A 72,089-nucleotide genomic window follows, 5' to 3' on the forward strand; every position below is an offset into this window, starting at 1 on the left:
ATCGAAATTGGGACCTCAGCGCCGTGAGGCTGCAGGGCTAACCCACTGTGCCACCGTGCTGCCCAGAGCCACCTCCTTAAGCACTCTGGGGAGCAGATTCTCAGGCCCTGGGGATTTATCCACCTTCAATCCCATCAGCTTTCACAGCATCATTTCTCTACTAATATTGATCTCCCTCAGTTCTTCTCTCTCACTAAACCTTTCATTCTCCAAAATTTCTGGTATCTGATTTGTGTCCTCTTTTGTGAAGACAGGGCTAAAGTATGCATTCATTGCTCAGCCATTTCTTTGTTGCATATTATGCATTCCCCTGTTTTTGTCTGTAGGGTGCCTAGATTGGCCTGCACCAATATATTCCTCTTCACGGGTGGGATTCTCCCCTGCCTGGCGGGACGGGCAGTCCCGGGGCCGAGGAGTGGCGTGAACCTCTCTGGCGTTGGGCCGCCCGGAAGGTGCGGACTCCTCCGCACCTTCAGGGGCTAGGTTGGCGTCGGCGGGGTTGGCGCCACGCCAACCGGTGCGGAAGGGGCTTGGCACTGTGCCAACCGGCGGCGAAGGGCCTCCGCCGGTCGGCACGACTTGGTGCATGCACGGGAGCCCCAGCATGTGCTGGTGTAATCCCAGCGCATGCGCAGGGGGCTTCGTCTCTACACCGGCCATCGCGGAGGTCCACAGCAGCCGGTGCGGAGGGAAAGAGTACACTGACGACACAGGCCCGCCCTCAGATCAGTGCTCCCTGATCGCGGGCCAGGCCACTGTGTGGGCATCCCATTGGGGCCAGATCCCCCCCGTGCCCTCCCGAGGACCCCGGAGTCCACCAGCAGAGTCAGGTCTCGCCGGTAAGTACCAGGTCAAATTTACTCCGGCGGGACGGGCCTAATGCGGGCAGCCGCTCGGCCCATTGCAGGCCGGAGAATCGCTCGGGGTGGCTGCTGCCAGCGGCCGCTGATTGGCGCGGCGTGATTCCCGCCCCCACCAAAACTTCGGCGCCGGACAATTTGGCAGCCGGCGGGAGAGGGGCTCACGCTGCCCCCCGGCGATTTACCAGCCCGTCAGGGGGGTCGGAGAATCCCGCCCAGGTACGCCGTGCCGAATATCCACCATCTCAGGCCTGAGACCCGACCCGCTATTCTCCATCTCCCACCAGACGAATTCCCGACGTCGTGTTTCTAATGTGGTCCTGCCGTTTGGGAAACGTGCGAGGCAGCTGTGGACACAGTACACGGCCATCAGAGTCGGGGGCAGATCGATCGCAGCGAAGGGGGACCTCTTTCGGTACTGGGTGCTATGTGTGCAGGCGGTGCGGGTCGGGCGAGCGGCCGATGTGGGCACTATTTTGGCAGTCTAGGTCCGCGGGTTGAGTCCGCCATGGAGCAGCTTATTTATATATTTGTCTCGATGCCCCTTAAATGCCGCTATCGTACCCGCTCCCACCACCTCCCCAGTCAGCACGTTCCATATATTTACCACCCTCTGTGTAAAAAACCTGCCTGGCACATCTGGTCCAAACTTTTCCCCACGCACTTTAAACCGGTGTCCCCCAGTACTTGACTCTCCTACCCGAGGAAAGAGTATCAGACTATCCACTCTGTCTATACCACTCATAATCTTGTAGACCTCTATCAGGTCGCCTCTCAATTTCTGTTGTTCCAGTGAGAACACACCAAAGTTATAGAACAAAGAACAAAGAAAAGTACAGCACAGGAACAGGCCCTTCGGCCCTCCAAGCCTGCGCCGACCATGCTGCCCGTCTAAACTAAAGTCTTCTACACTTCTAGGGTCCGTATCCCACTATTCCCATCCCTTTCATGTATTTGTCAAGATGCCCCTTAAACGTCACTATCGTCCCTGCTCCCACCACCTCCTCCAGCAGTGAGTTCCAGGCACCCACTACCCTCTGTGTAAAAAACTTGCCTTGCACATCTCTTCTAAACCTTGCCCCTCACACCTTAAACCTATGCCCCCTAGTAATTGACCACTCTGCCCTCGGAAAACGTCTTTGACTATCCACTCTGTCTATGCCCCTCATAAGTTTGTAGACCTCTATCAGGTCGCCCCTCAACCTCCGTTGTTCCAGTGAGAACAAATCAAGTTTATTCAATGGATCCTCATAGCTAATGCCCTCCATACCAGGCAACATCCTGGTAAATCTCTTCTGCAACCTCTCTAAAGCCTCCACATCCTTCTGGTAGTGTAGCAACCAGAATTGAACACTATACTCCAAGTGTGGCCTAACTAAGGTTCCATACAGCTGCAACATGACTTGCCAATTTTTAAACTCAATGCCCCGGCCAATGAAGGCAAGCATGCCGTATGCCTTCTTGACTACCTTCTCCACCTGTGTTGCCCCTTTCAGTGACTTGTGGACCTGTACACCTATATCTCTCTGACTTTCAATACTCTTGAGGGTTCTACCATTTACTGTATATTCCCTACCTGTATTAGACCTCCCAAAATGCATTACCTCACATTTGTCCACATTAAACTCCATCTTCCATCTCACCGCCCAAGTCTCCAGATGATCTAAATCCTGCTGTATCTTCTGACAGTCCTCATCGCTCTCCACAATTCCACCAACCATTGTGTCGTCTGCAAACTTACTAATCAGACCATTTTCCTGCGAATTATTTATATATACTACGAACAGCAAAGGTACCAACACTGATCCCTGCAGAACACCACTAGTCACAGCCCTCCAATTAGAAAAGCACCCTTCCATTGCTTCTCTCTGCCTTTTATGACCTAACCAGTTCTGTATCCATCTTGCCAGCTCACCCCTGATCCCGTGTGACTTCACCTTTTGTACCAGTCTGCCGTGTGCGACCTTGTCAAAGGCCTTACTGAAGTCCAGATAGACAACATCCACTGCTCTACCTGCATCAATCATTTTTGTGACCTCCTCGAAAAACTCTATCAAGTTAGTGAGACACCACCTCCCCTTTACAAAACCATGCTGCCTCTCGCTAATACGTCCATTTGCTTCCAAATGGGAGTAGATCCTGTCTCGAAGAATTCTCTCCAGTAATTATCCTACCACTGACGTAAGGTTCACCAGCCTGTAGTTCCCTGGATTATCCTTGCTACCCTTCTTAAACAAAGGAACAACATTGGCTATTCTCCAGTCCTCCGGGAGATCACCTGAAGACAGTAAGGATCCAAAGATTTCTGTCACGGTTTCAGCAATTTCCTCTCTTGCATATCTAACCTCTCCTCACAGCTAATGCCCTCCATACCAGGCAACATCCTAGTAAACCGCTTCTGTACCCTCTCCAAAGCATCCACATGCTTCTGGTAGTGTGTCGACCAGAATTGTCCACAATATTCCAAATGAGGCCAAACTGAGGTCCTGTACAGCTGCAACATGACTTGCCAATTTTATATTTAATGCCCCGACCGACGAAGGCCAGCATGCCTTCTGCCTTCTGGACCACCTTATCCATGTATGTTGTCACTTTCAGTGATCGCTGGACATGCACGTCCACATCTCTCTGCCTGTCAGTACTCACAAGAGTTCCACCATTTACTGTGTAATTCTTACATGCATTGGACCTTCCAAAATGCATTACCTCACACTTGTCCGGATTAAACTCCATTTGCCATTTCTCCACCCATGACTCCAATCACTTTATATCTTGCTGTGTCCTCTGACAATTCTCTTCACTATCCCCAACTCCAACAATTTTTGTGTCATGTTTTAGTAAGGTCAGAGAAGGGGGCAAAAGAGGGGGAGGTGTGGTGCTGCTAGTCAAGGACAGTATTACGGTGGAAGAAAGGATGCAAGATGGGGACTCTTCTTCCGAGGTAGTATGGGCTGAGGTTAGAAACAGGAATGGAGAGGTCACACTGCTGGGAGTTTTCTATAGGCCACCTAATAGTTCTAGAGATGTAGAGGAAAGGATGGCGAAGATGATTCTGGAAAAGAGTGAAAGTAACAGGGTAGTTGTTATGGGAGACTTTAACTTTCCTAATATTGACTGGAAAAGATATAGTTCGAGTACATTGGATGGGTCGTTCTTTGTACAATGTGTGCAGGAGGGTTTTCTGACACAATATGTTGACAGGCCAACAAGAGGTGAGGCCACTTTGGATTTGGTTTTGAGTAATGAACTAGGGCAGGTGTTAGATCTGGAGGTAGGTGAACACTTTGGAGACAGTGACCACAATTCGGTGACCTTTACATTAGTGATGGAAAGGGATAAGTATACCCCGCAGGGCAAGAGTTATAGCTGGGGGAAGGGCAATTATGATGCCATTAGACATGACTTAGGATGTGTAGTTTGGAGAAGTAGACTGCAAGGGTTGGGCACACTGGATATGTGGAGCTTGTTCAAGGAACAGCTATTGCGTGTTCTTGATCAATACGTACCAGTCAGACAGGGAGGAAAGGGTAGAGCGAGGGAACCGTGATTTACCAAAGAAGTGGAAGGGGACATTGAAAAGAGCGCGAGAGGTAAGACAGCCGGGACATTCAAAACAGCGCGAGAGGAGAGACAGGCGGGACATTGAAAAGAGCGCAAGAGGTAAGACAGCCGGGACATTCAAAACAGCGCGAGAGGTAAGACAGCCGGGACATTCAAAACAGCGCGAGAGGAGAGACAGCCGGGACATTGAAAAGAGCGCGAGAGGTAAGACAGCTGGGACATTGAAAACAGCGCGAGAGGAGAGACAGCCGGGACATTCAAAACAGCGCGAGAGGAGAGACAGCCGGGACATTGAAAAGAGCGCGAGAGGTAAGACAGCCGGGACATTCAAAACAGCGCGAGAGGAGAGACAGCCGGGACATTGAAAAGAGCGCGAGAGGTAAGACAGCCGGGACATTGATAACAGCGCGAGAGGTAAGACAGCCAGGACATTGAAAAGAGCGCGAGAGGAGAGACAGTCGGGACATTGAAAAGAGCGCGAGAGGTAAGACAGCCGGGACATTCAAAACAGCGCGAGAGGAGAGACAGTCGGGACATTGAAAAGAGCGCGAGAGGTAAGACAGCCGGGACATTGAAAAGAGCGCGAGAGGAGAGACAGTCGGGACATTGAAAACAGCGCGAGAGGAGAGACAGTCGGGACATTGAAAAGAGCGCGAGAGGAGAGACAGCCGGGACATTGAAAACAGCGCGAGAGGAGAGACAGCCGAGACATTGAAAAGAGCGCGAGAGGAGAGACAGTCGGGACATTGAAAAGAGCGCGAGAGGAGAGACAGCCAGGACATTGAAAACAGCGCGAGAGGAGAGACAGCTGGGACATTGAAAAGAGCGCGAGAGGTAAGACAGCCAGGACATTGAAAAGAGCGCGAGAGGAGAGACAGCCAGGACATTGAAAAGAGCGCGAGAGGAGAGACAGCTGGGACATTGAAAACAGCGCGAGAGGTAAGACAGCCGGGACATTCAAAACAGCGCGAGAGGAGAGACAGCCAGGACATTGAAAAGAGCGCGAGAGGAGAGACAGCTGGGACATTGAAAAGAGCGCGAGAGGTAAGACAGCCAGGACATTGAAAAGAGCGCGAGAGGAGAGACAGTCGGGACATTGAAAAGAGCGTGAGAGGTAAGACAGCTGGGACATTGAAAACAGCGCGAGAGTAGAGACAGCCGGGACATTCAAAACAGCGCGAGAGGAGAGACAGCCGGGACATTGAAAAGAGCGCGAGAGGTAAGACAGCCGGGACATTGAAAACAGCGCGAGAGGAGAGACAGCCGGGACATTGAAAAGAGCGCGAGAGGTAAGACAGCCGGGACATTCAAAACAGCGCGAGAGGATAGACAGTCGGGACATTGAAAAGAGCGTGAGAGGTAAGACAGCCGGGACATTCAAAACAGCGCGAGAGGAGAGACAGTCGGGACATTGAAAACAGCGCGAGAGGTAAGACAGCCGGGACATTGAAAAGAGCGCGAGAGGTAAGACAGCCGGGACATTGAAAAGAGCGCGAGAGGTAAGACAGCCGGGACATTGAAAAGAGCGCGAGAGGAGAGACAGTCGGGACATTGAAAAGAGCGTGAGAGGTAAGACAGCTGGGACATTGAAAACAGCGCGAGAGGAGAGACAGCCTGGACATTCAAAACAGCGCGAGAGGAGAGACAGCCGGGACATTGAAAAGAGCGCGAGAGGTAAGACAGCCGGGACATTGAAATCAGCGCGAGAGGAGAGACAGCCGGGACATTGAAAAGAGCGCGAGAGGAGAGACAGCCGGGACATTCAAAACAGCGCGAGAGGAGAGACAGCCGGGACATTGAAAAGAGCGCGAGAGGTAAGACAGCCGGGACATTGAAAACAGCGCGAGAGGAGAGACAGCCGGGACATTGAAAAGAGCGCGAGAGGTAAGACAGCCGGGACATTCAAAACAGCGCGAGAGGATAGACAGTCGGGACATTGAAAAGAGCGTGAGAGGTAAGACAGCCGGGACATTGAAAACAGCGCGAGAGGAGAGACAGTCGGGACATTGAAAACAGCGCGAGAGGTAAGACAGCCGGGACATTGAAAAGAGCGCGAGAGGTAAGACAGCCGGGACATTGAAAAGAGCGCGAGAGGTAAGACAGCCGGGACATTGAAAACAGCGCGAGAGGAAAGACAGTCGGGACATTGAAAAGAGCGTGAGAGGTAAGACAGCTGGGACATTGAAAACAGCGCGAGAGGAGAGACAGCCGGGACATTCAAAACAGCGCGAGAGGAGAGACAGCCGGGACATTGAAAAGAGCGCGTGAGGTAAGACAGCCGGGACATTGAAAACAGCGCGAGAGGAGAGACAGCCGGGACATTGAAAAGAGCGCGAGAGGTAAGACAGCCGGGACATTCAAAACAGCGCGAGAGGATAGACAGTCGGGACATTGAAAAGAGCGTGAGAGGTAAGACAGCCGGGACATTCAAAACAGCGCGAGAGGAGAGACAGTCGGGACATTGAAAAGAGCGCGAGAGGTAAGACAGCCGGGACATTGAAAAGAGCGCGAGAGGTAAGACAGCCGGGACATTGAAAAGAGCGCGAGAGGTAAGACAGCCGGGACATTGAAAAGAGCGCGAGAGGAGAGACAGTCGGGACATTGAAAAGAGCGTGAGAGGTAAGACAGCTGGGACATTGAAAACAGCGCGAGAGGAGAGACAGCCGGGACATTCAAAACAGCGCGAGAGGAGAGACAGCCGGGACATTGAAAAGAGCGCGAGAGGTAAGACAGCCGGGACATTGAAAACAGCGCGAGAGGTAAGACAGCCAGGACATTGAAAAGAGCGCGAGAGGATAGACAGTCAGGATATTGAAAAGAGCGCGAGAGGTAAGACAGCCGGGACATTCAAAACAGCGCGAGATGAGAGACAGTCGGGACATTGAAAACAGCGCGAGAGGTAAGACAGCCGGGACATTGAAAAGAGCGCGAGAGGAGAGACAGCCGGGACATTGAAAAGAGCGCGAGAGGTAAGACAGCCGGGACATTCAAAACAGCGCGAGAGGAGAGACAGGCGGGACACACAGGCGCCCTGTGTGTGGGTGGGAAGGCGGGACAGGAGGGCCCTGGGTGTGGGGTGGGAAGGTGTGACAGGAGCGGACTGGGTGTGGGTGGGGCAGTGTGACAGGAGGGCCTTGGGTGCGGAGTGGGAAGGTGTGACAGGAGAGGCCCGGGTGTGGTGTGGGAAGGTGTGACAGGAGGGGCCCTGGGTGTGGGGTGGGAAGGTGTGACAGGAGAGCCCCGAGTGTGGGGTGGGAAGGTGTGAGAGGAGTGCCCTGGGTGTGGGGTAGGAAGGTGTGACAGGAGGGGCCTGCGTGTGGGTGGGGCAGTGTGACAGGAGTGCCCTGGGTGCGGAGTGGGAAGGTGTGACAGAAGGGGCCTGGGTGTGGGTGGGGCAGTGTGACAGGAGGGACCTGGGTGTGGAGTGGAAAGGTGTGACTGGATGGCCAAGGTTGGTGGTCGCTGCTAAGTGGCCTTCCTGCTGGTCGCTGCATGGTGGCCTTCCTGCTGATCGCTGCATGGTGGCCTTCCTGCTGGTCGCTGCATGGTGGCCTTCCTGATAGTCGCTGCATGGTGGCCTTCCTGCTGGTCGCTGTATGGTGGCCTTCCTGCTGGTCGCTGCATGGTGGCCTTCCTGCTGGTCGCTGCATGGTGGCCTACCTGCTGGTCGCTGCACAGTGGCCTACCTGCTGATCGTTGCATGGTGGCCTTCCTGATATTCGCTGCATGGTGGCCTTCCTGCTGGTCGCTGCACAGTGGCCTACCTGCTGATCGCTGCATGGTGACCTTCCTGCTGGTCGCTGCATGGTGGCCTTCCTGCTGGTCGCTGCATGGTGGCCTTCCTGCTGGTCGCTGCATGGTGGCCTACCTGCTGTCGCTGCATGGTGGCCTTCCTGCTGGTCGGCAGAAGGTGGCCTTCCTGCTGGTCGCTTCATCGTGGCCTTCCTGCTGGTCGCTGCATGGTGGCCTTCCTGCTGGTCTCTGCATGGTGGCCTTCCTGCTGATCGCTGCATGGTGGCCTTCCTGCTGGTTGCTGCAAGGTGACCTTCCCGCTGGACGCTGCATGGTGGCCTTCCTGCTGGTCGCTGCATGGTGGCCTTCCTGCTGGTTGCTGCAAGGTGACCTTCCCGCTGGTCGCTACATGGTGGCCTTCCTGCTGGTCGCTACATGGTGGCCTTCCTGCTGTCGCTGCATGGTGGCATTCCTGCTGGTCGCTGCAAGGTGGCCTTCCTGCTGTCGCTGCATGGTGGCATTCCTGCTGGTCGCTGCATGGTGGCCTTCCTGCTGGTCGCTGCACGGTGGCCTTCCTGCTGTCGCTGCATGGTGGCCTTCCTGCTGGTCGCTGCACGGTGGCCTTCCTGCTGTCGCTGCATGGTGGCATTCCTGCTGGTCGCTGCATGGTGGCATTCCTGCTGGTCGCTGCAAGGTGACCTTCCTGCTGGTCGCTGCATGGTGGCATTTCTGCTGGTCGCTGCATGGTGGCCTTTCTGCTGGTCGCTTCACGGTGGCCTTCCTGCTGATGACAGGCTGCTCTACACAAACTGAAATGGACCGGCCCCCTTGGCTGGGAGCTTGGCTCCTGGGAGACAAGGGTTATCCACTGCGGCCGTAGCTGATGACACCTATCCAGTGGCCACAGACTGATGCGGAGACCCGATACAAGGACACCCATACAGCGGCCACGTGCGTGATCGAATGGTGTTCAGCTTCCTGAAGGTATGCTTCAGGTGCCTGGACCGCTCTGCAGAGTCCTCCAGTATGACGCTCAGAGGGTCACCCGTATTGTGGTGGCCTGCTGCGTCCTCCACAACATCGCGCAGCAGAGGGACTATGTGCTGGAGCAATTCCCGCCCTGCGACCTGGGTCCCTGTTAGCGGCCATCTTATGGGGCGACCTGGCCTGGATGGGTCTGATGCTCAGGTGTCCCGGTGGCATGGCGTTGGCCTTGTTCAGCCCACAAGATCCGCCAGGGGCAGGGGCTGCAGGTCTGGCTGTCCCCTTCCAGTTGTCTCCGCTCCTGACAACTATGGGCGGCCTTCTCCTTGGGGCTGGGGGGGGGGCAAACAGAAAATGACGGTGTTAGACAGACAGACACATGAAGCCCAGGGAGTGGGTAGCTGGTGGCCTCAGTGGCCAGGGCACCCGGCCATGGGCTCTGGAGCCCGGCGTGGGTTCCAGGATCTGGTGCAGGATGGTGATTCTGCGGCACTCTGGGTTGGGGGTAGTGGGGTTACGGGTGTGTGGAACACGGGTCAGTGCCAGGGTAACAGTTCTACCTACTCACCCTGGAGACCCTGAGGAGGTTATGTGGTTTTTCCGGCACTGCTGGCCGGTCCGGACAGAGTTGCCTACGGCGCTGACCACCTCTGCCCTTGTGCCCAGGCACAGTGAATGGCAGCAGTTGGCACCTCCTTCCAGGGCTGGGATACAGGGTGATCCGTGTCTCCTCCATGACGCCCGGGAGGGTTTCCAGCTTGGTGTGCATAAATCATTGGGCCGTGCGTCTTACTGCCACTTTGTTGGCTGGGATGGTGTGTGTGGGGAGTGCAGTGTGCATCTGCGGCTGCAACTTGTCAGCTTCCTGAGTGTCAATCACGGGCCCAGTGAATCCGGCACCGTTTCCCATTGGGATTGATTGTGTTCCACGTGGTGCCGGTGCAGGTCCCTCAACAGCAGCAGAATCGGTCCAGGTGCGGTGCCAAAGAACAAAGAACAAAGAAAAATTACAGCACAGGAACAGGCCCTTCGGCCCTCCAAGCCTGCGGCGATCCAGATCCTCTATCTAAAACTGTCGCCTATTTTCTAAGGATCTGTATCCCTCTGCTCCCTGCCCATTTATGTATCTGTCTAGATACATCTTAAATAATGATAGGGGCTGGTTAACACACTGAGCTAAATCACTGGCTTTTAAAGCAGACCAAGGCAGGCCAGCAGCACGGTTCAATTCCTGTACCAACCTCCCCGAACAGGCGGCGGAATGTTGTGACTAGCGGCTTTTCACAGTAACTTAATTGAAGCCTACTCGCGACAATAAGCAATTTTCATTTCATTTTCAAATGATGCTATCGTGCCCGCCTCTACCACCTCCGCCGGCAATGCGTTCCAGGCACCCACCACCCTCTGCGTAAAGAACTTTCCATGCATATCTCCCTTAAACTTTTCCCCTCTTACGTTGAATTCGTGACCCCTAGTGATTGAGTCCCCCACTCAGGGAAAAAGCTTCTTGCTATCCACCCTGTCCATACCTCTCATGATTTTGTCGACCTCAATGAGGTCCCCCCTCAACCTCCATCTTTCTAATGAAAATAATCCTAATCTACTCAACCTTTCTTCATAACTAGCGCCCTCCATACCAGGCAACATCCTGGTGAACCTCCTCTGCATCTTCTCCAAAGCATCCACATCCTTTTGGTAATGTGGTGACCAGAACTGTACGCAGTATTCCAAATGTGGCCGAACCAAAGTCTTATACAACTGTAAGAAGTCATACAACACCAGGTTAAAGTCCAACAGGCTTGTTTCAAACACGAGCTTTCGGAGCACTGCTCCTTCCTCAGGTGAATGGAGAGGTATGTTCCAGAAATATTTATATAGACAATGTCAGAGATGCCAGACAATGCTTGGAATGCGAGCATTTGCGGGTAATCAAATCGTTACAGATCCAGAGATAGGGGATGATCCCAGGTTAAAGAGGTGTGAATTGTCTCAAGCCAGGACAGTTGGTAGGATTTCGCAAGCCCAGGCCAGATGGTGGGAGGGTGAATGTAATGCGACATGAATCCAAGATCCCGGTTGAGGCCGCACTCATGCGTGCGGAACTTAGCTATAAGTTTCTGCTCGGCAATTCTGCGTTGTCATATGTCCTGAAGGCCGCCTTGGAGAACGCTTACCCGGAGATCAGAGGCTGAATGCCCTTGACTGCTGAAGTGTTCCAAGTGTTGAAGGAGCAGTGCTCCAAAAGCTCGTGTTTGAAACAAACCTGGTGGACTTTAACCTGGTGTTGTAAGACTTCTTACTGTGCTCACCCCAGTCCAACGCCAGCATCTCCACATAATTATACAACTGTAACATGACGTGCCAACTCTTGTACTCAATACCCCTCCCGATGAAGGAAAGCATGCCGTATGCCTTCTTGACCACTCCATCGACCTGCGCAGCCACCTTCAGGGTACAATGGACCTGAACACCCAGATCTCTCTGTACATCAATTTTCCACAGGGCTTTTACATTTACTGTATAGTTCTCTCTTGAATTGGATCTTGAATTCCCATACCAGCCTCCCTGAACAGGCGCCGGAATGTGGCGACTAGGGGCTTTTCACAGTAACTTCATTTGAAGCCTACTTGTGGCAATAAGCTATTTTCATCTCATTTCTTCCAAAATGCATCACCTCGCATTTGCCCGGATTGAACTCCAACTGCCATTTCTCCGCCCAACTCTCCAATGTATCTATATTCTGCTGTATTCTCTGATAGTCCCCTTCACTATCTGCTACTCCACCAATCTTAATGTCATCTGAAAACTTGCTAATCAGACTACCTATACCTTCCTCCAGATCATTTATGTATATCACAAACAACAGTGGTCCCAGCACAGATCCCTGTGGAACACCACTGGTCACAGTTCTTCATTTTGAGAAACTCCCTTCCACTACTACTCTCTGTCTCTTGCTGCCCAGCCAGTTCTTTATCCATCTAGCTAGTACACCCTGGACCCCATGAGACTTCACTTTCTCCATCAGCCTACCATGGGGAACCTTATCAAATGCCTGACTGAAGTCCATGTATATGACATCTACAGCCCTTCCCTCATCAATCAACTTTGTCACTTCCTCAAAGAATTCTATTAAGTTGGTAAGACATGACCTTCCCTGCAAAAAACATTGTCGCCTATCACTGATAAGCCCATTTTCTTCCAAATGGGAATAGATCCTATCCCTCAGTATCTTCTCCAGCAGCTTCCCTACCACTGACGTCAGGCTCACCGGTCTATAATTACCCAGATTATCCTTGCTACCCTTCTTAAACAAGGGGACAACATTAGCAATTCGCCAGTCCTCCGGTACCTCACCCGTGTTCAAGGATACTGCAAAGATATCTGTTGAGGCCCCAGCTATTTCCTCTCTCACTTCCCTCAGTAACCTGGGATAGATCCCATCCGGACCTGGGGACTTATCCACCTTAATGCCTTTTAGAATACCCAAAACATCCTCCCTCTTTATGCCGACTTGACCTAGAGTAATCAAACATCTATCCCTAACCTCAACATCCGTCATGTCCCTCTCCTCGATGAATACCGATGCAAAGTACTCGTTAAGAATCTCACCCATCTTCCCTGACTCCACGCATAACTTTCCTTCTTTGTCCTTGAGTGGGCCAACCCTTTCTCTAGTTACCCTCTTGCTCCTTATATATAAATAAAAGGTTTTGGGATTTTCCTTTACTCTGTTCGCTAAAGATATTTCATGACCCCTTTTAATCCTCTTGATTCCTCATTTCAGATTGATCCTACATTCTTGATATTCTTCCAAAGCTTCGTATGTCTTCAGTCGCCTAGACCTTATGTATGCTTCCTTTTTCCTCTTAGCTAGTCTCACAATTTCACCTGTCATCCGTGGTTCCCTAATCTTGCCATTTCTATCCTTCATTTTCACAGAGACACGTCTGTCCTGTACTCTAATCAACCTCTCTTTAAAAGCCTCCCACATATCAAATGTGGATTTACCTTCAAACAGCTGCTACCAATCCACATTCCCCAGCTCCTGCCAAATTTTGGTGTGGTTGGCCTTCCCCCAATTTAGCACTCTTCCTTTAGGACCACTCTCGTCTTTGTCCATGAGTATTCTAAAACTTACGGCATTATGATCACTATTCCCAAAATAATCCCCGACTGAAACTTCAACCACCTGGCCAGGCTCATTCCCCAACACCAGGTCCAGTATGCCCCCTTCCCGAGTTGGACTATTTACATACTGCTCTGGAAAACCCTCCTGGATGTTCCTTACAAATTCTGCTCCATCTAGATCTCTGACACTAAGTGTATCCCAGTCAATGTTGGGAAAATTAAAATCTCCTCCTATCACCACCACCCTGTTGCTCCTACATCTTTCCATAATCTGTTTACATATTTGTACCAGATTTGCTGTCGGGAAACTCCACGAATCAACACTTAGTCTCAGAAATGGAGAATCCAGCCCCCTCACCGAGTCTCTCCTATTGGTACCAGAACTGGCCGACCTGATACAGACCATAACTATACATTATTTCGGGTTCCCGTCCCCTTTCACGGGGGGGAGGGGATACTCGGCGAAGTTCACGGGGAGTTTAATCATTGCCACCTCGTAAGTGCTGTTATGATTATGACACAATGACAATGTACCTCAGCCAGTCTTGGAAAAGGGGAGATGAAAGAGAAACAATGTGAAATGTGGGAGGCACAGCAGCCTGACCAACGCACTGAGGAAATAGTGGTCTGTGCCGTGGTTGGAGTGCAGCATGGTCACTCTGTTCACAGTTGCTGCCGGTGCAGGAAACCCAGCAAATAAAATTGAGCGGATATGAAACCCAAATATGAAATTGGTTTCTGCTGGGTCACTAACACCAGAATCTTCCATTCCACTCACCTTGCAAACAGGGAGGTCAATCCTGAGTATGTGAATTGGAACTAATAATGAAATAGCTGCCGCGGACAGTGCAGACTTCCCAGCAACCAGCACTCACATGGTTAATGATTTCTAAATTCATCACATTTGGGACGAAGAAACATTTCCATAGTTAATTATCTGGGGCATTTCTTCAATGCATGATGTTCATGCCTGTAGCTAAACTTTATTCAAAATCATCTCCCTAAAACAGGATAAAAATCTCTGAGCTCTCTGCTCAAACTGCAGATCGAGCTGAAGGTGCTGAGAGTCATTCAGTGGCTTCACCAGTGATCTGAGCCGACACCAAGATGCTGAGAATCTTCTTAACCGTGTCTGTCCTCTTCTGGAACCAACTCGCTGCACAGAATGCGGTAGACAAGGTGCTCGACCTCTGTGAAGAAGTTGACTGCTTTAAACCCATTTTCGTAATTCAGAGCGGGGTAAGTATAGTTCAGAGTTTACCGCATTCTCTATTGTTTGGACCAGTACAAATTATTTAATGCCTGTTTTTTGGGGTACATGTGCGGCGCTGCGACAGCTCACACGCCAACCCTGAGACATGAGACTGGACTGGAATCGGTCCTCGGCTCTTATTAACATTTTATACAGGAGTTGCCATCGCCTGATTGGTCTTCACTACCAGGTAGAGTAGTAAGGAAAATATCAGGGATTACTTCTCCAGCAGCGGATCAAGAGATGGGTCGGTATGGGAACTGGGATGAGTTAGTGAGACAATGTGAAGGAATGTACACTTGGGGATTGTTCCAGCTCCTTCTGTATTCACTGAATCAAACCCACTTTCTGAAAGGAAACTTATAACAGACTTAATGTCACTAAATTGTATCTTCTCAATTTGCGCATAATTGTGCTCTCGTCAGCCAGTGTGCAGGACGCGAATGTGATAGGCTGTTCCAATCCGTCGCACATTCGATGCGCAAACACGGCCCCCACTCCGTAAGGGGAAGTGTCACATGTGAGTAGAAGCAACTTGGCTGGTTTGAAATGGGTGAGCAATTTCTTAGAGGGAAATCTCTGTTTCATCTCCATGAATCTCTTCTGGTGCGGTGGGGGGGGGGGGGGGGGGGGCATACCCACTGGTGCCCCTTCTTAACAGCTGGTGGATCGGGCTGTGCAGTATTGCCATCTCTGTCCGGCAAGGTATTGTCCATTTACCCATCCTGCCTGTACCTGTGGGCTTCTTTGTGTTCTGCTTACAGCTGACATTCCCAGCTAGATTTGTATCATCAGTAAACATGGGTATATTTTACTCAGCTCCTTCAGCTAAGCTAAGTGAAGTGCACAGCTCATCCCAGCCAGGACCATCTGAAGATGCCGGTTTCTTCCTAGGCCACCTTTTATCTTATTAAATTAATGGGCCTCCACCCCTCACCGGGCGAGCTCATAATCCACGTGCCCCACAGGTAGATTGGGCGGGTTGTCCCCATGGGTCTTGTGGGGGTTACAAAACTGGGAATGTGTTCATTGTATTGATTCAGTGTAGGAAAACGTCAACAAACTTTTCACTATGTATGTTTATTGTTTTTTAAAAATGGGGAAGGGACAAGGCCCAGAGTGCAGAACACTAAAGTTGACAAAGTGAGAGAGGAATCAAAATTAATCTGGAAGTGCTGATGCCAACAATTCCATCAAAACTCCGAAATCTTTTACATGGTCAGTCCATCCAGGACATGAATACTGTGACCACACCTTGGAACTGAGGACAATCCTCTCAACACTGATCTATTTTGGTGTTAGTTCAGTTGTCATATCGTAATCGATTTTCTCTTCTAATCTTAGAGTTATGATGTAATGAAATTCAAAAGCCACCAATTGGTTGAAACGGAGGTTTCTGGAATGGATATGGAACATGCACTGGAGGTCGGCCTGGGGAAACTTTTCACTTATCTATATTTTAATAATTCTGCAGGTATGTCAGATGTTCTACAGTAGTGCACTCGCCAACATTGAGGGCATTTAAAAGTTTATTGGATAAGCATATGGATGATAATGGCATAGTGTAGGTTAGATAGCCTTTAGTTTTTGACTTCTCATGTCGGTGCAACATCGTGGACCGAAGGGCCTGTACTGCGCTGTATCGTTCTATGTTCTATGTTCTATGTTCCTTCACAGTAACAACGGAATATAAAACAACAATTCACTCTTTAACCTGTCACGCTTGAAACTTTCTGTACAGACTGACACACTGACCAAAGAATTCCACAATTGTCAATCCCAGAGTCTTCCTCGTTCACATGTGACTAGTGGGTTGAAGGGTCATTTGGGCTACTTCTTTGAAACCTGCAGGATTTATGTTCCCAGAATCTGGGTAGGTTTCCCACGTGTGCTGGGAGTGAGATTCCAAACTCATGTTCTGACTCCAGCTGTGGCTGTTGAATTTTCCGAGTATAATAAAGGTTCTTTGTCAGGCATGAATCCCACTATTTGAGTCAACATGAACCCGTGTGGAAGCTGATAAACTGCATCTCTCTTAGTTTACCGGATGCTGCGGGAATGCTGGCTCCTGATTGAGACTCGGTGGAAATTCTGCCTTTTTCAAGAGGTTAAAGTCCAACAGGCTTGTCTGGAATCACTAGCTTTCGGAGCGTAGCTCCTTCATCAGGCTCTCCGAAAGCTAGTGATTCCAGATAAACCTATTGGACTTTAACCTGGTGTTGTAAGACATTTTATTTTGCCCACCCCAGTCCAACGCCGGCATCTCCACATCATTGTTCAAGGGGAATCCTGTTTGAAAAACTTCATTTCGATATTTAATGGATAATGGGGATTGTACAGCTGTTGTTGTGTTAATACACTTTCAAAAGGTGTTTGTGAAATTACAATATGATAGCAACATTTAAACGCATGGGTTTAAAGTGATTGGCAGCATTGATACAGAATTATCTCAGTGACAGAAACCAGAGAGTCACGGTGAACAGTTGTTTTTCAGACTGGGTGAAGTAAATCGCTGGCTTTTAAAGCAGACCAAGCAGGCCAGCAACACGGTTCGATTCCCGTATCAGCCTCCCCAGACAGGCCCCGGAATGTGGTGACTAGGGGCTTTTCGCAGTAACTTCATTGAAGCCTACTCGTGACAATAAGCGGTTTTCATTTCATTTCATCTGCAATAGTATAATTACACTTTAGGTAAATATTAATAATATGGATTTGGGTGTGCAAGGCATAATTTCAACTTTTGCAGGTGGTAAAATAATTGGGTAATGGAGGAGGATGCTAACAGGAAAACCGAAATGAACTAAATCGAACAATTTTACTGCGGTGTCTGTGAATGAATTATTCAATGTTCAATTCACATTTACTCAAATCACCCCAAACCTCGCCTGTTCTCACCCACCTTCCAGTGGAAGCGGAGAAGATAAAATACCTGCCCTTTGACCTCGTCCCTTCCTGAGGCGATGGCGAAGTGGTATTGTCACTGGGCGGGTTACCAAACACCCAGAGCAATGTTCTGGGCACCCAGATTTGAATCCTGCCATGGCAGATGGTGAAATTTGAAATAAAAATGTCTGGAAATAAAGGGCCGGGTCGAAGAATCGTCTGGGGGCGACGTGAATCCTGTCTCCGCCGGCTGCCGAATTCTCCGGCGCTGGGGATTTGGCACAGGCGGGAATCGTGCCGCGCTGGTTGGCGGCCACTGGCAGCAGCCCCCCAGCGATTATCCGGCCCATGATGGGCCAAGTGGCCACCCGTTTTCGACCGGACCTGCCGGCGTAAATTAGAGTAGGTACTTACCAGCGGGACCTGGCTGCGCGGTGGCCTCTGAGGTCCTCGGGGTGCATGTGGAGATCTGGCCCTGGGATGTGCCCCCACGGTGGCCTGGCCCGCAATCGGGGTCCACCGATCCGCCGGCGGGCCTGTGCCGTGGGGGCACTCTATTCCTCCACGTCGGCTGCTGTGCTCCTCCACAATATCCGACGTGGAGATGATCCCCCTGTACATGTGCTCGGCTGATGCCAGCACACGCTGGCACTCCCGCACATGCGCCAACTCACGCCGGCTGGCAAAGGCGCTATGGCGCCGGTTGGCATGATGCCAAGCCCCTTCCGCGCCGGCAGGCAGGGCGCAAACCACTCCGGCATCAGCCTAACCCCTGAAGGTGCGAAGGATTCCGGTGCCGGTGCCACTCCTCGGCGCCCAAGTTGCCGCCGGAGTTGCCGCCGGTTCGCAGACAATCCTGCCCAAAAAGTCAAATGATGATCCATGAAACCATTGTTGATTGTTGGGGAACAAAAACATCTGATTCACTGATATCCTTACGGGAAGGAAATCTACCAAACTTACCTGACTGTCATGTATACAGAACAAGGTAAATGAGCTTGTTGCTCACGTTGAAATTGGCCGGTACGATGTTGTGGGCATCACCAAGAGGTGGCTGCAAGGGAATCAGGGCTGGGATCTAAATATACAAGGATATGTGTCCTATCGAAAGGACAGGTAAATGGGCAAAGAGGGCGGGGTTGCATTGTTAGTAAGGAATGAAGTTAAATCGATAGCAAGGAGCGATATAGGATCAGAAGGCATAGAATTTGTGTGGGTAGAGTTGAGCAAAGGTAAAAAGATCCTGATGGGAGTTATGAGCAGGCCCCCTAGCAGTAGTCAGGATGTGGGGCATGAAATAAATTGGGAGTTGTGAAAGCATGTAAAATAGGCAATGTTACAATAATCATAGGGGACTTCAATATGCAGGTGAACTGGGAAAATCAGATTGGTAATGGATTCCAAGAAAAGGAATTTGTGGAATGTTTAAGAGATGGTTTGTTGGAGCAGCTTGTAACAGGTGCTACTAGGGAACAGGCAATTCTGGATTTGGTGATGTGTAATGAGGCAGACCTGATTTGGGATCTTAAGGTGAAGGAACCCTTAGGGAGCAGTGACCACAATATGATAGAATTTACCCTGCAGTTTGAGAGGGTGAAGCCGGAATCAGATGTAATGGTATTACAATTAAATAAGGGTAACTGCAAAGACATGAGGGAGGAGCTGGCCAGAGTTGATTGGGGCTGGTTTAGCACAGTGGGCTCAACAGCTGTCTTGTAATGCAGAACAAGGCCAGCAGTGTAGGTTCAATTCCCGCACCGGCCTCCCAGAACAAGCGATGGAATGTGGCGACGAGGGGCTTTTCACAGTAACTTTGTAACTTAATTGAAGCCAACTTGTGACAATAAGCGATTATTATTATTGGAAAAGGAGCCCAGCAGGGAAGACAGTGGCACAACAATGGCCGGTGTTTTTGGTGGTTATTCGGGAGGCACAACAGAAATTCATCGCAAGGAGGAGGAAACATGCTAAGGGGAGGACAAGGCATCCATGCTTGACGAGGGAAGTCAAGGACAGCATGAAAGAAAAAGCATACAAAATGGTGAGGATTAGTGAGAAGACAGAGGATTAGGAAGCCTTTAAAAGCGAGCAAAGGACAACTAAAAAGCAGTAAGGGGAGAGAAGATGAAATGTGAGCACATGCTAGTTAGTAATATAAAGGAAGATGGGAAGAGGTTTTTTCAATATATAAAAGGTAAAAGAGAGGCAGAAATAGACATTGGACCACTGGAAAACTTGGCTGGAGAAGTAATAATAGGAAACAAAGAAATAGCAGACAAACTGAATAGTTACTTTGCATCAGTATTCATAGTGGAAGACACCAGTGGGATGCCAGAGCTCCAGGAGAACCAGGGGGCAGAGGTGAGTGCAGTGACCATTACTAAGGAGAAGGTTTTGGGGAAACTGAAAATCTGAAGGTGGATATGTCACCTGATCGGATGGACTACCCCCAGGGTTCTAAAAGAGATAGCTGAGGAGATTATGGAGACATTGGTGGTGATTTTTCAGGAATCACTTGAGGCAGGAAGGGCCCCAGAGGACTGGAAAGTGGCTAATGTAACATCACTATTTAAGAAGAGAGGGAGGCAGAAGATGGGAAATTATAGGCTGGTTAGCCTGACTTTGGTCATTGGTAAGATTTTAGAGTCCATTATTAAAGATGAGATCGCGGAGTACTTGGAAGTGCATGATAAAATAGGACTGAGTCAGCACGGCTTCGTCAAGGGAAGGTCATGTCTGACAAATCTGTTCTTTGAGGAGGTAACAAGGAAGTTAGACAAAGGAGAACCAATGGACTTGATTTATTTGATTTCCAGAAGGCCTTTGACAAGGTGCAGCACAGGATACTGTTAAATAAGTTACGAGCCCATGGTGTAAAGGGTAAGATCCTGGCATGGATAGAGGATTGGCTGACTGGCAGAAGGCAGAGAGTGGGGATAAAGAGGTCTTTTTCAGGATGGCAGCCGGTGACTAGTGGTGTGCCTCAGGGGTCTGTGCTGGGACCACAACGTTTTACAATATACATTAATGATCTGGAAGAAGGAACTGAAGGCACTGTTGCTAAATTTGCAGATTGTACAAAGACCTGTAGTGGGACAGGTAGTATTGAGGAAGCAAGGGGGCTGCAGAAGGACTTGGACAGGCTAGGAGAGTGGTCAATGAAGTGGCAGATGGAATACAATGTGGAAAAGTGCAAGGTAATGCATTTTGAAAGGAGGAATTTAGGCATAGACTATTTTCCAAATGGGGAAATACTGAGAAAATCAGAAGCACAAAGGAACTTGGGAGTCCTTGCTCACGATTCTCTTAAGGTTAATGTGCATGTTCAGTTGGCAGTTAGGAAGGCAAATGCAATGTTAGCATTCATGTCAAGAGGGCTAGAATACTAGACCAGGGATGTACTTCTGAATCTCTATTTGGAGTATTGTGAGCGGTTTTGCGCCTCTTATCTAAGGAAAGATGCGCTGGCCTTGGAAAGGGTCCAGAGGAGGTTCACAAGAATGATCCCTGGAATGAAGAACTTGTCATATGAGGAACGGTTGAGGACTCTGGGTCTGTACTCGGAGTTTTGCAGGATAAGGGGGGATCTTATTGAATCTTACAGGATACTGCGAGGCCTGGATAGAGTGGATGTGGAGAGGATGTTGCCACTTGAAGGAAAAACTAGAACCAGAGGACACCATCTCTGACAGAAGTGACGATCCTTTAAAACAGAGATGAGGAGGATTTTCATCAGCCAGGTGGTGGTGAATCTGTGGAACTCTTTGCCGCAGAAGGCTGTGGTGGCCAATTCACTGAGTGTCTTTAAAACAGAGATAGATAGGTTCTTGATTAATAAGGGATCAGGGGTTATGGGGAGAAGGCAGGAGAATGGGGATCAGAAAAGTATCAACCATGATTGAATGTGTAACAGACTCGATGGGCTGAGTGGCCTAATTCTGCATCTATGTCTTATGGTCTTATAGTCTTAACTTCCCTCTGAAATGGCCTAACAAGCCACTCAGTTCAAGGGCAATTTGGGGATGGGCAAAAAAGGCTGTTCTTGCCGACAATGTCCACACCCAATCAATAAAAAAAGAAACACTCTTTCCAAACTCATTCTACCGATTTGTGCACTGTTTTCACTGCCCTCCATGTGGCCTTCTTCCCGTAGCTTCCTTTTAGACTTGCCTCTTAAATGCCTCAATTAAATCTGCCTTCACCACACTCACAGGCAGTGCTTCCAGATCCTAACCAGGAACTGCGTTAAAACAGCCTCCTACACTCCAGGAGAAAAGTCCCAGCCTATCGAGCCTCTGTGCTTTCTGACTCTGAATAATTTCCCACCTCCCCAGTCACAGACTGATTCCTGGGAAACCAGGATGGACGTTTGAGGAGGGTTTGAGTCAGTTGTGATTGTATTTACTGAAGTTCATAAAAATGAAGGGGAATCTCATAGAAACGTATAACATTCTAACAGGACGAGAGAGGGTAGATTCAGGAATGATGGGTGGGATTCCCTCATCCTGGGGCTAAGCATTGATGCTGTTGTAAATGCTGCAGCGTTTTACGGCCCATCAACAGGCCCTGGGAACATTGATCCTGTGCCTCACAGGGGGCCAGAACGGCACTAGGGAGCCTCATGACGCTCAAGCTGCCGATACGGCCATCAGAACGGGCGCCGTGGGTCCGCGCATGCGCTCTACGGCTGGCACGAGTTTGCACATACATGTTACGGCCAGCAAGAGTTTGCCTTCTCCGCTCCGGCACCGACGCAACATGGCAGAGAGCAATAGGAGCCCGGCACAGAGGAATACAGGCCCCCACCAGGATAAGCCCGCCCACCGATCGGTGGGCAGGCCAGGCACCCCCCCCGGGGTTGGATTGCCCCCACCAGGCCGCCCTCGCAATATCAAGGCCAAGGTCCCGCCGAGTTGGAACACATGAGAACGGCGCCGGCGGGACTCGGCCTAACTCGGCCCATTGCGTGCAGAGAATCGCCAGACCCCGACCGGCGCTACGCCGACCGCGCCAGCGCCAATGGCACGGGGTCGGAGAATCCCGCCCGATGTTCCTGATGGTGGGTGTGTCCAGAACCAGGGGTCACAGTCTGAGGATATTGGGTTGACCATTTCAGACTAAGATGAGGAGAAATTTGTTCACCCAGAGAGTGGTAAACCTGTGCAACTCGCTATCACAGGAATCAGCGGAGGACAAAGCATTTTATGTTTTCCAGGAGTTAGGTACAACACTAGGCGCTAAACAGATCAAAAGATGTGGGGGGAAAAGGGAACATATTACTGAGCCATGATCATATTGCCGGAACAGACTCGAAGGGCCGGAATTCCTACTCCGGCTTCTATTTTCCATGTTTCTGTGTGCAACCTTACCCAGTCTTTCCTCCCCACAATTGTGTGCCTCAGTGAACCCCTCCCCTGTCTTCCCACCCCACAGAAAAAGGTTGGCCCTCCTGCCTCTTCCCTTGCCCATGACTTGACTCATAAAGCACTCTCCCCTCACTGCCGCAACCCCCCCCCCCCCCCCCCCCCCCCTTGTACTCAAGTCTTTGCCGTCTGGCCCCTTCCACCCCCACCAGCCCCATCTTACCATCTGTCTAAAATGGAGAAACTTGTCTCTGAATCCCCCAATCCTGCTTGACCTCCCCCTGGTCTTGCCTGCGGAGCCTGGCACAGAGTCGGAGCATCCGCAAACTCAGCGCTCTGAAAGGCAGGTGACCGTACTGTGAGGTCACAAAGGAACTGCCATTCACCAGCTGCTTATATACTTCCAGCTGGTGATGATTCCCGCTGCTCTAATTAGCCACTGGGCTGGGCTTTTGATTTGGAGTGGGGGAAGGGGGGGAAGCAGGTGAGCTGCCGTTTTAAGACGACCCAACCCACCAGGAAACTCTGGAGAGGACAACTGCTGTCTATTTTTAGCTCAGAGGCAAACTGATTTTTGGCCAACTGCCAAATTTCTCAAATGTGGCAGGACAATTTGAGAAGGTGGATTTAAAAAGTTATAGAGTCACAGGAACCTCCAGCACAGAAAGATCCGTCAGCCCACCATGTCTGCACCAGTGAAAATCAACCAGCTAACTATTCTAATCCCATTTTCCAGCACTTGGCCCACAGCCTTGGCTGCCTGGGATCGCAACTGCACATCTTCAATCTTATTAGAGTTGTTGTGTTATGTTGTTTGGAATAACACAGGCTGCCACTTGGTGCAGTTTTAAATAAAAGATGCTCCAGACTTTGAAATGAGTTCAATATGTTTATTGAACTATTAGCACAGTTCTCACTGAGTTCGACTCTCTGCGAACCTAATTGTAGTAACTCAGTCTAACTGAACCAGCCTTGCTCTAAGCCACGTGCTGGGGTGTGATGCTGAGGATACACCCTGTCTCACTCTGTAGATGTTGGTCTGTGGAAAGAGGCGGGGTATGATTGCCTCATCCCTTTTATAGTGAGATACCACCCCTGAGTGTCCTGACTGCTCATTGGTTGTGTCCTCTTCTAAGTGTTCATTAGCTGCATGTTTGCATATCATGACATAGAACATAGAACATAGAACGGTACAGCACAGAACAGGCCCTTCGGCCCTCGATGTTGTGCCGAGCAATGACCACCCTACTCAAATCCACATATCCACCCTTTACCCGTAACCCAACAACTCCCCCCCCCCTTAACTTTACTATTAGGACACTACGGGCAATTTAGCATGGCCAATCCACCTAACCCGCACATCTTTGGACTATGGGAGGAAACCGGAGCACCCGGAGGAAACCCACGCACACACGGGGAGGACGTGCAGACTCCACACAGACAGTGACCCAGCCGGGAATTGAACCTGGGACCCTGGAGCTGTGAAGCATTGATGCTAACCACCATGCTACCATGCTGCCCCATCTCCCCCTTTTTTATGTTTTTTTGGTGTATGTGAATGGAAGTACATGTGAATGAGTCTGTCTAACGTGACTGACTGAGGAATACAGAACAGAGCAAACAAAACAAATGTTCATAAGTCCAGTCTCTAGGGCTTGCGTCTTATCCTGGTCGACCGCCAGAGAGGTGGTGGAGGGGATGACGGCACATTGACAGGCGGGATGGAAGCCTGACTGGTGGCCTCGTGGCTTGAGGTATCTGGAGGTGGCAATTCAACATGTGGAAGTGGAGGGGAAAGTGATTGTGGGCAAGCAACTTTGCGCAGTGCCTGTCGATTCCTTCGCACGCTGGCGCCATCAACCATACGTACAACATAAGAACGGGGCGCGGCCTGTCGAACAGCGACAGCCGGAGCAGACCACCCACCATCCGGTATCTTGATCCTGACAGTGTCTGCCGGGGATAGCACGGCCAGATTGGAGGCATGGGCATCATAGCCCTTTTTTTGACGGTCTTGAAGTTGCTGCATCTTCTGCAGCACCGGGAGGTGATCAAGGTTGGGCAGGTGTATGGCTGGAAGCGTCGTTGACAGGAGTTGAGCCACCGATCTGGCCGTCCTATCCCCGGACAATGGAGTTGCCCTGTACGCGAGCAGTGCAAGGTGTATGTCGGAAGCAGAGTCCGCGAACTTGCAGATGAGTTATTTAGCAATGTGCCCCCCTTTCTTGACTTTTCCATGCGGACTGGAGGTGACATGGTTGAAATTGTATAACCTGGCAAACATAGACCATTCTCGACTGTGAAAGCACGGGCCATTGTCGCTCATGACGGTGATTGGGATGCCATGCCTTGAGAACGCCTCCTTACAGGCTTTGATGACAGTCCGTGAGGTGAGCTCTTGTAGCTTCAGCACCTCTGGGTAGTTTGAGAAGTAGTCAATGGTCAATATGTAGTCGCGCCATTAGCATGGAAGAGGTTGATGCCAATCTTGGACCACGGAGAGGTCTCTTGGTCATGTGGTTGGAGCGTCTCCTTGCTCTGCCCTGGTTGGAATTGCTGACAGGTAGCCCAGTTCAGGACCATGTTCGTGATGTCCTGGCTGATGCCGGGCCAGCTTGCCTGGCTCTGCGTCTGCACTTCTCGACGCCCAGGTGTCCCTCATGAATCTGGTGCAGCACCAAGCTCTGGAGACTGAGTGGAATGACAATCCTGTCCAGCTTGAGAAGGATGGCATCGCTATCGATCACCGTCAGGTCATCCTTAAGATGAGCTCCTTGCCAGGCGTGTACACCAAATTGAAGTCATGCCTCCTAAGTTTAAGCAGGATTCTCTGCAACCGAGGCATCATGGCGTTCAGGTCCTTATGGATGATGTGGGCCAGAGGCCGATGATCCGTCTCGACAGTGAATGTCGGCAGGCCATAGACATAATCATGAAATTTGAGGATGCCGGTCAGAAGACCTAAGCACTCCTTCTCAATCTGTGCATATCTGGTTTCAGTGGGTGTCATTGCCCGTGACACGTAAGCTACTGGTGCCTAGGATGATGTGTCATCTCATTGAACTAACGCCGCACCAATACCATCCTGACTCGCATCTGCGAGTTACGAACACTGTTTGCAAAATGTTCACAAATGATCCTTCAGCCATTTGCTCAACAACGTTACCTAAAATTAAGACCAGGACCGCTCCCTCTCTTGTAGGGCCTACAGGGGCTGGTTTAGCTCACTGGGCTAAATCACTGGCTTTTAAAGCAGACCAAGCAGCACGGTTCGATTCCCGTACCAGCCTCCCCGGACAGGTGCCGGAATGTGGCGACTAGGGGCTTTTCACAGTAACTTCATTGAAGCCTACTCGTGACAATAAGCGATTTTCATTTCATTTCTCCTTACTGGCTTAAAGCATTCTCCTGGTTGCATGTTAAGAATTCTGCTCCCTCTAAACCTTTCACACTATGACTACCACAGTTAATATTGAGGAAGCTGAAATGCCCACTTTCACTGCCCTATTACTTTTACACCTCTGAGATCTGTCCACATACCTGCTATTCTATTTCTCTCGGTCTGCTTGTGGGCCTGGAGAACACTCCCATCAATCTGATTGCTCCTTCTCGGTTTTTAAGTTCTATCCAGCTGGCTTCAGTCGAAGTGCCTTACAAGGTGTTGTCCCTCCTTACTGCTGTATTTGATTCCCTGATCACAATTGCCACACCTCACTTGCCATATCTCACTTGAAAATCCTGTATCCTGGAATATTGAGCTGTCAATCCCATCCCTCTCTCAACCATATCTCAGTGACAGCATGAAATCATATCCCCATGTTTTAATTTGTGCCCTAAATTCATCTCCCTGGGTTCATCAGACTCCTTGCATTGAAATAAATACCATCCAATCTTACAAACTCCCTTGTGACTTAAGTAGTCGAGACATTCTCTGCTTTCCTATGTCACTTGATGTCTCTTCTAATTTTGGCTGTGCATCTATTCCTGCTGAATCTTCCCTCAGAATCCCTCCCCCACACTGACAAGTTAGTTTATACCCTCCCCAACAACACTAGCAAACCTCCCTGCAAAAACACTGGATCCATGTTGGTTCAGGTGCAAACTGTCTGCATTGTACAGATCCCACCATTCCCAAAAGCGGTCCTAATGTCCCAGGAATCTGAAGCCCATCCTCTTGCACCTTTCCTCCAGCCATGCATTCATCTTGACCAATTTACTATTTCTATACTCACTCTCACGTGGCACTGGAGGTAATCCAGAGATTACTGCCTTCTGGCTCCTGTTTTTTCAATCTACTTACTAGCTCCCTAAATTCTGCATGCACGACATCTGCCTATGCCGTGAGTAACAATGTGTACTTCATATCTGCCTGTTTGTCCTCCCCCTTCAGTATGCCCTGCGGTCGTTCAGTGATATCACTGGCACCAGGGAGGCAACATTCCATTCTGGAATCACTTTTTCGGACACAGAAATGCCCGTCTGCTCCAATTACAATTGAATCCCCTACCACTGTAACCTTGACGTTATTCCTCCTCCCCTACTGTGTACCCATGGTGCCATGGAGTTGGCTGCCACTGCTTTTACCGACAGTCATCTCCCCCAACAGTATCTAAAAGAGTATATCTGTTAGAAAGAGAGATGGCCACAGGGGACTCCTGCACCACCTGCCTTCCTCTACTCTGCCTGGTGGCCCTTTCTGCCTGTCCAATCCTCACCTGCGTTGTGACCACCTCACTGAACGTACTATCCACGACTTGCTCAGCGTCGCAGATGCTCCACAGAGATTCCACCCCCAGCTCCAGCTCCGAAATGCGGCTCACCAGTAGATGCAGTTGGACACACCTCCTGCAGACGCGGTCACCAAGGACAACCAGCTTCCATGAATTGCCACAATGTAAAGAATCCTTGGTGTTATTCAAAGAATAGAATCGAAAAGTGAAAAAATTATTTTTAACATTCGTGCAACACTGGTTATGCCTCAGCTGGAGTATTGTGCTTAATCCTGGGCTCCACACTTCAGGAAGGAGCCCAGGGCCTTGCAGAGGTTGCACAGAGATTTGTGAGAATTATGTGAGTGTTGATGGGCCTCAACTACATGGAGAGACTGGGGAAGTTGGAGGGAATTTCCTTTGAGCAGAGAAAGTTACCAGGAGATTTGAGAGGTTTTCAAACCTAGAAGGGTTTTGACAGAGTAAATTTGGTGAAATTGTTTCCAGTGCAGAGGAGTCAATAACCGGAGGACATAGAATTAATATGATTGGCAAAAGAACAGAGGAAACTTTCATTGAAACAATGAATCATTGTAATCTGGAATGCTCTGTCTGAAATGGTGATGGAAGAAAATTCAATCCCGCCATTCAAAAGATAAATGTTGAACTAATGGGGAACATTTAAGTGGGTCAGTGGGGAAAGAAATCAGTGTGATTAATTGGATAACTCCAGCAAAAGGCACAGGAACAGCATCATTCTGTGTGTCTATATTTCAATGTACCCACATCAGTGTTTTCCACATCTCAGCAAAGTCACCCAGTCCCCTTACCTGGAACTGCTGTGTTTCTTTATCCACAGGTACAATTGTTCCTACCGCTGCTCCTTGGGGAGTTCTTGGTTCTTTGGAAAATGGCACAATGCAACAGTCATTTGTCGTATATCGTCTACTCCTTCCTGAAATCGAAATGGTACCGGAACCATTAGATGACACAGTTGAAGTAGGAAGAAGACCTGATGTTTGGCTCTATGTCAGGTGAGTTTCATTGCTGATATATTTGATATCAAAATGAAAGAGGAAAAGCTGGATAAGCATAACAGGTCTGGCAGCATCTGTGGAGAGGAGCAATTTATGGTTTGAGTCCAAATGGCCCTTCAACATATCAGCTCTTGAGCCAACATCATAGACGATCATAGAATCCCTACAGTGCAGAAGGAGGCTATTTGGCCCATCGAGGCTGGACCGGCCCTGGGAAAGAGCAGCGTTCTTAACCCACACCTCTACCCTATCCTCGTACCCCAGTTATCCCACCCAACCTTTTCGGATACTGGGGGGGAAATTTAGCATGGCCAATCCACCTAGCTGCACGTCTTTGGACTGCAGGAGGAAACCGGAGAACCCGGAGGAAACCCACCCAGACACAGGGATAAAGTGCAAACTTCACACAGACTGTCACTCGAGGCCGGAATTGAACCTGGGAACCCGGAGCTGTGAGGCAACAGTGCTAACCACTGTGCCGCCATGCTGCCAAGACTCTACGTTGAGTCAATCTGTGATTAATGGGGTCATCCAGTCACGTGGGAACATTGGTCAATATTCATCGTGAAATGGATTGGTCCATATTTTACAACCAGCAGACTCTCTTCTGATAAGACAGCCAGACCTCCCCATTCCCATTACTCTGGATCATCTGGAGTTAGTTCCTGTTTTTCTGTAATTCACACATATACCACGTTCTGTATTTCTGGAAGAACAATTTCACTTCCTTTGATCAGTGCCTCATCCAAAATACATCATCCCATCATTGAGATATCTGATGTTCTATTCCACTGTCATTACTTTAAATGCCTCTTTATCTGCTCGTTTCACTGCATAGTCATAAATGACACAGTTTTTTCCCAGTTGGTGTTACCACTGGACAGAAACATTCCAGAATGGAATGCTGGCTCAAAGAACTGTAACTTTTATTTATTTTTCGAAAATGTGGAGGAATAGAAATACTGGATTACTCATTAGTTTTTAATAATATGAAAGAAAACATTATTAAACATGGAAAGTTTGATTATACTACAATGCTTCTTTACTCCCTCCTTAGGTTCATAAATGTATATATAGTTTTCAAAAATAACCCCCCATTCTGAAACTAAATGGCCAATGCTGCTGAACTGATCTTCTGTGAATTTCTCTCACAATCCCCCCAGATGATTGGCACATGAGTTTCCTAACTCTACTCCCAAAAAGACACGCTTTAAAGCATTTTTCCAAACAATGTTTTCCATCAGCTGTTTGTATTAATAATGCACTCCAGATTTTCCAACTATCCTGTCAAACAAAGCTTCCACTTCACTTTTAACAAGAAATCCAGCGCCAGGTTTTCCACATCTCCTTTAAACTTCCTTTATCTTGAATCGCAACATGCTTCCAAAATGCTGCACAAACTCAGGAAATAAGGACAACAAGCCTTCCAATTGCTTCAGAATTGTTGTTTGTCTGTGGCCTACCATATCAGCTCGTCACTTCCCATCTCTGACTTTAACATCCAGAAATATTATCTTATTCTTCAGGCGGTTCTTTCTTTGTTTATTTTTATTAAATTTAGAGTACCCAATTCATTTTTCCAATTAAGGGGCAATTTATCCAGGCCAATCCACCTACTGTGCACATCTTTGGGTTGTGGGAGCGAAACCCACGCAGGCACGGGTAGGATGTGCAAACTCCATACGGGCAGTGATCCAGAATTGAATCTGGGACCCCGGCACCGTGAGGCAGCAGGGTTAACCCACTGTGCCACCATGCTGCTCGGTTCTTTCTTTATTAATGTAACTTCAGACTTCTTGGAAACTTCTCTTCATTTCTCTAGTCTGCTTAATGAGCCATTCCTGCAATTGTTTTCTTAACCATTGCATCATGGTATAGCTTTTCTTCTCACAATCTGAAAGATGTTTCCTCTCTATCTCGCCTTCTAAAACCAACTGCTATATTCAGCAAAATCTACACTCAGAAAGCATTCCTATGCTATTGGTGTCACTGGTTATTAAGCTTGTTTATGTTTCATGCCACAACCCTCTCTGAGCACAAAACAAGATGAATTTGAGTTGTCCAGACCTTCACAGATACAAACACTTCTGTCTAGCATGAATCTCTCAATAGGTTTACACAGCCTTAAACGGCAACATTTAATTCAACCATCTTAAAGCTATAACTTATTCCTATAATTTAACTCTGCAACTATAGATCACTTAAAATTACCTCTGTTTTCCTCACACAGTTACAATGTTACTTGCCACCTTCCTATGGCACCACCAGTAAGGGTCACTACACAGCACAATCCCAATGTGGACATTATTCTCCTGTTGTAATGAACTGTGATGCTATTTCTCATCTGTAGTCTTGATGGCAGACATTGCTGAAATGGCAGAAATTATGGGCTGGTTTTAGTCTGTTTAAATCATTGGCAGAAATTCATGGACTTGGGGCCTGTGAATTTTCAGCCAGTCATTCCTGTGAACAACAGTTCACTCCGGGAATTCCGGATCAGGGATTCAGGTTTCATGAACAATCAGTAAAAATGGAAGTTCTCCCTTGAAAAGTACAGAAGGTGATGGAGAAGGAGTTTCTGAGATACCGGCTGGGTGTGGGCAGTATGTGTTGGAGTTGTAGCACAGGAAACTCTGCAGGCAATCTTTGCACATAAAAATCACGCAAACATAAGAGCATATTTGGAGCTAGAGTTGGTGAATCTGACCCTGGAGTCTCTTCGACCAAACAGACAGAACTGTGCAGCTCAATTCCGTGTGTCCATAAGGACAGACCATTGAGCGTATGTCTCTTCCACAATGTTTAAATACAACATTTAAAAATTGTCATACCATTGGGCCACAAGATGTAGGCCCATCGAGTCTGCTCCACCATTAAATGTGAGATGATAATCCTCAACTCCACTTCCCCACCTTCTCCAAATAATATTTGATTGCCTTACCGATTAAATATCTGTCTACCTCAGCCTTGGACATACTTAATGTCCCTGCCTCCACAGCCCCAGGTAAAGAATTCCAAAGATTCTCCCCTCGGACAGAACAGAAGAACATCAGGACTAAGAGCAGGGGTAGGCCACCTGACCCCTTGAGCCTGCTCTGCCATTCAATAAGATCATGGCTGATCTTTTTGTGGACTCAGCTCCACTTACCCACCTGCTCATCATATCCCTTAATTCCTTTATTATTCAAAATCTATCTATCTTTGCCTTAAAAACAATTAATGAAGTGGCCTCAACTACTTCACTGGGAAGAGAATTCCTCAGATTCACAGCCCTTTGGGTGAAGAAATTCCTCCTCAACTGAGTCCTAAACCTGCTCCCCTTATTTTGAGGCGATGACTCCCGTTCTATTTTCACCCAGAAGAATCTCCTCATTATCTCTGTCATAAATGGACGACCTCTTACTTTGAGATTGTGCCCTCTGGTCCTAGACTCTGCCACAAGAGGAACCATCCTGTCGACTATGCCAATTGATGGATCTCTGTGTCTACTTGGAACCCTGGATATGCGTTATCCCTTTTTAGTTCCCAAATAACAGAGATTCCAGACTGCGCTTCTTGGTGAAGTATTTGTAACTTTATTCATCAGCTTTAGTGTCTACTGATAAAGTTTATTTTTCAATACAAAATCCAACTAGCCCTGCAACAAGCTGGTCAGATCAATTGTCTTTAGCAAATACAGTGGTCGAGTGGTCGAGAAATACAACTTGGTAATTCTACAAATCAAATACACACTGTTAAAAACGACTGAATGATTTCAACAACATAAAACAGGTGATTTGCAAAAGCAAGCAAGAGAAAAGGTTTCAGAGATTAAGAATGATTCCGGAGTAGAAAAAGGGGTGGTTTCTCATCCCGGCAACTGAACTTTTTAAGGAGATTACTATCTTTAAAGTTTCATCCTCTTTACAGCTGTGATTGGTTTTAACTGATTTGGAATTTACTTAATTCGACCAAAGTGTCTGTCTGTCAAATTTAAGAGATGAACGATTTGCGGTAATTTTCCATGATGGTCCAGTGAAACACGTTTCCCACAAGAAATTATCACTATGAGCTGACAGCCGTTACCATCAAAACAGAACTGGGATGTCAGCCCAGTTTACCATAACACAAAAGGTCTTTTCTGCTATTTGGGCCAACAACTTGCAAAATGTGAGAACTGTGTTCTGTTCATAATTCGTCAGCTTTTTCCTCACTTTTATGGTTAATATATTTTTATTTAGTTAGCATTGTGGATAGCACAATCGCTTCACAGCTCCAGGGTCCCAGGTTCGATTCCGGCTTGGATCACTGTCTGTACGGAGTCTGCACATCCTCCCCGTGTGTGCGTGGGTTTCCTCTGGGTGCTCCGGTTTCCTCCCACAGTCCAAAGATGTGCAGGTTAGGTGGATTGGCCATGATAAATTGCTCTTAGTGTCCAAAATTGCCCTTAATGTTGGGTGGGGTTACTGGGTTATGGGGATAGGGTGGATGTGTTAACCTTGGGTAGGGTGCTCTTTCCAGGAGCCGGTGCAGACTCGATGGGCCGAATGTCCTCCTTCTGCACTGTAAATTCTATGTAATACTCTTCAGGATTAAAGGATTTTTCCAACCAGGATTTCTTCATTAAACCGTTCATCTATCTTATCGAGAGCTAACTACAAAATCTGATTTCTATCACCTGTCAAGCTCCTGCGAATCCTATACGTCTTAATAACGTCACCTCTCATTCTTCTCAACTCCAATGAGTACAGGCCCAACCTACTCAACCTTTCCTCATAAGAAAATCCCTCCATACCCGGGATCAACCTGGTGAACCTTCTCTGGATTGCCTGCAATTGCCTTAGATAAGGGGTTTTCTAGGTCTAGGTCTGGTCAAATTAGTGCCTTGCAGCTTTAGCAAGACTTCCCTATTTTTATGTTCCATTCCCTTTGAAATAAAGGCCAACAATTCTATTTACCTTCCCTATTACCTGCTGAACTTGCTTGCAAGCTTTTTGTGATTTATGCATGAGAACCCCCTAAATCACTCTGGGCTGCAACTTTCTGCAATTTTGCTACATTTAAATAGTTTTCAGTTCTTCTGAGGTAGTATGGGCTGAGGTTAGAAACAGGAAAGGAGAGGTCACCCTGTTGGGAGTTTTCTATAGGCCACCTAATAGTTCTAGGGATGTAGAGGAAAGAATGGCGAAGATGATTCTGGAAAAGAGCGAAAGTAACAGAGTAGTTTTTATGAGAGACTTTAACTTTCCAAATATTGACTGGAAAATATATAGTTCGAGTACATTAGATGGGTCATTCTTTGTACAATGTGTGCAGGAGGGTTTCCTGACACAATATGTTGACAGGCCAACAAGAGGCGAGGCCACATTGGATTTGGTTTTGGGTAATGAACCAGGCCAGGTGTTAGATCTGGAGGTAGGTGAGCACTTTGGAAACAGTGACCACAATTCGGTGACCTTTACGTTAGTGATGGAAAGGGATAAGTATGCCCCGCAGGGCAAGAGTTATAGCTGGGGGAAGGGCAATTATGATGCCATTAGACATGACTTAGGATGTGTTGGTTGGAGAAGTAGGCTGCAAGGGTTGGGCACACTGGATATGTGGAGCTTGTTCAAGGAACAGCTATTGCATGTTCTTGATAAGTACGTACCAGTCAGGCAGGGAGGAAGGGGTCGAGCGAGGGAACCGTGGTTTACCAAAGAAGTGGAATCTCTTGTTAAGAGGAAGAAGGAGGCCTATGTGAAGATGAGGCGTGAAGTTTCAGTTGGGGCGCTTGATATTTACAAGGAAGCGAGGAAGGATCTAAAGAGAGAGCTGAGACGAGCAAGGAGGGGACATGAGAAGTCTTTAGCAGGTAGGATCAAGGAAAACCCAAAAGCTTTCTATAGGTATGTCAGGAATAAAAGAATGACTAGGGTAAGAGTAGGGCCAGTCAAGGACAGTGGTGGGAAGTTGTGTGTGGAGGCTGAGGAGATAAGCGAGATACTAAATGAATACTTTTCGTCAGTATTCACTCAAGAAAAAGATAATATTGTGGAGGAGAATGCTGAGACCCAGCCTATTGGAATAGATGTCATTGAGGTGCGGAGGGAAGAAGTGTTGGCAATTCTGGACAAGGTGAAAATAGATAAGTCCCCGGGGCCGGATGGGATTTATCCTAGGATTCTCTGGGAAGCCAGGGAAGAGATTGCTGAGCCTTTGGCTTTGATTTTTAGGTCATCATTGGCTACAGGAATAGTGCCAGAGGACTGGAGGATAGCAAATGTGGTCCCTTTGTTCAAGAAGGGGAGTAGAGATAACCCCGGTAACTATAGGCCAGTGAGCCTAACGTCTGTGGTGGGTAAAGTCCTGGAGAGGATTATAAAAGATACGATTTATAATCATCTAGATAGGAATAATATGATTAGGGACAGTCAGCATGGTTTTGTGAAGGGTAGGTCATGCCTCACAAACCTTATCGAGTTCTTTGAGAAGGTGACTGAACAGGTAGACGAGGGTAGAGCAGTTGATGTGGTGTATATGGATTTCAGTAAAGCGTTTGATAAGGTTCCCCACGGTCGTCTATTGCAGAAAATACGGAGGCTGGGGATTGAGGGTGATTTAGAGATGTGGATCAGAAATTGGCGAGTTGAAAGAAGACAGAGAGTGGTAGTTGATGGGAAATGTTCAGAATGGAGTTCAGTTACGAGTGGCATACCACAAGGATCTGTTCTGGGGCCGTTGCTGTTTGTCATTTTTATAAATGACCTAGAGTAGGGCGCAGAAGGATGGGTGAGTAAATTTGCAGACGACACTAAAGTCGGTGGAGTTGTAGACAGTGCGGAAGGATGTTGCAGGTTACAGAGGGACATAGATAAGCTGCAGAGCTGGGCTGAGAGGTGGCAAATGGAGTTTAATGTGGAGAAGTGTGAGGTGATTCACTTTGGAAAGAATAACAGAAATGCGGAATATTTGGCTAATGGTAAAATTCTTGGTAGTGTGGATGAGCAGAGGGATCTCGGTGTCCATGTACATAGATCCCTGAAAGTTGCCACCCAGGTTGATAGGGTTGTGAAGAAGGCCTATGGTGTGTTGGCCTTTATTGGTAGAGGGATTGAGTTCCGGAGCCATGAGGTCATGTTGCAGTTGTACAAAACTCTAGTACGGCCGCATTTGGAATATCGCGTACAGTTCTGGTCGCCTCATTATAGGAAGGACGTGGAAGCTTTGGAACGGGTGCAGAGGAGATTTACCAGGATGTTGCCTGGTATGGAGGGAAAATCTTATGAGGAAAGGCTGATGGACTTGAGGTTGTTTTTGTTAGAGAGAAGAAGGTTAAGAGGTGACTTAATAGAGGCATACAAAATGATCAGAGGGTTAGATAGGGTGGACAGCGAGAGCCTTCTCCCGCGGATGGAGGTGGCTAGCACGAGGGGACATAGCCTTAAATTGAGGGGTAATAGATATAGGACAGAGGTCAGAGGTGGGTTTTTTACGCAAAGAGTGGTGAGGCCGTGGAATGCCCTACCTGCAACATTAGTGAACACGCCAACATTGAGAGCATTTAAAAATTTATTGGATAAGCATATGGATGATAAGGGCATAGTGTAGGTTAGATGGCCTTTAGATTTTTTCCATGTCGGTGCAACATCGAGGGCCGAAGGGCCTGTACTGCGCTGTATCGTTCTATGTTCTAGTTCCTTTATTCTTCCTGCCAGAGCGCAAAACTTCACATTTTCCTACATCATATTCCATCCGCCAAGTTGTTGCCCATTCACTTAACCTGCCGATATCCCACTGGAGACCCTTTGCGTCACCCTCGCCATTTGCCTTCCCACCTATTTTTGTGGCAGCCTCAAACTTGGCAATAATACGGCAAATATAGATAGGTTAGGTGAGTGGGCCAAAATGTGGCAGATGGAGTTTAATAAGTGTGAGATAAGTGTGAGATCATCCATTTTGGTCGGGAAAATGGAATAGCAACTTATTAACTAAATTGGGAGGGACTTTGGGATGTTCCGGTGCAGAGGGACCTGGGGGTCCTCATGTATGAGTTGCAGGAAACTAACATGTAGGTGCAGCAGGAGAGCGAATACAATTTTGGCATTTAAAGCAAAAATTGAATTTAAAGGTAAGGAAGTGTTGTTGCAACTATATAAGACATTGGTGAGACCGTACCTGGAGTATTGTGCACAATTCTGGTCTCCTTATTTGAGGAAAGATGTAAGATGTAATGACATTGGAGACATTTCAGAGGAGGTTCACTCGATTGATTGCAGGGATGAGCTCCAGAATTCTCCGTTTGAGAGACTAAGCACTGACACCGGGACTGAATCGCGAGAGTTCCACGTTAATGAAGGCGGTTTCACCTGCCAGAGGGGTGGTGCAGAGAGGGTGCACAAGGGATGGGGAGATTGGACATGGGGGAGAGGTGGGTGTGTGGGTTGGGACGGGATGTTCGAGTAGCCAGTGGCTGGGTTCCATAGTCAGTGAACCTGGTGCCAATTAGTGTCCCCTGTGCAGTGGCCAGGTGAACACATTTTGCGGCCTCCAGTGGCTGCCCAGGCCCCATGCCCTGCCACCCTGGCCCTCCTCTACATGCTCTTCATTGGATGAGGCCTGGAGTACTTCCTCTTCCTCCAGCACCTCTGCTGCGTGATTTTGTGGAGGATGCAGCAGGATACCACGATGAGGGAGACGCTCCTAGTGCTATACTAAAGGGCACCTCAAGAGTGGCTCGGGCACTTGAATCACATCTGCAGGATGCCGAAGCATTGCTCGATCACACCCTTGGTCATTGCATGCGTCATTGTAGCGGGTCTCTGCGTTGGTTGTGGCTTCCGGATCGACGTCATCTGCCACGACTGCAGTGGATAACCCCTGTCACCGAGAAGACAACCTCTCAACCCCTCACTCAGGGGAGTTCCTCAACTACCTTGGGATATTCTTCCTGCCAAGGATGGAGCCCTCATGCACGCTGCCTGGTTATCACCGCAGATGTGCATGATTGCAGCTGCCGGTCACAGATCAGCTGCATATTCATGGAGTTGTACCCCTTTTGGTTTATGAAGGCCAATTCCTCCTGCGGCGGTGCTCATAGGGGGACATGTGTCTCATCGATCAGCCCCTGAACCTGGGGCTTCCCAGCGATGGCAGTGAATCCCGCTGCCTGGGCATCCTGGTGGGCTTGGTCCACATTGAGATGGATGCGTTGCAGTGCCTGGGTATGCAGGGCCTCTGTAATGGCACGGTTGCACCTGTGCATGAATGTCTGGGAGACCTTGACAGGTCCCCACTCGGCACATGGAAGGACTCCGTTGCATAGAAGTTCAAGGTGACCGTCACCTTGACGGCTTTGAGGAGCAGGTGTCCTCCCCCATACTCCCCGCGGTTCCAGATGCTCCATGATGCAGCAGAGATGTCGCACAGTCTCGCTGACCAGCCGGAGTCTTTGGTGACATGCTGGGTCCGGCTGGTCCTCCAATGACACGTGCTGCCGCTACACACGGGTTCTGATGTGGCGACTCCTTCCCAACCCCTCCTCCGCCTGCTGGATGGCCGGCTCTCCGTTCCCACCCGCTGGCTCCTCCTCCTCTGGGGCAGACTCCTGTTCGGCAGGGTATTCCCGGAGCAGCTCCAGCTTGTACAGCCGCAGTGTATCCGTCAGGGCTGCGTCAGCCAGGCAGATTCCAGCCATTCCCGGTTGGAAACCAAAATCCATTCTCTGCTGGGGGTGAAAAGCGAACATTTAAAAAAATAAATTTAGAGTACCCAATTAATTTTTTCCAATTAAGGGGCAATTTGGTGTGTTCAATCCACCTACCCTGCACATCTTTGGGTTGTGGGGGCGAAACCCACGCAAACACAGGGAGAATGTGCAAACTCCACACAGACAATGACCGAGAGCCGGAATTGAACCTGGGACCTCGGCACCGTGAGACTGTAGTGTTACCACTGCGCCACCGTGCTGCTTAAAGCGAACATGTTAGAATGGTACACCTGAGCCCATCCTGGTCCAACCGGCTACACGGTGGCCCCAGTCTGCATTGCTGCCTCTCCGTATGCCCCCATCTGCACTGCACCCCTTGCCCCATCAGTCCATGGCAACTTTGGGGGGGGCTCTGACCCGGCACCCATCCCTACCTATGCCAACAGTACGCCCTGCAGCCCCTGTCCTGTGGCTTCCTGTGGGATCTGCTGTGGGCTTCCCCCTTGGGTGGACTGCGTGCTGCCACAGCAGCAATGTGGCACCAGGTTGTGGATGGGGGAGCGGAGTCTGTGGGCTCCTCGGGGGGAGCGGCCTTTTGAGGGGCACCCATACGGCTGGTGGTTCTCTGGGCAACCAGGGGCCGTGGTGGGCGGTCAGTGGGGTGCGCTGCAGGACCCAAATCACCATTCCCTGCTGCACAACCGACCCCCCCCCCCCCCCCCCCCCCCACCCCCACCCCCGCGACTGTTCCCGGCCAGCGGCAGGACTGGCAGCCCACAGCTATGCCTTTGGGAATATATAAGAACATAAGAACTAGGAGCAGGAGTAGGCCATCTGGCCCCTCGAGCCTGCTCCGCCATTCAATTAGATCATGGCTGATCTTTTGTGGACTCAGCTCCACTTTCCGGCCTGAACACCATAACCCTTAATCCCTTTATTCTTCAAAAAACTATCTATCTTTACCTTAAAAACATGTAATGAAGGAGCCTCAACTGCTTCACTGGGCAAGGAATTCCATAGATTCACAACCCTTTGGGTGAAGAAGTTCCTCCTAAACTCAGTCCTAAATCTACTTCCCCTTATTTTGAGGCTATGTCCCCTAGTTCTGCTGTCACCCGCCAGTGGAAACAACCTGCCCGCATCTATCCTATCTATTCCCTTCATAATTTTAAATGTTTCTATAAGATCCCCCCTCATCCTTCTAAATTCCAACGAGTACAGTCCCAGTCTACTCAACCTATCCTCATAATCCAACCCCTTCAGCTCTGGGATTAACCTAGTGAATCTCCTCTGCACACCCTCCAGCGCCAGTACGTCCTTTCTCAAGTAAGGAGACCAAAACTGAACACAATACTCCAGGTGTGGCCGCACTAACACCTTATACAATTGCAACATAACCTCCCTAGTCTTAAACTCCATCCCTCGAGCAATGAAGGACAAAATTCCATTTGCCTTCTTAATCACCTGTTGCACCTGTAAACCAACCTTCTGTGACTCATGCACTAGCACACCCAAGTCTCTCTGAACAGCGGCATGCTTTAATATTTTATCGTTTAAATAATAATCCCGTTTGCTGTTATTCCTACCAAAATGGATAACCTCACATTTGTCAACATTGTATTCCATCTGCCAGACCCGAGCCCATTCACTTAACCTATCCAAATCCCTCTGCAGACTTCCAGTATCCTCTGCACTTTTCGCTTTACCACTTATCTTAGTGTCATCTGCAAACTTGGACACATTGCCCTTGGTCCCCAACTCCAAATCATCAATGTAAATTGTGAACAATTGTGGGCCCAACACGGATCCCTGAGGGACACCACTAGCTACTGATTGCCAACCAGAGAAACACCCATTTATCCCAACTCTTTACTTTCTATTAATTAACCAATCCTCTATCCATGCTACTACTTTACCGTTAATGCCATGCATCTTTATCTTATGCAGCAACCTTTTGTGTGGCACCTTGTCAAAGGCTTTCTGGAAATCCAGATATACCACATCCATCGGCTCCCCGTTATCTACTGCACTGGTAATGCTCTCAAAAAATTCCACTAAATTAGTTAGGCATGACCTGCCTTTTATGAACCCATGCTGCGTCTGCCCAATGGGACAATTTCTATCCAGATGCCTCGCAATTTCTTCCTTGATGATAGATTCCAGCATCTTCCCTACTACCGAAGTTAAGCTCACTGGCCTATAATTTCCTGCTTTCTGCCTACCTCCTTTTTTAAACAGTGGCGTCACATTTGCTAATTTCCAATCCACCGGGACCACCCCAGAGTCTAGTGAATTTCGGTAAATTATAACTAGTGCATCTGCAATTTCCCTAGCCATCTCTTTTAGCACTCTGGGATGCATTCCATCAGGGCCAGGAGACTTGTCTGCCTTTAGCCCCATTAGCTTGCCCATCACTCCCTCCTTAGTGATAACTTACCAACTCTACCTCCCTCAGCAGCCATGGTGATTGTTTCCCCATTTGAAATACCACAAGTGAATCGCGCCGTTGGTAATTTCTCCTGACAGAGGCGGAGCATTGCGGGAGGCGCGGAGAATTCCGGATCATGGCGGTTAATGATAGGCCAACGTTGTTCACTTTATAATTTGCGTGTCCGCGCTGGTGTGCAGCCTGGAATACGTTCACGCTGCTGCCGAGGCACTGGAGCACGACATTCCGCTGGCGCCAGGCGCCGGCCTCGATTTCAGCTGACACACGATTCTCCGCCCGATTGTGATTCATGATCCCGGTGTCACTGGACGCTGGACGGAGAATGCCACCCGAGGGATCTATCTTATGAAGACAGATTGAGCAGTTTAGGCCTATACGTTTAGAAGAATGAGGGGGATCAAATTAAGGTCGAAAAATGATATGGGAACCAGTTCAGCTCACTTGGCGGGACAGCTGGTTTGTGTTGCAGAGCAAGGCCAGCAGTGTGGGTTCAAAGCCCCTACTGGCTGAGATTATTCATGAAGACCCCACCCTTGCCCACCCCTCCAGAGGTGTGGTGACCCTCAGGTTAAATCACCACCAGGCAGCTCTCCCCCTCAAAGGGGAAAGCAGCCCATGGTCATCAAGGACTATGGCCACTTTAATGATTGATGAAATATATATGAATAAAGTACATGTGTAGCGGATGCTTCCATTTGTGGAGCATTCTAGAACAAGAGGTCACAGTCTCAGGATAAGCGATCGTCTAAAACAGATGAGGAGAAACTTCTTCTCCCAAAGAGTCATGAATCTGTGGAATTCGCTACCACAGAGTGCAGCGGATGCTGGGACAATGAGTAAATGTACAGAGGTGTTAGACTGATTTTTAATTCATAATGGGTTTCAGGGTCAGTGAGAATGGGAGAGTTGAGGCCATGATGAAATCAGCCATGATTATATTGAACGGTGGAGCAGGCTGGAGAGGTTAAATTGCCTATTTATGCTCCTCGTTCTTATGTCGTAGAATAGAACGATTCTGCTAATTCCACCTTCCAGTTCTGGGTCTGCAGCCCTGTAGGTTACAGCACCTGAAGCACAAATCAGGGGTTCTCGATTAATAAGGGAATTTACGGATTAATAAGGAGATTAGCAGTTATGGGGGGAAGGCAGGAGAATGGGCATGAGGAACGCATCGGCCAGAATTGAATGGCGGGCCAGATTCGATGGGCCGAATAGCCTAATTCTGCTCCGATATCTTCTTGTCATTTTTTCATTCCTTGAGAAGTTTTCCGCCGGTCTAGCCCACACTTCGAGCCGAACCTGCCGGTGAGACCGGCTCCTCAGAGATTGTGGCGCCATTTTGAAAGGGTACCCTGATCTCTAAGTGAGCTTCAGGCCCACCCACCCCCACCTCCCATGGACAATGTCACCCATATAAGAGATTGGTGTCTTCATATCATCACAACCTATATGACAGGGAAACCAGGGGCGAAATTCTCCGCCCCCCACGACGGGTGGGAGAATAGCGGGAGGGCCTTCCCGACATTTTTCCCGCCCTCCCGCTATTCTCCCGCCCCCCCGCCGAAGTCCCGACCCGAATCGCTGCCGCCGTTTTTTTACGGCCGGCAGCGATTCACAGCTGTTAGATGGGCCGAAGTCCCAGCCCTTTCCGCCGTTTTCACGAACGGCAAACACACCTGGTCTTGCCGTTCGTAAAAACGGCGTCACCAACTCGCTTTTTATAACCATGGCACCGATTGGCACGGCAGTACCACGGCCGTGCCAAGGGTGCCATGGGCCCGCGATCGGTGCCCACCGATCGCGGGCAGCGGGCCCGATGCCCGCGCACTACTTGTCCTTCCGCCGCCCCGCAGTATCCATTCGCGGGGCGGCTGAGGGGCAACCCGGCCCGCGCATGCGCGGGTTTCGCGCAAAAACGCGATGACGTCACCCGCGCATGCGCGGGTTAGAGTCTTCCAAACTGCGCATGCGCGGCTGACGTCATATGACGCGTCAGCCGGCGCTAACTCCGGTAAGCGGGCTTAACGATTTTCGTTAAGCCCGTCTTGCCGGAGCCTACGGCGTCGGGCTGCTAGCCCCGACCGGGGACCAGAATCGGACCCCCGTCGGGAAGGGGCGCGCTGCCGTAAAACCCGCCCGGGTTTTACGGCAGCTTTACGATTTCTCCCGTTTTGGGAGAATCTCGCCCCAGATGCTTTATTGACAGTTTTCTCAATTACTGCTGCCACCTTCAAAGAGCAATACATCCTGAGGTCCCCTGGCTCTGTTGAATTGGGACATAAAGTCTGTATTGACTCTCCCTTTACCTCCTTCTAAAATGCATCACCCCACATTTCTCTGTATTAAACTCTATCTGTCACTTGTCTGTCCATTTGGTGAGCTTCTCTATGTTGTCACTACAGCTGTGGACTAACTGAATGGTGGAGGCGGCTCAATGGGCTGAATGGTCAACTCCTGTTCATGTTGTCCTGAAAACCAACTTGGTTTCCAAACTGGTTTTGTCAGGACGAATAAAAATTAAATTCCTCTATTAATTCTGTTCCAGGGCTTTTGACGGGGAAGCTGATGAAGACGAAATTGAAAATCGCGTGGTTCAATTCCAGAAGGACTTAAAACAGGACAATCAAAACTTTGGAGAGTTATTTCGTATCGCTTTGTATAACACACGTGGGCTCATGTTCATTGCTTTTGAAAAAACTGATGAACCTGAAAACTAGGTTTTGTTCCCTTTGTGGACACTGAACAGTGAGATGTTGCTTAACTCTGGGCGGGATTCTCTGGGCCTCTAGCCAAGTGTTTTTTGGGCAGCAGGAGGCAGAGCGCCATTCACTGGCAGCGGGATTATCTGCTCCCGCCGGAGTCAATGGGAATTCCCATTGAAGCCAGCCCACAACACTGGTACCCTGCCAGTGGGACCAGAGAAGCCTGCAGCCAATGAATGGCCGGAGAATCCCGGCCTCTATTCTAAAACCGCTTTCATTTTCCACAAAGTACACATTGAGTTTAACCTGGAATATTGAGCATAGATTTAAGCTCCTTACTTAAAACAAGATATATTTACCTCAGAGTGAGTGAAATGTCTGTTCATTCAAGGTAAAATGCATGAATTATTTGCGCAGATAGATGTAGAGGGATATGATATAGTTGGGATTACAGAAACATGGCTCCAAGATGACCAAGGACGGGAACTAAACATCGAAACATTGAGGGCTATCCAGTTTTTAGAAAGGACAGACAGAAAGGAAAAGGTGGTGGAGTTGCATTGTTGATTAAAAAAGATATTGAGGAAATATATGAGCACAAATGATGTGGAATCTGTGTGGGACAAGTTAAGAAGCATCAAGGGGCAATCGTAGGGGTTGTAATGTTGGGAATAATATTACACAGGAAATCAGTGATGCATGTGATTCAGGATATGAGGCATGAGCTGACTATGATGGACTGGGAAACATTACTCAAAGGTAGGACAGCAGACAGGCAATGGCAGGCATTCAAGGAGCAAATAGGTGAGACTTGCTTATTGTGTCTGCATATTTACATTTCTATCGTTCATCTAGCCTCTCCGAATAACATTTTCCAGTGCAAAATATTCAACTTTTCTACTTTTTCCTTATTTGGCTGAATTTCCTCAACAATCCATCACATTCCAGTCTCCATGACCTTACCCACTCACTCAACCAACCAAATATGGAGACATCACATGGTCTTCCAACCACATGTTAACCAGGTGTGAGCCTCCAGCCTGGAAGATCTGGCAATCCCAGATAGAGGAATCCCGGCTGCTATTGTTCCTTTAATATTGTTTAGAATCAGGTTCCCCTTCAATTGCAAATTATTTTGCGATGTCTCAATTTCATTGCTAACCAACCACCTCAATGCAGCAGCATTGATAATATCAGTCTAACGTCTCCACACTGCACACACAGGGCTAAACTCAATTGTACAGGATGGTGGGCCCTCGATTGGGTAACGGGGATTAATCACTGCAGTAATTTGCTTTTTCTGTGATCTTGCTTTAAATGAATTGTGCACAGACTGCGACTGAGATGATCTGAGTGACAGATATAGTTCCAGAAGTTTCTATCTTTACACAGCGATGGATTATATTCACGTTTATCCATCAAACTGACCAGACTGTTTAACGTTGATGTGAAAAGAGTTAATTGAAATTGGGATTTGTTACAGAGCACAGAGTATTGAAGCTGTTCAATGTGAAATCATGAGGTGTTCAGATGTGTGATTGTTCCAGGGCTCTCTCACTCGGAGTTAGTTCCAGATGGAATTATTTAATTCCAAGGGAATATTTAAACTGTAAAGAGACAGTGTGTTCACCATATGTAAAACACTGAGATTTTCATCACATCATCTGGAAGAATTTCCTTCAATGTTTGAATAGTTCTGTCTCCTGTGCTCTGGAATATAATGGGAACGGTCCATATAACAGACTGTGGAATAGACACTGTACACTCTAGGAAGAACACGACACTCACTGGAGAAACCTGCGAATGGGGACTCCCTGTATTCCCTTTTCCTGTCATTCCTGATAATCAAACACTGGACATTGTAGTGGGGATGATTCAAAAGGTTGTTTCTCAATCCAGTTTGGTCTGACTCAGACCAGTCCAGGTTCAGGAAACAGATAGGCCCAGGTCAGGAAAGTGAAGTGGGAGTTTTGTGACTCAGGTATGAAGCAGCTTAAAACTGGTCCTTAAACTGGAGAAAGAATCTAAAATTAGAATCCAGAGACTGAAGATGGAATAAAGTTTCAATTCAGATCTCCTCAAACCCACACTGGGAGCTGACATTGGGAATATCGACAGACTGAATCTGTGATTGAGAAAATGATCGATTCAGATCTGACTCTTGTTAACAGGTGTCCCATTCACAGGTTTCTCTTGTGGAGTAAATAAGCCATCGTCTTCTAGTCTTTGTTTGTCTTTTGTTTTTCAAACTGCTGGGAATGTCTTCTCACTGTGAAATAAAGAGGGTGATGCATTTACACATTTGGTCTCGTGTTAGATTCTTCCTCAGAAATAAATCTGGGTCAATGATCACATCACTAGTTTCATATTAGATAAACTCTCCACATTTCAGTGAAACGATTCAATTCAAACACTGAGGTGTAAAATTAAAGAATGAGTAAGAATGAAGAGATGGAGGGTAATTTATTGAGAGATGTGACACTTGGAGAGTGAGCTCCATATTGGTCAGGTGACAGCTCACATCCCCATGCAGCCTGACACTTCAACCTGTCAAACTCCACTCTGAACAGTCTTTCTAACTCTGTCAATGGGATATCACTGGATAGATAACGGCCAACATGCAACAATTCATGGATCAGTCATTCATCTGGTGTTGGGAATTTCTTCACTGTTTTGAAACTCTCGCCAATCTGGATGGGTTGGTTGGGATCTGGTTCATAGACTCATGACATGGAAACATACTGAGGTACAGGAGGAGGCCATTCGGCCCTTCAAGCCTGCTCCGCTATTCATTATGATTATGGCTAATCAACAAGTTCAATAACCTGATCCAGCCTTCCTCTGTATCCCTTGGCCCCTTTAGCCCCAAGAGCTATATCTAATTCCTTCTGAAATCACGCAATGTTTTGGTCTCAACTGCTTTCTGTGATAGTGAATTCCACAGATCCACCACTCTCTGGGTTAAGGAATTTCTCCTCACCTCAGTCCCAAAAGGTTTACCCCTTATCCTCAAACAATGACCCCTAGTTCTGGAGTCTGGACCATCGGGAACATTCTTTCTGAATCAACCCCGTCGAAGCCTCTTTAAAGTTTAATGAATTTCTGTGAGATGCCCATTCACTTTCTAAACTCCAATGAATATAATCCTAACCGAGTTAGACTCTCCTCATTTGTCATTCCCCTTGCCAGGAATCAGCCTCGTAAACTCTCCCTCCATAGGAAGTATATCCTTCCTCAGATAAGGTCACCAAAACTGCACACAATACTCCAGTTGTGATCTCACAAATGCCCTATATAAATGCAGTATAACATCTCCATTCCTATATTCAATTCTTCTCACTATGAAGGCCATCAGACCATTTGCCTTATTTACTGCCTGCCGCGCCTGCTTGCTTACTTTCAGCGAGTGATGCACGAGGACACCAAGGTCTCACTGAGGATCCTCCTCTCAACGTAGTATCAGCTGCAAATTTGGAGATCAGCACGTTTCCCCAGCTGGTCAATGGGGTTTTCCATTGTGAGGCAGCCCCACGCCTTGAGAAACACCCGCGCTGCCGGCAAAATGGAGAATCCCGACATGTAGAATCTAGTCCTAGACATTTAGTTCCCTCGTCCAAATCATTCATTTGTAACGTGTGCAGTTGGAGTCTGAGCACAGATTCCTGCTCGTCACTGTCTGCCAAATAGAAAAAGACCCATTTGTTCCAATATTTTGCTTCCTGTCTGCTCACCAGCTTTCGAGCCAACCCAATGCATTATCCACCATCCCATGCGCTTTGACTTTACACAGGTATCTGCTATGTAAGACCTGATGCAAAGTCTTCAGAAAGTTGAAATAAACCACATCCACCGGTTCTCCCTGGTGAACTCTACTACATGGAACAGAGCAGAACATTAGAACAGTACAGCACAGTACAGGCCCTTCGGCCCACGACGTTGTGCCAACCATTTATCCTAATCTAAGATCAACCTAACCAACACCCCTTCAATTTACTGCTGTCCATGTGCCTGTCCAAGAGTCGCTTAAATGTCCCCAATGACTCTGACTCCACCACCTCTGCTGACAGTGCATTCCACACCCCCACCACTCTCTGTGTAAAGAACCGACCTCTGACATCTCTCCTATACCTTCCTCCAATCACCTTAAAATTATGTCCCCTCATGACAGCCATTTCCACCCTGGGGATAAGTCTTTGGCTACCCACTCTATCCATGCCTCTCATCACCTTGAAATGAAATGAAAATCGCTTATTGTCACAAGTAGGCTTCAAATGAAGTTACTGTGAAAAGCCCCTAGTCGCCACATTCCGGAGCCTGTTCGGCTTGTGCACCTCTATCATGTCACCTCTCTTCCTTCTTCACTCCAGTGAGAAAAGACCTATCTCCTTCAACCTGATGGTAGCACAGTGGGTAGCACTCTAGCTTCACAGCGCCAGGGTCCCAAGTTCGATTCCCGGCTTGGGTCACTGTCTGTGCGGAGTCTGCACGTTCTCCCCGTGTCTGCGTGGGTTTCCTCCGGGTGCTCCGGTTTCCTCCCACAAGTCCCGAAAGATGTGCTGTCAGGTGAATTGGACATTCTGAATTCTCCCTCTGTGTACCTGAACAGGCGCCAGAATGTGGCTATTAGGGGCTGTTCACAGTAACTTCATTGCAGTGTTAATTTAAGCCTACTTGTGACAGTAATAAAGATTATTATTAACCTTTCTTCACAAGACATGCCCTCCCGTCCAGGCAGCATCCTGGTAAATCTCCTCTGCACCCTTTCCAAAGCATCCACATCCTTCCTATAATGAGGCGGCCGGAACTAGACACAATATTCCAAGTGTGGTCCAACTAGGGTTTTATAAAGCTGCAGCAAAACCTCGCGGCTCTTAAATGTAATCCCCCTGTCAATGAAAGCCAACACCATATACCTTCTTAACAATCCTATCAATCTGGGTGGCAACTTTGAGGGATCTATGTATGTGGACCCCAAGATTCCTCTGTTCCTCCACACTTCCATGAATCCTGCCTTTAACCCTGTATTCAGCATTCAAATTCGACCTTCCAAAATGAATCACTTCACATTTATCTAGGTTGAACTCCATCTGCCACTTCTCAGCCCAGCTCTGCATCCTGTCAATGTCCTTTTGAAACCTGCAAAATCCCTCAACACTATCTGCAACTCCAGCAACTTTCATGTCATCGGCAAACTTACTAACCCACCCTTCCACTTCCTCATTTAAGTCATTTATAAAAGCCACAAAGAGCAGAGGTCCCAGAACACATCCCTGTGGGACACCAGTGGTCACTGACCTCCAGGCAGAATACTTTCCATCCATCACCACACGCTGTCTTCTTTCGGCCAGCCAATTCTGTATCCAGACAGATAAATTTCCCTGTATCCCATGCCCGCTAACTTTCTGAATGAGCCTACCATGGGGAACCTTATCAAATGCCTTACTGGAATCCATACAAACCACATCCACTGCCCGACCTTCATCAATGTGTCTCATCACATCCTCAAAGAATTCAATGAGGCTTGTGAGGCATGACCTGCCCCTCACAAAGCCATGCTGACTATCTTTAATCAAACTATGGGCCGATTCTCCGCAAATGCGGAGAGTCGTAAAGGCTGCCGTGAAACTGGCCGTTTTTCATGGCAGCCTCCGCGCCCCCTCCCGGGACCCGATTCTCCCTCCCGGGCGGGGCTAGCAGCGCGGCCCCGTGAAGCACGGCATCACGGCCTTAGCGACCGTCGCCAAGCCTGTGTGCCAAGCGTCACGGCGGCTGATGCACATGATGACGTCAGCCACGCATACGCGGGTTGGACAGCTCCAACCCGCGCATGCGCGGATGACGTCATCACGCATATGCGTCAAACTCGCGCATGCGCGGGCCGTCATGCCCCTCAGCCGCCCCGCGGACTGATCCTGCGGGGCGGCGGAAGAACAAATAGTGCGCGGGTATCGGACCCGCTGCCCATGATCGGTGCCCACCGATCGCAGGCCCATGCCACCCTTGGCACGGCCGTGGTGCGGCCGCGCCAATTGGTGCCATGGTTGTCCGGGACGGCACTTTGCGGCCGTTTTCACAAACGGTGAGAGCAGGTGTGTTTGCGTTCATGAAAATGGCCGTAAAGACCTGGGAACTCGGCCCATCGGCCTGGGGAGAATCGCTGTTCGCCGTAAAAACGCCGAGCAGCGATTTGTGTCGTGGGGCGGCTGAGGGGAAGGCCCTCCCGCTATTCTCTGACCCATCGTGGGCAGCGGAGAATTGCGCCCATGTTTTTCTAAATAATCATAAATCCTAGCTCTCAGAATCCTTTCCAATATTTTACTCATCACTGATGTAAGGCTGATGGGTCTGTAATTCCCAAGGATTTCCCAATCCCCTTTCTTGAACAGGGGAATAAGATTCGCCTCCCTCCAATCATCCGGTACTACTCCAGTGGAGAGTGAGGACACAAAGACTATCCCCAAAGGCACAGCAATCTCCTCCCTCGCTTCCCGTAGTAACCTTGGGTATATCCCGTCAGGCCCAGGGGACTTATCTATCCTGATGCTTTTCAAAATTTCCAGCACATCCTCCTTCTTAATATCAACCTGATCCAGTGTATTAACCTGGTTCACACTGTTCTCATGAGCAACAAGGTCCCTCTCTCTCATGAATACTGAAGCAAAATATTAATTTAGGGCCTCCTCTATCTCCTCAGACTGAAGGCACAGGTTCCCTCCACTATCCCTGATCGGCCCTACTCTCACTCTGATCTTCCTTTTATTTCTCACGTGAGTGTAGAACGCCTTGGGGTTTTCCCTAACCCTTCCTGCCGGGGCATTTTCATGCCCCTTCTAGCTCTCCGAAGTCCATTTCTGAGTTCCTTCCTGGCTACCTTGTAACCCTCTAGAGCAGTGCCAGATCCTTGCTTCCTCAACCTTATGTAAGCTTCTTTCTTCCTCTTGACTTGAAGCTCCATGTACAGGTCCCTCCTTCCCCAGAAGGTATCCCAATGATCCACATATCTGAAGCCTTTCCTCCTGCACCAGCCCTGTCGCCACGTGTTCAGCTGCACTCGCTCTCTCGTTCCTTGCCTCACTTGCACGTGGCACCAGTAGCAATCCTGAGATCACTACTCTGCTTGTCTTAGCTTCCAACCTAACTTCCTAAAATCACTTTTTAGATCCTCATCCCTTTTCTTAGCCATGTCGTTGGTGCCTATGTGCCCCACAACTTCTGGTTGCTCCCCCTCCCCCCTGTACTAGTTACATCTTCAAAGAATTTGAGTAGATTTGTCACTGCTTTCTAAATTTCTAAATCCTTGTTAATAGTCTTCAGCAACTCCCTCCCCCACCACCCTGCCGATGTTAGGCTCACTGGTCTATTGCTCCATTTTTTCTCTCTGCCTCCCTTTTTGAATATAGGGGTTAAATTAGCTAAGGATTTATCAGGCCCTGGAGATATACCCACCTGCAATCCAATTCATTGCCCCCAAATCATTTCCCTACTAATATTAATTTCCTTCAGCTCCTCACAAAACCTTGTGTTACTCAAAACTTCTGGTACATAATTCATGTCTTCCTTTGTGAAGACTGAATCAAAGTATGAATTTAGTTCCTCAGCCATTTATTTGCTCCCCGTTCCTGAATTCTCCCATTTCTGACCGTAAGGGGCTTGCATTAATTTTTATCAATCATTTTCTCTTTACATTCCTATAGAAACCTTTACAATAAGTTTTTATGTTCCCCACAAGATTCCTTTCATATTGTATTGTCCCCTTCTTTATCAAACCCTTGTTCCGTTTTGCTGAATTTTAAACTGTTCCCAATTCTCAGGTCTAATGGTTTTCTTTGTGCATTTGTCGGCCTCTTCTTTGACTCTAATACCATATCTAATTTCCCTTGTAAGCCATGGTTTGGTCACAGTTCCCTTTCTATTCTTGCGCCAAATGGAAATAAACAACTTTCTCAGTTCACTGATTCGTTCCTTGAATGCCTGCCATTGCCTATCCACTGCCCTTCCTTTCAGTAATGTTTCCCAGTCCAACATTGCCAACTCATGCCTAATACCATTATTGTTACCTTTATTGAGATTCAGAACCCTGCTCTCAGAATCAACAACTTATCCTCAAGGGTTCTCTCACAACTCAATTGCCAACTAATCCTTTCTCATTGCACACACCCAGCCCATGATGGTCTGCTCCCTTGTTGGTTCCTCAACACCTTGGCCCAGAAAACCATCCAATACACACTCCAGAATTTCCTCCTCTATTGTACTGTGGCTAATTTGACTCACCCAATCTATATGCAGATTAAAGTCACATATAATCATAAATGTTTCTTTATCACATGCATCTCCGATTTCCTGTCTAATGCTATTCCCACCATTCCCTCTGCAGTTTGGATGGATTGCACCACCCCTACAATTGTATATTTTGCCCCTTGCTGTTTCTTAGCTTGACCCAGACAGGTTTCATATCGTCTGTGCTAATATCATTCCTCAATCTTGGATCAAGCGGGGCTGGTTTAGCTCAGTGAGCAAGAAAGCTGATAGGTGATGCAGAACAAGGCCAGCAGCACGGGTTCAATTCCCGTACCAGCTGAGAATTCTCCCTCTGTGTACCCGATCAGGCGGCAGAATGTGGCGACTAGCGGCTTTTCACAGTAACTTCATTGCAGTGTTAATGTAAGCCTACTTGTGACAATAAAAAGATTCATACTTTATGCAACATCTTCTTTAATCAATAATGTAACTACACTACCTTTTCCTTTCTGCCTGTCCTTCCTAAAAACGGAAGAGCCCTCAATGTTTAGTTCCTATCCTTGGTCACCTTGGAGCCACATCTCCAAAATCCCTACTGTATCATATCCCTTTACATCGACCTGTGCACTATTTCATCCATTTTAGTTTGAATGTTCAGAGCTTTCAGGAACAAAACGTTAAGGTTAGTCCTTTCAACGTCCCTCAACCTGTCCCTGCTATTTTTTACAGTGCCATTATCTGCTATGGGCCCTTGATTTCTCTGCCTATCACATTTCTTATTCCCTTTGCTGTCTTTGTCTCTTGTTCTCGAATCCCCCTGCTCTGAATCCATACATAGATTGCTATCCCCCCCCCCCCCCCCAGCCATATGTGTTTAAACCGGTCCTGCCCAGGTGTAACCCGTCCGTTTTGTACAGGTCCCACCTTCCCTAAAACTGGTCCGAATGTTCCTGGAATCTGAAACACTTCCCCTCACACCATGCACCATCTCATCAGCCACGTACTCATGCGACACGTCCTACTATTTCTACTCTGACTATCACGTGGCATTGGTAGTAATCCTGAGATCACTACCTTTGTGGCCCGACATCTAAACTTTCTTCCTCAGTCCCTATATTCTGCTTTTAGGACTTCATCTCTTTTTTTGTGATGTGTCAGTTGTACCAATGTGCAGCACAATCACTGGCTGTTCACCATCCAGAATGTCCTGTCACAGCTCTGAGACATCCTTGACCGTAGCACCAGGGAGGCAACGTCCTGGAGTGTCATTTGCAGCCACGGAAACATTTATCTATTCCCTTATCAAAAATGCAGAAGAAGGCCATTCGGCCCACCGAGTCTGGACTGACCCTCTGAAAGAGTACCCTACCTAGGCCCCCACCCCCGCAAAGCCGTAACATCACCTAACCTTTGGACACTAAGGGGCCAATCCACATAACCTGCACTTTTTGGACCATAGGATACCGGAGCACCCGGAAGAAACCCACACAGGCCACGGGAGGATGTGCAAACTCCACACCGACTGTCACCCAAGTTCGGGATCGAACCCGGGTCCCTGGCGCTGTGAGGTGGCAGTGCTAACCACCGTGCCAACCGGGTCTCATTCTCCTTTCCTCACGCCTTCAAATTTTCTGGAGGATCAAGAGCTCCTTCCCTCCACACTTTGCAGTGCAGATGTCACAGGAAGAGGTTGTACTGACAGGATAATGTCCTCGATTGGGATTGCTGCCAGTTCCCTCTCCTTTGTGTGAAAGCTGCAGGAAACTGGGAGACCCCCATTCCAGGGACTGGTCCTGGCTGAAGTGAGGCCAGCTCTCCATCTGAAGGATTATTTCCCAATTGTAAAAACAAAACATTTAAAATCAAATGTTGTTAAATGTTTTTTAAAATATTTTTGTTTGAGTGGTCCCACTCATATTTTTGCAATACAACACAGTGATATTCCTGCAAACCCCTCTCAGCCCGCCAGGTCTATTAGAGATACAATCGCAACCACATTCCCAAAACATTCTCATCTTCCTCATCCTGGGATTTGAAATAGAACCGCCTTGTCGTCACGGAAGAGGCTGAGCAATGGCCTGTGATCGATGACGATAAAGAAATGGCGACCATAGCCGTATTGGTGAAATGCCTTTACACCGAATATGACTGCCAGACCTTCTTCTTTGATCTGGCCACATTTTCTGTCACCCAGCTGGCATCCCGGAGGCACAGCTACCGACGGTCACGGTCATCGTCCATTCGCTTGGACAAAGCTACCCCAATACCATACGGTGAAGCATCGCATGTGACATACAACGGTTTTGAGGAGCCAAAATGTGTCAACACTCCTGAAGAAGGCGATGGTCATTTCACCTTGTTAGACGCCATATCCTGAGCCTTGCCCTAAGACAAGGCTGGTGCTTTTTCAAAAGCAAGTGGAGGCTGGCGAGGCGATAGCCAAATTCAGAGTAAAGCGGCAGAATAAAGGAAAGATCGAAGTTCCGTGCCGTCTCTTGGAGCGGGGGCCATTTTCCTCCCCATCTCGAATCGGGTGCCGGCCATCTCAATCCACCCGATATCCCAAATATATCACTTCCTTCGCGGGAAACACGCACTTCGCCCTGTGCAGGCGGACCCCATGTTTGGAAAACCGTTTCAACACCACCTTGAGGTTCTGGAAATGATTGTGTTCCGTGGCCCCTGTGACTAACACGCCAAATCAGTGAACCGCAACCTGGGGCAAACTAAGCAGGATATTCTCCGTGATGCGCTGGAAGACTGCGCATGCCTGAGAGACTCTGAACGGAAGTCAGGTGTATTCAGAAAGTCCCTTGTGTGTATAAATTGTGACATAATTCCATGAGGCTTTATCAAGCTCCAGCTCAATGTGAGGTAAAGGATAACGGTCTGAACTCGAAGCCTAGTCCACTGTCAATTCAATAATAATAATAATCTTTACTGGTGTCACAAGTAGGCTCACAATAATACAACAATGAAGTTTTTTTGAAAATCCCCTCGTCGCCACACTACGGCACCTGTTCGGGTACGCTGAGGGAGAATTCAGAATGAACAATCCACCTAACAAGCATGCCTTTTTATTCTCCACAGAGGCAGACTGTCCTATCAGGCTTAATTACGGGGACAACCTCCGCCGCCCAATCAGCCAAGCGCACTGGCTGAATAATGCTCAAACTTACCAAACGCTGAGGTACGGTCTCAACCTTCTCCACTATAGCATAGGAAACCAGGCAAGATGAAAATATCAGTGCTGGGCTTACTGGCACACCGGGATTTTGGCCACTGCCCCTTTAATGGTACCCAAACCAGGCTGGGAAACCTCCGGGAATTTGCTCAGTACCGTACACAAACCGCCAGAGCCTCCTTGCAGGATATGCTGCCAATCAAACTGCAGCTGGTGTAGCCAATCGTGGCCCAACAGGCGAGGGCCATTTCCTTGCACAACAGTAAAAGAAAGGTGCATTGACTGGAGCCCAGAAACCACCAGTGTGAGGGTAGATACTACAATAATCAGCCACTCCACTGTATCAGTGGCGAAATGAGCCGCCATGTCGACCCTTGGGCGGGATTCTCCGACCCCCCGCCGGGTCGGCGGCCGCTGGCAGCAGCCTCCCCGGCGATTCTCCGGTCCGCGATGGGTTGAGTGGCTGCCCGTTTTCGGCGGGTCGAGCCGGCGTAAATCACAACAGGTTCTTACCGGCAGGACCTGGCTCCACGTGCGGCCTGCAGATTCCTCGGGGGAAAGCGGGGGGAACTGGCCCTGTCCTAGCCCACAATCGGGGCCCACTGATCCGCGGGCGGGCCTGTGCCATCAGTGTACTCTTTCCCTCCGCAACGGTCGCTGTCAACCTCCGCCATGGCCGGCACAGAGAACCCCCTGCGCATGCGCTGGGATGACGCCAGCACACGCTGGCGTTCCCACGCAAGCGTCAACTCACGCCGGCAGGCAGAGGCCCTTCGGTGCAAGTTGCCATGGTGTCAAGCCCTTCTGCACCGCCTGGCGTGGCGCCAAACACTCCCGTGCTGGCCTAGCCCCTGAAGGTGCGGAGGATTCCGCACCATCGGGGCGGCCTGAAGCCGGAGTGGTTCACGCCACTCCTTGGCCCGTAAGTGGCCCGCCCCACCAGTTCGCGGAGAATCCCGCCCAAAGTATACACTCCTTGCTTGATAAGAACCTCCCTGGAAATGGCAGCTTCTGCATCCAGCTCCATTTGGAGCATATGAACATTAATAGAACATAGAACATAGAACATAGAACAGTACAGCACAGAACAGGCCCTTCGGCCCTCAATGTTGTGCCGAGCCATGATCACCCTACTCAAACCCACGTATCCACCCTATACCCGTAACCCAACAACCCCCCCCATTAACCTTACTTTTTTTAGGACACTACGGGCAATTTAGCATGGCCAATCCACCTAACCCGCACATCTTTGGACTGTGGGAGGAAACCGGAGCACCCGGAGGAAACCCATGCACACAGTGGGAGGACGTGCAGACTCCACACAGACAGTGACCCAGCCGGGAATCGAACTTGGGACCCTGGAGCTGTGAAGCATTTATGCTAACCACCATGCTACCCTGCTGCCCCTTAACTGGCTTGAAAATATGAATAGAAGCCATACGAAGAAGTGACAAAGAGGATTGATGAGAGTCGGCAGTGGATGTTACATGGATAAATAGATACATAGAAGATAGGAGCAGGTGGAGGCCTTTTGGCCCTTCGAACCTGCTCCGCCATTCATCACGATCATGGCTGATCATCCGACTCAATAGCCTAATCTGCTTTCTCCCCATAGCCTTTGATCCCATTCTCCCCAAGTGCTATATCCAGCCGCCTCTTGAATAGATTCAATGTTTAGCATCAACTACGTCCTGTGGTAATGAATTCCACAGGCTCACCACTCTTTGGGTGAAGAAATATCTCCTCATTTCTGTCCGAAATGGATTACCCTGAATTCCCAGACTGTGACCACTGGTTCTGGACACACCCCCATCGGGTACATCATCCCTGCATCTACCCTGTCTAGTCCTGTTAGAATTTTCTACGTTTCTATGAGAACCCCCCTCATTCTTCTGAACTCCAGCGAGAACAATCCCAACCTAGTCATTCTCTCCTCATATGACGGTCCCGCCATCCCTGGTAAACTTCCGCTGCACTCGAGAGAGAGAGAGAGAGCAAGAACACCCTTCATCAGGAAAGGAGACCAAAACTGTACACAATATTCTAGGTGTGCCCTCACCAAACCCTGTATAATTGCAGCAACACATCCCTGCTTCTATACTCAAAACCTCTTGCAGTGAAGGCCAACATCCCAATAGCCTTCTTTACCGCCTGCTGCACCTGCATGCTTACCTTCAGCGACTGGTGCACAAGGACACCCAGGTCCCACTGCACGCTCCCCTCTCCTAATTTACAACCATTCAGGTAGTAATCTGCCTTCCTGTTTTTGCTTCCAAAGTGAATAACCTCACACTTATCCAAATTATACTGCATCTGCCATTGATTTGCTCACTCGCCCAACCTGTCCAGAATCTTGCTGTAGGATCCCTGCATCCTCGTCACAATTCACCCTCCCGCCTAACTTGGTATCATCTGCAAACTTTGAGATATTACATTTTGTTCCCTCAGCCAAATCATTAATATATTTTGTGAATAGCTGGGATCCCAGCACCGATCCCTGTGGCATCCCACTAGTTACTGCCTGCCAATTTGAAAAGGACCCAATAATTCCTACTCTTTGTTTCCTCTCTATCCACCTCAATACACTTCCCCCAATCCCATGCGCTTTCGTTTTGCACAATAATCTCTTGAGCGGAACTTTGTCAAACGCCTTCTGAAAGTCCAAATATACCACATCGACTGGTTCCCCCTTGTCAACTGTACTGGTTACATCTTCAAACAATTCCAACAGATTTTTCAAGCATGATTTTCCCTTCATAAATTCATGCTGACTCTGACTGATCCTGGCACTGCTTTCTGAATGTTCCACAATGAAATCCTTGGTAATGGTTTCAATCATTTTCCCCACTATCGATGTTAGGCTTACTGGTCTATAATTTCCTGCTTTCTCTCTACTTCCCTTTTTGAATATTAGAGTGAGATTAGGTACCCTCCAATCTGCAGGGACTGTTCCAGAGTCTATAGAATCCCAGAAGATGACCCCAATGCATCCACTATTTCCAGAGCCACCTCCTTAAGCACTCTGGGGAGCAGATTCTCAGGCCCTGGGGATTTATCCACCTTCAATCCCATCAGCTTTCACAGCATCATTTCTCTACTAATATTGATCTCCCTCAGTTCTTCTCTCTCACTAAACCTTTCATTCTCCAAAATTTCTGGTATCTGATTTGTGTCCTCTTTTGTGAAGACAGGGCTAAAGTATGCATTCATTGCTCAGCCATTTCTTTGTTGCATATTATGCATTCCCCTGTTTTTGTCTGTAGGGTGCCTAGATTGGTCTGCACCAATCTATTCCTCTTCACGGGTGGGATTCTCCCCTGCCTGGCGGGACGGGCAGTCCCGGGGCCGAGGAGTGGCGTGAACCACTCCGGCGTCGGGCCCCCCGGAAGGTGCGGACTCCTCCGCACCTTCAGGGGCTAGGTTGGCATCGGCGGGGTTGGCGCCACGCCAACCAGTGCGGAAGGGACTTGGCTCTGTGCCAACCGGCGGTAAAGGGCCTCCGCCGGTCGGCACGACTTGGTGCATGCACGGGAGCCCCAGCATGTGCTGATGTAATCCCAGCGCATGCGCAGGGGGCTTCGTCTCTACACCGGCCTTGCGGAGGTCCACAGCAGCCGGTGCGGAGGGAAAGAGTACACTGACGACACAGGCCCGCCCGCAGATCAGTGCTCCCTGATCGCGGGCCAGGCCACTGTGTGGGCATCCCATTGGGGCCAGATCCCCCCCCCGTGCCCTCCCGAGGACCCCGGAGTCCACCAGCAGAGTCAGGTCTCGCCGGTAAGTACCAGGTCAAATTTACGCCGGCGGGACCGGCCTAATGCGGGCAGCCGCTCGGCCCATTGCAGGCCGGAGAATTGCTGGGGGTGGCTGCTGCCAGCGGCCGCTGATCGGCGCGGCGTGATTCCCGTCCCCACCAAAACTTCGGCGCCGGACAATTTGGCAGCCGGCGGGGGAGGGGCTCACGCTGCCCCCCGGCGATTTACCAGCCCGTCAGGGGGGTCGGAGAATCCCGCCCAGGTACGCCGTGCCGAATATCCACCACCTCAGGCCTGAGACCCGACCCGCTATTCTCCATCTCCCACCAGCCGAATTCCCGACGTCGTGTTTCTAATGTGGTCCTGCCGTTTGGGAAACGTGCGAGGCAGCTGTGGACACAGTACACGGCCATCAGAGTCGGGGGCAGATCGATCGCAGCGAAGGGGGACCTCTTTCTGTACTGGGTGCTATGTGTGCAGGCGGTGCGGGTCGGGCGAGCGGCCGATGTGGGCACTATTTTGGCAGTCTAGGTCCGCGGGTTGAGTCCGCCATGGAGCACCCTATTTATATATTTGTCTAGATGCCCCTTAAATGCCGCTATCGTACCCGCTCCCACCACCTCCCCAGTCAGCACGTTCCATATATTTACCACCCTCTGTGTAAAAAACCTGCCTGGCACATCTGGTCCAAACTTTTCCCCACGCACTTTAAACCGGTGTCCCCCAGTACTTGACTCTCCTACCCGAGGAAAGAGTATCAGACTATCCACTCTGTCTATACCACTCATAATCTTGTAGACCTCTATCAGGTCGCCTCTCAATTTCTGTTGTTCCAGTGAGAACACACCAAAGTTATAGAACAAAGAACAAAGAAAAGTACAGCACAGGAACAGGCCCTTCGGCCCTCCAAGCCTGCGCCGACCATGCTGCCCGTCGAAACTAAAATCTTCTACACTTCTAGGGTCCGTATCCCTCTATTCCCATCCCATTCATGTATTTGTCAAGATGCCCCTTAAACGTCACTATCGTCCCTGCTTCCACCACCTCCTCCGGCAGCGAGTTCCAGGCACCCACTACCCTCTGTGTAAAAAACTTGCCTTGCACATCTCCTCTAAACCTTGCCCCTCACACCTTAAACCTATGCCCCCTAGTAATTGACCACTCTGCCCTCGGAAAACGTCTTTGACTATCCACTCTGTCTATGCCCCTCATAATTTTGTAGACCTCTATCAGGTCGCCACTCAGCCTCCGTTGTTCCAGTGAGAACAAATCAAGTTTATTCAATGGGTCCTCATAACTAATGCCCTCCATACCAGGCAACATCCTGGTAAATCTCTTCTGTACCCTCTCTAAAGCCTCCACATCCTTTTGGTAGTGTGGCAACCAGAATTGAACACTATACTCCAAGTGTGGCCTAACTAAGCTTCTATACTGCTGCAACATGACTTGCCAATTTTTATATTCAATGCCCTGACCGATGAAGGCCAGCATGCTGTATGCCTTCTTGACTACCTTATCCACATGCGTTGTCACTTTCATTGATTGGTGGGCATGCACGCCCAGATCTCTCTGCCTGTCAGTACTCACAAGAGTTCTACCATTTATTGTGTAATTCTTACATGCATTGGATCTTTCAAAATGCATTACCTCACACTTGTCCGGATTAAACTCCATTTGCCATTTCTCCACCCAAGACTCTAACCGGTTTATATCTTGCTGTATCCTCTGACAATCCTCTTCACTATCCGCCAATCCACCAATTTTTGTGTCATCCGTGAACTTACTAATCAGACCAGCTGCATTTTCTTCCAAATCATTTATATACACCTCGAACAACAAATGCCCCAGAACTGATCTCACTTGGAACACCGTTAGACACAGCCTTCCATTCGGAAATGCAGCCTTCTACTGCTACCCTCTGTCTTCTGTGCCCAAGCCAGTTCTGTACCCAACTTGCCAGCTCTCCTCTGATCCCATGTGACTTCACCTTTTGCACCAGTCTACCATGAGGTACTTTGTCAAAGGCCTTATTGAAGTCCATGTATACAACATCTACTGCCTTTCCCTCATCTATCATCTTTGCCAATTCCTCAAAAAACTCAATCAAATTAGTGAGGCATGCCCTCCACTTCACAAAACCATGCTGTCTATCACTAATAAGTCCATTTGTTTCCAAATATGAGTAAATCCGATCTCTCAGAACCTTTCACAACAATTTCCCTCCCACTGACATCAGGCTCACTGGCCTATCATTTCCTGGGTTATAATAATAATCGCTGATAGATACAAGTAGGCTTCAATGAAGTTACTGTGAAAAGTCCCTCGTGACCACATTCCGGCACCTGCATTATCCCTTCTGCCCTTCTTAAACAATGGAACAACATTGGCTACTCTCCACTTCTCTGGAACTTCACCTGTAGCCAATGAGAATTACAAAGATTGCTGTCAAGGCCCCAACAATTTCCTCCCTTGCTTCCCTCAGTATTCTGGGGTAGATCCCATAAGGCCCTGGGGACCTATCTACTTTAATGCTTTTTAAGATACCCAATACCTCCTCTTTATTAACATCAACATGACTCAGAATATCCACACACTCTACCCTGTACTCCTTATCCACCAAGTCCTACTCTTTGGTGAATACTGAGGCAAAGTATTCATTTGGTATCTTGCCCACTTCCTCTGGTTCCAGACAGACATTATCTCCAATATCCTTCAATGAACCAATCCTTTCTCTGGCTACCCTCTTGTTCTTTACATATGTAAAAAATGCCTGAGGACTTTCCTTAATCCTGTTTGCCAACAACATTTCATGACCCCTTTTAGCCTTCCTAACTCCTACCTTAAGTTCCTTCTTACTTGCTTTATATTCGTCAAGCACGTCATCTGTCCTGAGCCTTTTAGACATTTACGAATGCTTCTTTTTTCTTTCTGATAAGATTCATAATGTCCCTCGTTATTGAGCGTTCCCTACACTTGGCACCCTTGTCTTTTGTCCTCACAGGTATTTGCCGGTCTTGAATTCTAGTGGAGTGGAGCCAGATGAAATATGAATCCAGGGAGTTGAGCAGTGTGAAAGGAGAGGCCTGGGAGTGGAGCGGTGATAAAGGAGAGGCCTGGGAGTGGAGCGGTGATAAAGGAGAGGCCTGGGAGTGGGGTGAGAAGGTGTGACAGGAGGGCCCTGGGTGTGGGGTGAGAAGGTGTGACAGAAGGGCCCTGGGTTTGGAGTGGGGCAGTGTGACAGGAGGGGCCTGGGTGTGGGGTGGGGCAGTGTGACAGGAGGGCCCTGGGTGTGGGGTGGGAATGTGTGACAGGAGGGCCCTGGGTGTGGGGTGGGAAGGTGTGACAGGAGGGGCCTGGGTGTGGGGTGGGAAGGTGTGACAGGAGGTCCCTGGGTGTGGGGTGGGAAGGTGTAACAGGAGGTCCCTGGGTGTGGGGAGAGAATGTGTGACAGGAGGACCTTGGGTGAGGGGTGGGAAGGTGTGACAGGAGGGCCCTGGTTTTGGGTGGAGCGGTGTGTCAGGAGGGCCAGTGTGTGTGGTGGGGCAGTGTGACAGGAGGGGCCTGGGTGTGGGGTAGGAAGGTGTGACAGGAGGGCCCTGGGTTTGGGGTGGGGCAGTGTGACAAGAGGGGCCTGGGTGTGGGGTGGGAAGGTGTGACAGGAGGGGCCTGGGTGTGGGTGGAGCAGTGTGACAGGAGGGCCTTGGGTGAGGGGTGGGAAGGTGTGACAGGAGGGCCCTGGATCTGGGGTGGGGCAGTGTGACAGGAGGGGCCTGGGTGTGGGGTAGGTAGGTGTGACAAGAGGGGCCTGGGTGTGAGGTGGGAAGGTGTGACAGGAGGGGCCAGGGTGTGGGGTGGGAAGGTGTGAAAGGAGAGGCCTGGGTGTGGGCGGAAAGGTGTGACAGGAGGGCCCTGGGAGTGGGGTGGGAAGGTGTGACAGAAGGGGCCAGGGTGTGGGGTGGGAAGGTTTGACAGGAGGGGTGTGGGTGTGCGGTGGGAAGGTGCGACAGGAAGGGCCCGGGTGTGAAGTGGGGCAGTGTTACAGGAGGGCCCTGGGTGTGGGGTGGGAAGGTGTGACAGGAGGGGCCTGGGTGTGGGGTGGGACGGTGTGACAGGAAGGGCCTGGGTGTGGGTGGAGCAGTGTGACAGGAGGGCCTTGGGTGAGGGGTGGGAAGGTGTGACAGGAGGGCCCTGGGTGTGGGTGGAGTGGTGTGACAGGAGGGCCCTGGGTGTGGGGTGGGAAGGTGTGACAGGAGGGCCCTGGGTGTGGGTGGAGTGGTGTGACAGGAGGGCCCTGGGTTTGGGGTGGGGCAGTGTGACAGGAGGGGCCTGGGTGTGGGGTAGGTAGGTGTGACAGGAGGGGCCTGGGTGTGGGGTGGGACGGTGTGATAGGAGGGGCCTGGGTGTGGCGTGGGAAGGTGTGACAGGAGGGCCCTGGGAGTGCGGTGGGAAGGTGTGAGAGGAGGGGCCAGGGTGTGGGGTGGGAAGGTGTGACAGGAGGGGTGTGGGAGTGCGGTGGGAAGGTGTGACAGGAGGGGCCTGGGTGTCGGGTGGGAAGGTGTGACAGGAGGGGCCCGGGTGTGAAGTGGGGCAGTGTGACAGGAGGGTCCTGGATGTGGGTGGGAAGGTGGTGACAGGAGGGCCCTGGGTGTGGGTGGGGCAGTGTGACAGGAGGGTCCTGGATGTGGGTGGGAAGGTGTGACAGGAGGGTCCTGGATGTGGGTGGGAAGGTGTGGCAGGAGGGGCCTTGGTGTGCAGTGGGAAGGTGAGACAGGAGGTGCCTGGCTGTGGGGTGGGTAGGTGGGACAGGAGGGCCCTGGGTGTGGGGTGGAAGGTCTGACAGGAGGGCCCTGGGTGTGGGTGGGGCAGTGTGACAGGAGGGTCCTGGATGTGGGTGGGAAGGTATAACAGGAGGACCCTGGGTGTGGGGTGGGAAGGTGTGACAGGAGGGGCCTGGGTGTGGGGTGGGAAGGTGTGACAGGAGGGGCCTGGGTGTGGGGTGGGAAGGTATAACAGGAGGGCCCTGGGTGTGGGTGGGGCAGTGTGACAGGAGGGCCCTGGGTGTGGGATGAGAAGGTGTGACAGGAGGGGCCTGGGTGTGGGGTGGGGCAATGTGACAGGAGGGGCCTGGGTGTGGAGTGTGGCAGTGTGACAGGAGGGGCCTGAGTGTGGAGTGTGGCAGTGTGACAAGAAGGACCAGGGTGTGGGGTGGGAAGGTGTGACAGGAGGGGCCTGGGTGTGGGGTGGGAAGGTGTTACAGGAGGGGCCTGGGTGTGGGGTGGGAAGGTGTGACAGGAGGGGCCTGGTTGTGGGGTGGAAGGTCTGACAGGAGGGCCCTGGGTGTGGGGTGGGGCTGTGTGACAGGAGGGGCCTGGGTGTGGGGTGGGAAGGTGTGACAGGAGGGGCCTGGGTTTGGGGTGGGAATGTGTGACAGCAGGGCCCTGGGTGTGGGGTGGGGAAGTGTGAAAGGAGGGCCCTGGGTGTGGGGTGGGAAGGTGTGACAGGAGGGCCTGAGTGTGGGGTGTGAAGGTGTGACATGAAGGCCTGGGTGTGGGGTGGGAAGGTGTGACAGGAGGGCCCTGGGTGTGGGGTGGGGAGGTGTGACAGGAGGGCCCTGGGTGTGGGGTGGGGAGGTGAGACAGGAGGGCCTGGGTGTGGGTGGAAAGGTCTGACAGGAGGGGCCTGGGTGTGGGGTGGGAAGGTGTGACAGGAGGGCTCTGGGTGTGGGGTGGGTAGGTGTGACAGGAGGGCCTTGTGTGTGGGTGGGGCAGTGTGACAGGAGGGCCTGGGTGTGGGGTGGGAAGGTGTGACAGGAGGGCCCTGGGTGTGGGTGGGGCAGTGTGACAGGAGGGACCTGGGTGTGGGGTGGGAACGTGTAACAGGAGGGGCCTGGGTTTGGGGTGGGAAGGTGGGACAGCAGGGCCCTGGGCCTGGGGTGGGGCAGTGTGAAAGTAGGGCCCTGGGTGTGGGGTGGTGAGTTGTGACAGGTGGCCCTGGGTTGGGGTGGGACGGTGTGACAGGAGGGGCCTGGGTGTGGGTGGAGCAGTGTGACAGGAGGGCCTGGGGTTGGATGGGATGGTTTGACAGGAGGGGCCTTGGGGTGGAGCATCCTTGTTTCCTTGGAGATGGTGGACTCATCTGTGGGCTTCAGTAGTGGACAGATTTCTGCTTCACTCACTGGTGAGCACCTCACAAACAAAGATCCACAGCGGACAGAGGCCGGGGCATCACAGAGAACCACCACTTGGAGGAATGCGGGAGCCCAGGACATTGCTGGGCCCTTGGCCGATAATATGCCCCTGGGTCCCTGAGTGACTGGACCTACAAAGGCAGAGTTGCGAACATCTCCACTCGGGCTGCAGGGCGACTGGAGGAATTCCATTGCCCTCTGACGGAGGAGATGGTCCCATTGATGCGTCACCCATCAATGAGGCCAGCATTGTGAAGGGTGGTATCTGCAGTGGATATTATGCTGCAGGAGGTGCACTCCATGGCAGGGGATGCCTATTCCATTGTTCAGCTGATGACCTCCAATGGCTCAGGCCATGAGCTCCATGGTGCCTTTGTATTATCTGTGCCTTCAGCCATTTCTTGATATCACGAGACGCAAATCAAATTACCTGATGACAGCTGGTGGATCGGAGAATCCAGACCATTGTTATTAATCAACTTGATTGTGTTTAAATTGACAAAAATTTGCAACCGTAGGGCAGCACGGTGGCTCAGTGGGTTAGCCCTGCGGCCTCACGGCACCGAGGTCCCAGGTTCAATCCCGACTCTGGGTCACTGTCCGTGTGGAGTTTGCACATTCTCCCCGTGTTTGCGTGGGTTTCGCCCCACAACCGAAAAATGTACAAGCTAAGTGGATTGGCCATGCTAAATTGCCCCTTAATTGGAAAAAATGAATTGGGTACTCTAAATTTAAAAAAAACTTGGCAACTGTAATTATTGGGCCGCTGAGGGCCAAATATTTTGGGTGTTTTTCCAACTTATTGTCTAATTTAATAGTATTGTGACTCCGGGTCAAGGGGGGTGGAATTTGCCGCACACTAGCACAGGGTTTCGTAACATTTGTCTTTATTACCCAAGCATAGAGTTTAAGAGTGGGGGGCGGGATTCTCCAATCACGCGGCAGTGTGTCCACGCTGTCGTAAACACCGTCATGTTTTACGACGGTGTGAACGGGCCGCTCCCACGACTAATTCTGGCCCCGACAGGGGGCTAGCACGGCGGTAGAGCGATTCGCACCTCTCCAGCTGCAGATCCCAGTGGGATCTGTGCGCCGCGGGATCTGCGCATGCGCAGTTGTCTGGTGCCAACGAGGCCATGCAGAGTGGTTCCGGCGCCAACGCACGCATGTACAGTGGCCTCCTTCAACCCCCGCTGGCCCCGACACAACATGGCGCAGGAACACAGGGGCCGGCGCGTAGGAAAGGAAGTCCCCAGCCACAGAGTCGGGCCCGCCGATCGATGGGCCCCGATCGCGGGCCAGGCCACATCGGAGGCCGCCCCCCGGGGACGGACCCCCTGTCATCCCCCAAAGGCCGCCACCCGACCCTAACATGCCGAGGTCCCGCCAGCCCAGAGCAAGTTAGAACGGCGCCGGCGGGACTCAGCTCTTTTCTGCCGGCCGCTCAGGCCGAGAATCGGCGGGCCAGCCGCGTAGAGTGGCCCATGACCGGCGCCATGCCGACCATGCCAGCGCCGATGGTGCCGATTATCCGCTCTGCGGAGAATCACATGCCGGCATCGGGGCGGCATGGCCCATTCGCGGGAATTCTCCGGCCCGGCCCAGGGCTGGGTAAACCCCGCCCAAGGAATTCATGCTGAAACTGTATATAACATTGGGGTCGGCCACAGCTAGAATGCTGTGTGCAGTTCTCCAATCTACATTATTGACGGGATGTGTTTGCACTGGAAAGGATACAGAGGATATTTACCAGGATGTTGCCTGGGGAGAGTTTTGTTATGAAGAGAGATTAGATAGACTGGGTTTTCCTTGGAGCAGAGAAGACTAAGCGGGGACATGATTGAGATGTATAAACCTATGAGAGGCATAGATAGAGTAGACAGGAATAAACTTATCCCCTTGGTGGAGGGGTCAATGACCAGAGGGCATAAATGTAAGGTCAGGGACAGGAGGTTTAGAGGGAGAGAGGGATGGGACTGTAGAACCCCCTACGTGAAGGGGTGGTGGAGGCAGAGACCTTCAGAACATTTAAGAAGTATTTAGATGTGCACTTGTGATGGCAAGACTTGAAAAATGGGATAAGGATAGTTGGGATTGGGATCAGGACAGTTGGGATTGGGATTGGGATCAGGATAGTTGGGATTTCGATTGGCTATGTGGTTGTTTTGGGAGAAAGTGGGATTAGGCTGTTGACTTGGATGATCAGCCATGAACATAATGATTGGCGGACAAGGATCGAAGGGCCAAATGGCCTTCTCCTATTTTCTATATTTTGCACTGGTTCTGTGCTGTGGACATCTATGACTCAATGACTCAGATATTACCCACAGTTCCAATGCCCCCAGTTAGCATTAAGCTGTCCTGGAGCAGGTGGAACACAGATCACATGATATAAAGTCCTATTTGCAATCACAGCCCAAAGATCACAGGACAAATCACTCTTCCACCTGTTGGATACTTCAATTTCCAACACCACTCTACCTTTTCCCCACTCTGTCTAAGATTCCCAGAATGTGGACCGTTCAAATGTAGTGGAAATTTGAAAGTGATGAAAGGAGAATGAGATCCAGATTAAACAGGCCCAACCCAGATCCTCCCCTCCCCAATGAAATGGGGGAGATTTTCCAAACAGTAAAGAAATTCCTAAAACCAGGTGAATGACTGATCCATGAATTATTGTCGGACTCTACCTATCCAGTGATATCCCATTGACAGAGTTAGAAAGACTGTTCAGAGTGGAGTTTGACAGGTTGAAGTGTCAGGCTGCACGGGGATGTGAGCTGTCACCTGACCAAGATGGAGCTCACTCTCCAAGTGTTATATCTCTCAATAAATTACCCTCCATCTCTTCATTCTTACTCATTCTTTAATTTTACACCTCAATGTTTTAACAGACTCATTTCCTGAAATGATTTATTTCTGAGGAAGAATCTAACACGAGACCAAATGTGTAAATGCATCACCCTCTTTATTTCACAGTGAGAATACATTCCCAGCAGTTTGAAAAACAAAAGACAAACAAAGACTAGAAGACGATGGCTTATTTACTCCACAAGAGAAACCTGTGAATGGGACACCTGTTAACAAGAGTCAGATCTGAATAGATCATTTTCTCAATCACAGATTCAGTCTGTCGATATTCCCAATGTCAGCTCCCAATGTGGGTTTGAGGAGATCTGAATTGAAACTTTATTCCATCTTCAGTCTCTGGATTCTAATTTTAGATTCTTTCTCCGGTTTAAGGACCAGTTTTAAGCTGCTTCATACCTGAGTCACAAAACTCCCACTTCACTTTCCTGTCCTGGGCCCATCTGTTTCCTGAACCTGGACTGGTCTGAGTCAGACCAAACTGGATTGAGAAACAACCTTTTCCATCATCCCCAACACAATGTCCAGTGTTTGATTATCAGGAATGACAGGAAAAGGGAATACTTTACTCCCCACACAGGGAGTCCCCATTAGCAGGTTTCTCCAGTGAGTGTTGTGTTCCTCCTACAGTGTACAGTGTCTATTCCACACAGTCTGTTACATGGACCATTCCCATTATATTTCGCAGCACAGGAGACAGAACTATTCAAACATTGAAGGAAATTCTTCCAGATGATGTGATGAAAATCTCAGTATTTTACATACGGTGAACACACTGTCTCTTTACAGTTAAAATATTGCCTTGGAATTAAATAATTCCATCTGGAACTAACTCCGAGTGAGAGAGCCCAGGAACAATCACACATCTGAACACCTCATGATTTCACATTGAACAGCTTCAATACTCTGTAATCTGTAATAAGTCCCAATTTCAATTAACTCTTTTCACATCAACTTTAAACATTCTGGTCAGTTTGATGGATAAACGTGAATATAATCCATCGCTGTGTAAAGATAGAAAATTCTGGAACTGTATCTGTCACTTGAACCATCTCAGTCGCAGTCTGTGCATAATTCATTTAAAGCAAGATCACAGAAAAAGCAAATTACTGCAGTGAATACTCCCCGTTGCCCAATAGAGGGCCCACCATCCTGTACAATTGAGTTTAGCCCTGTGTGTGTGCAGTGTGTAGACGTTAGACTGATATTGGATTGGATTGGATTGGATTTGTTTATTGTCACGTGTACCGAGGTACAGTGAAAAGTATTTTTCTGCAAGCAGCTGAACAGAACATTCAGTACATGGGAAGAAAAGGGAATTGAACAGAATTCAAGAAAATACATGAGAATACATAATAGGGCAACACAATATATACAATGTACTACATAAGCATTGGCATCGGATGAAGCAGACATGGGTGTAGTGTTAATGAGGACAGTCCATAAGAGGGTCATTTAGGAGTCTGGTGACAGTGGGGAAGAAGCTGTTTTTGAGTCTGTTCGTCCGTGTTCTCAGACTTCTGAATCTCCTGCCCGATGGAAGAAGTTGGAAAAGTGAGTAAGCCGGGTGGGAGGGATCCTTGATTATGCTGCCTGCTTTCCCCCGGCAGCGGGAGGTGTAGATGGAATCAATGGATGGGAGGCAGGTTCGTGTGATGGACTGGGCGGTATTCACGACTCTCTGAAGTTCCTTGCGGCCCTGGGCTGAGCAGTTGCCATACCAGGCTGTGATACAGCCCGAGAGGATGCTCTCTATAGTGCATCTGTAAAAGTTGGAAAGGGTTAATGTGGACATGACAAATTTCCTTAGTTTCCTGAGGAAGTAAAGGCGCTGTTGTGCTTTCTTGGTGATAGCGTCGACATGAGTGGACCAGGATAGATTTTTGGTGATGTGCACCCCTAGGAATTTGAAACTGCTCACCATCTCTACCTCGGCTCCGTTGATCCTGACAGGGGTGTGTACAGTACTTTGCTTCCTGAAGTCGATGACCAGCTCTTTAGTTTTGCTGGCATTGATGGAGAGATTGTTGTCGTAACACCACTCCACTAGGTTCTCTATCTCCCTCCTGTATTCGGACTCGTCATTATTCGAGATCCGGCCCACTATGGTCGTATCGTCAGCAAACTTGTAGATGGAGTTGGAACCAAGTTTTGCCATGCAGTCGTGTGTGTACAGGGAGTAGAGTAAGGGGCTAAGTACGCAGCCTTGCAGGGCACCGGTGTTGAGGACTATTGTGGAGGAGGTGTTGGTGTTCATTCTTACTGACTGTGGTCTGTTGGTCAGAAAGTCAAGGATCCAGTTGCAGAGTGGAGAGCCAAGTCCTAGGTTTTGGAGCTTTGATATGAGCTTGGCTGGGATTATGGTGTTGAAGGCGGAGCTGTAGTCAATAAATAGGAGTCTGATGTAGGAGTCCTTGTTTTCGAGATGCTTTAGGGATGAGTGTAGGGCTAGGGAAATGGCGTCTGATGTTATCAATGCTGCTGCATTGAGGCGGTTGGTTAGCAATGAATTTGAGACATTGCAAAATAATTTGGAATTGAAGGGGAACCTGATTCTAAACAATATTAAAGGAACAATAGCAGCCGGGATTTCTCTGTCTGGGATTGCCAGAACGTCCAGGGCTGGAGGCTCATGTCAGGTTAACATGTGGTCGGAAGACCATGTGATGTCTCCATATTTGGTTGGTTAAGTCAATGGGTAAGATCATGGAGACTGGTATGTGATGTATTGTTGAGGGAAGTCAGACAAATAAGGAAAAAGTATAAAAGTTGAATAATTTGCACTGGAAAATATTGTTATTCGGAAGGGCTTGAATGTCATTCCACATGAACACAACAAGCAAGTCTCACCTATTTGTTCCTTGAATGCCTGCCATTGCCTGTCCGCTGTCCTACCTTTCAGTTATATTTCCCAGTCCATCATAGTCTACCAAACACTAATAATAGGGACTATAGTCCCCAACCATCTGCAACAAATTTGTCGCATGTACTGCCCATGCTAAAGCTGAATTGAGCTTGCAATTTGGTCCATCTGCCAAACTTTTTCGGAGCATGTCATCTATTACTGCATGGTTTCTTTCACACATACCATTACTGAATGTGCTTTCCGCAGCCGTATTCATAACTTTGATAGTCACGTTTTCACACATATCCCTAAACGCGTCATCAGCAAATTCTCCCCCGTTGTCTGGAAGGAATTTTGCTGGTGCGCCCATTCCTGTTCCTATCTATTGTTCCACGATCTGATCTAGGATTACTGTCTTTTCTTTAATTCGTACAATGTTTGATTTAGCACTAAATCTGGTTGCTAAATCTACAAAATGCAAAATAAATATTATTGTTAGCTTTATCCCACATTTTAAGGTCCATGGCCACAATGACGTTAAAATCCCTGGCCAAATGTAGAGTTACTATCGGTCGTGCTGGTGTCCTTCTATACTTCCTACAAACCTCACAGCGATCACTAACCTGTTCTATCAGCTTGGTATAGTCTTCACTCCTCACCACTGCATCCTGTAATAAATTTTTCAGCCTCCGAGGAGATGGATACACAAATTGCCTATGCAGGTTTTAATGCAACAAGCTTTTTATCAGTTAAAGTCCCATTTCCAAATGTCAATAACACCTCCTTAACAACTGCACCTGAAATATTATTTGTCAGTAATGGAATACAATAGTGTTCCGCCTGTGTTAATTGTAAGTCCACCGTCTTTCCAAAAACTGTTGCCTTATCCTGTTCCATATCCAGTTTCATGTATGCTTTCTTCATCGACGGTCTGCTCAGAAGCAAAGGTATCTCACTTGATACAACATCCGTGCTAATGAAATGATTCACTCCGGCAATATTGCAAGGGATCGCCACTCTTTTCAGCGACTTCATAGAATTTACAGTGCAGAAGGAGGCCATTCGGCCCATCGAGTCTGCACCGGCTCCTGGAAAGAGCACTCTACCTAAGGTTAACACCTCCACCCTATCCCCACAACCCAGTAACCCCACCCAACACTAAGGGCAATTTTGGACACTAAGGGAAATTTAGCAGGCCAATCCACCTAACCTGCACATCTTTGGACTGTGGGAAGAAACCGGAGAACCCGGAGGAAACCCACGCAGACACGGGAAGGATGTGCAGACTCCGCACAAACAATGACCCAAGCCGGAATCGAACCTGGGACCCTGGAGCTGTTAAGCGATTGTGCTATCCACAATGCTACCGTGCTGCCCCATGGTAGCACTTCAGAGTGTTATCATCCCCAAATCTGAAACTTGTGGAACTTTCAAATTCCTTAACATTGTAATGATTTTCAGCATTCAAAGAGTCCAAGTAACATTTTAACCAGTCAATTCCACACACAGTGGATGTGCAGCCACTGTCCAATACAGCACAATTGAACGATTCTGCAACCAACACTCTCATTACCGGAGTAAAACTGCTTGTGAATAGGCCAATGCCTTCTTTCTGGCCAGAATCCTTTTCCTCTTCCGTCTTTTCCATGTCATGTGTAGCTTCAAACACTCTTTTATAACGAGTT

General features: G+C 49.2%; 1 protein-coding gene across 1 annotated transcript; it reads left to right on the forward strand.

Moving 5' to 3' along the window:
• The first annotated feature begins 14,277 nt into the window (after positions 1–14,277).
• LOC119967028 lies at positions 14,278–43,516 on the forward strand. Its single transcript, XM_038799030.1, has 4 exons — positions 14,278–14,504; positions 15,862–15,991; positions 28,332–28,506; positions 43,171–43,516. Exons 1-4 carry the CDS (start codon positions 14,373–14,375, stop codon positions 43,340–43,342), a joined length of 609 nt encoding a protein of 202 aa, XP_038654958.1. The 5' UTR covers positions 14,278–14,372; the 3' UTR covers positions 43,343–43,516.
• The last annotated feature ends 28,573 nt before the right edge of the window (positions 43,517–72,089 follow it).

This window comes from Scyliorhinus canicula, chromosome 6 (genome assembly GCF_902713615.1).
Source record: "Scyliorhinus canicula chromosome 6, sScyCan1.1, whole genome shotgun sequence".
In the NCBI taxonomy this organism is placed as follows: Eukaryota; Metazoa; Chordata; class Chondrichthyes; order Carcharhiniformes; family Scyliorhinidae; genus Scyliorhinus; species Scyliorhinus canicula.

What these genes read in the sequence shown, in the direction of transcription:
- LOC119967028 (XM_038799030.1), top strand. Translation starts at nt 14,373, where the DNA reads ATGCTGAGAATCTTCTTAACCGTGTCTGTCCTCTTCTGGAACCAACTC. An exon ending in TTTTCGTAATTCAGAGCGGG is followed by an intron (nt 14,505 to 15,861) that starts GTAAGTATAGTT and finishes TTCTAATCTTAG; the next exon opens with AGTTATGATGTAATGAAATT. An exon ending in ATATTTTAATAATTCTGCAG is followed by an intron (nt 15,992 to 28,331) that starts GTATGTCAGATG and finishes CTTTATCCACAG; the next exon opens with GTACAATTGTTCCTACCGCT.